The sequence below is a fragment of the Simochromis diagramma genome, unplaced genomic scaffold (assembly GCF_900408965.1).
Source record: "Simochromis diagramma unplaced genomic scaffold, fSimDia1.1 OVJJ01000030.1, whole genome shotgun sequence".
Classification (NCBI taxonomy): Eukaryota; Metazoa; Chordata; class Actinopteri; order Cichliformes; family Cichlidae; genus Simochromis; species Simochromis diagramma.
Window position 1 is genome coordinate 53897 of NW_024387340.1, and position 60948 is coordinate 114844.

General features: G+C 43.2%; 1 protein-coding gene and 4 long non-coding RNA genes across 8 annotated transcripts; 4 read left to right on the plus strand and 1 right to left on the minus strand.

The window, feature by feature from the left end:
* Nucleotides 1-21780: 21780 nt before the first annotated feature.
* Nucleotides 21781-25215, plus strand: LOC120718222. The gene is made up of 3 exons (XR_005692422.1): nt 21781-21912; nt 23296-23575; nt 24517-25215. It is a non-coding gene; the product is annotated as an uncharacterized LOC120718222 (long non-coding RNA).
* A 64-nt stretch (nt 25216-25279) lies between these two features.
* LOC120718221 lies at nt 25280-27478 on the plus strand. The gene is made up of 3 exons (XR_005692421.1): nt 25280-25555; nt 25840-25935; nt 26194-27478. It is a non-coding gene; the product is annotated as an uncharacterized LOC120718221 (long non-coding RNA).
* Nucleotides 27479-34198: 6720 nt separating this feature from the next.
* Nucleotides 34199-40692, plus strand: LOC120718220. Its single transcript, XR_005692420.1, has 4 exons — nt 34199-34848; nt 35445-35724; nt 37902-38150; nt 40632-40692. It is a non-coding gene; the product is annotated as an uncharacterized LOC120718220 (long non-coding RNA).
* An 80-nt stretch (nt 40693-40772) lies between these two features.
* LOC120718235 (mucin-6-like) lies at nt 40773-45752 on the plus strand. Of its 4 annotated transcripts, XM_040006675.1 has the most exons (8): nt 40773-40925; nt 41051-41152; nt 42014-42055; nt 42471-42545; nt 42650-42700; nt 42897-42965; nt 43056-43103; nt 45545-45752. In XM_040006675.1, exons 2-8 carry the CDS (start codon nt 41077-41079, stop codon nt 45610-45612), a joined length of 429 nt encoding a protein of 142 aa, XP_039862609.1. In that variant the 5' UTR covers nt 40773-40925; nt 41051-41076; the 3' UTR covers nt 45613-45752. The 4 variants fall into 4 exon arrangements, with proteins under 4 accessions (XP_039862609.1, XP_039862610.1, XP_039862607.1 ...); XM_040006676.1 differs by lacking the exon at nt 43056-43103; XM_040006673.1 differs by lacking the exon at nt 45545-45752 and having other exon boundaries at nt 43056-43687.
* On the minus strand, nt 41562-60109 carry LOC120718236. The gene is made up of 3 exons (XR_005692429.1): nt 60004-60109; nt 57956-57958; nt 41562-41572 (listed from the first exon to the last, which is right to left on the minus strand). It is a non-coding gene; the product is annotated as an uncharacterized LOC120718236 (long non-coding RNA).
* Nucleotides 60110-60948: the final 839 nt, after the last annotated feature.

The following is a 60948-nucleotide window of genomic DNA, read 5'->3' on the forward strand; positions in this document are numbered from 1 at the left end:
AACCGTGGATGCTGAGTGGTGTGTGGGTGGAGTGAGTCTACTTGAAGTCGACAATCATCTCCTTGGTTTCGTCCACATTCAGTGACAGGTTGTTCTTGCTGCACCAGAACTCCAGCTGCTGAACCTCATCTCTGTACGCTGACTTTGTGTTGCTGCTGATGAGTCCAACCACGGTTGTGTCATCATCAAACTTGATGATTGGTTGGAGCTGTGTAGGGCGGTGCAATCGTGTGTCAGTAGCGTGAACAACAGTGGGCTGAGAACACAGCCCTGAGGAGCTCCTGTGCTCAGTCTGATGGTGCTGGAGGTGTTGTTGCCGATTCGGACGGACTGAGGCCTCTCTGACAGGAAATCTAGTATCCAGTAGCAGAGAGAGGTGCTCAGTCCCAACTTGCTGAGTTTGTCAAACAGTTTTTGGGGAATAATGGTGCTGAATGCTGAGCTCAAGTCCATGAACACCATTCTGACATAGGTGTCTTTCTTGTGCCGGTGGGAGAGGTGAAGTGGAGTGGAAATAGCATCCTCGGTCGACCTGTTCGGCCAGTATGCAAACTGCAGTGGATCCAGTGAGCGGGGGAGGTTGCTCCTCATGTGTGCCATGTCTCCCAAAGCACTTCATGATGATGGGGGTCAGGGCGATGGGACGGTAAGCATTCAGGCAGGATACTGAGGATTTCTTTGGCACCGGGAAGATGGTGGTGGACTTGAAGCACGCTGGGACGATCATCTGGCTCAGTGAGGAGGCTTTCTTTGCTTGTGTGTTGTTCAGTGCATCAAACCGTGTGTAGAACTTGTTCAGCCCCTCAGGAAGTGTGGCATCTCCATCACAGCTGCTTGGTACAGGCTTGTACTACGTGACAGCCTGAATGCCCTGCATGATCTCTTTTTAACTCACAAGACAATCCTTTTGTCTCACTGTTATTAGAGTTATTTATAATAATAATAATAAGTTTGTCACGGTTTGCACTGGCAGGGAGGGAGGAAGAAGACCCAAATGCAGACGCTTGAAATGAAACTATAAGTTAACAAAAGACGAGCCGTTTATTTGTGGCTGGGAAATATGAGTATAAAATAAAGCAAAGGTGAGCAGGACGAAAGCTAAATGAAAACCTAGACTGGGAAAACTAAACTGTGGTAACTATGATAACAGATATGAGCATGATTCTGACCAGGAACGTGCGAGAAACTATAACGAGGAAGAAATAAGAACACGAGGCATGAACACAACCTGAGGAGAATCATGAAATACATGGATGTGATGGGAGGAAAACAGACGAGCTGAGAGAGAATGAAAGAAAACACACAGACTAAACACATACAGGAGGGAATCAGGGGAAACATCACAGGGCAAGTAAAACTAAAAACAATGAACATGGAGGTCTAAGGAGCTTCTCTCATCCGAGAAGCTTCTTCAGTTGTCATCTGGTCTCATCTGATGTACTGGTTCACCCGAAAGACAAAACTCCAAAACACAAACTTAACAACGTGGTGTTTGCTGTACAGTGCAGCGAGGAGTGCCCAGACCTCTACATTGGAGAGACCAAACAGCCACTTCACAAGCGCATGGCACAACACAGAAGAGCCACCTCCACAGGACAAGACTCAGCAGTCCATCTGCGTCTAAAGGTCAAAGGTCACTCTTTGAGGATGCCAGTGTTCACATGTTGGACAGAGAGGACAGATGGTTTGAAAGAGGAGTGAAAGAAGCATCTATGTCCACTGTGAGCGACCATCTTTGAACAGAGGCGGGGCTTACGACACCAACTCTCTGCCATCTATAATCCAGTTTTGAGATCCCTTCCCAGACGCCTTAACGCCCACTCACATCCTGGGCCATCTGACCTCAGGAATTCGCATGATAGAGTGGGGCCAGGTTTCCTAATGAGCTCACCTGAAACCCTGTGTCATGACCCTGTGCCTTCTCGGCTGACTCTGTATGGCTACAAGTGTTTTTGTTGTGCTGCGTCTCTCTCTCCCCTCCCGCGCACTGCGCTCTACCGGGGCGGAGTCATGACGGCTCCAGCCCCTGGCTCGGACACCTGCAAGCAATCGTCTCATCTCATTCACTTCTTAAGGCGGCTGCTGAGAGTGCTTCTTCGCTGGATTATTGTGTAACACTCGTCAGCGTCATTGCAAGTCTGAGCTTTTTCCCGAGTTTCTTTCGTGCCGCAACTTACCTGTTCTTCCTCCCTGTGCCAGATTTCTCGCCAGCCTGAGGACCGCCGTTTGGTGAGCTAAAAGCCGGAGTCCGAGCTACCTGAGCTTCCGTGAAGGATTGTGTACATAGCCGTCCCCTTCCCGTGCCTGTGTTCCCTGGAGACCCTCTTCCTGTGCCCCCTCACCTGTATATATCCGCACCTGGTGTCTGTGTGTAAATAAATTGTGAACTTAAGTGACGGTCTGCCTCCGAGTCTCTCCTCAGCCGGACACTCTGGCTGATTGTGACCCACACCCGCTTTCACACCTTGGCTCATGTGATTAGAGGATCATCAGGGGGTCTTTTGTCCCTCTGTGGGGGGAAACTCCCACTGGGTTTAAATCTGGGACTCTCCACCATTTGACCCTCAGCTAAATGCTAACTAACAACACCAGAACTTGACATATAACAACAGCTGTTGTGTGTTCAGTAGATCTAATTTCAAAGACAATACAACTTCTTATGTTGGTTAATCACACAGATTATATTCTGTAAACTCTGACAAACTATCAGCAAAATGAAACTATGATTACACCATCCCCTCAGTCAGAATCATGAAGGACTGAACACACACACACACACACACACACACACACACACACACGCACACACACACACACAGGCACACACACACGCACACACACACACGCACACGCGCACACGCGCGCACGCGCACACACGCACACACACACACTGTTAGCAGAAGCACACACAGATAAACTCTGTGTCACCTTTCACATCTGGACTGTAAGTCTCTCACATGTCAGCCGAGATCAGCCGGGGGACTCGAGTCTCCTTCAGTCTCTCCACAGACGGGTGATGAAATGTTTCTCTGTCTTCCAGCTGCTGCTTGCCAGTGCCATGTGTGTTATCATATGATGATTGTACTGCTCTTATTATTCATCACGATCAGCATGGCTGTTGTTGCCTGGAGAAAAGGTAGATCAGAGGCTCAGAGCCACTGTGACTCATCATGATTTAGATGAACCACCGTTAGTGAAGATGTCTGCCTGCCTGCACATCTGACTCTTTGCTCAAAGACGTTGAATTACAAAGAAGTCTGTAGGAAAAAATAATCTAATGATTAACGTCTTAGCTTCTACATTCAAGTCTTAAAGGTTACAACATCAATTTGTCCACAATTTGATATTTTATTCCACAAAAGGAATAAAATAAATGATAAATGAAACACGATGTGATCATTTATCTGTTTGTTTGTGACTTTCGCAGTTCAGCAGATACAGAAACAGGAGCCCCGCCCAGCAGAAGCCAGAAACCAGAACGGTAAAGACTGAACTGGGATCAGCATCTTCATCCAGTTATGTTGTAACCAGCATAGATATGTCACATCTGTCACAGACACACCTGAGAAACAGCAAGAACGCAGCTTCCCCTCAGTGCTGGACGGCGGTGATGTTTCTGTGAGCTTCCTGTAAACTGATGCTTGCTGTCCTCTGGTGTTTCCTCGCAGGGTTGTGATGGACGTCCTGCTCGGCACTACAGTTTCTGCCTCTTCCTGGATACTTCAGCTAATTTGGCTTTTTCAGTTCACTGGTTTTCATTTAAATAATCCACGAATCATCTTCATGCTATTTTGTTGAAAGAGAAAAAATAAATACATTCTTTCTGCATCACAAACACTTTGTCTGCCTTTATTTTCACTTTCTTAAGAAAATCAAATGATGGGATTGTTTTTAGCTTGAATGCTAACTCAGCTAGTGCTACTCTGGAGGCCTTAAACCAGCCAGACATTGGTCTCTCTATGTAAACAGATTAAATATATAATGTACTCAAATCCAAAGAGGGGACTTTGCTGGAATGCAGCCATCGTGTATCATGTGATCATATCATCATATCACATGATTTAACCTTTGAGGTTCCTGTCTGGACTAAGTAGATGTCCGGTCTAAAGACCTGTTTTAGTAGCTAATAGTTAAGTGTATAACTGATAAAGAGGTCCTAGTCCCTGATCCTATGAGTCTTACCCAGTAGATGATGCAGGGTTCTGGTGGTGAGGGAACGCGCCCAGAACTAACTAAACCATCCAGATGTTCTCCCTGCTGACTTGTAAGAAGAACATCAGTAGCATCAGTCCCACCTGTTAACGGTTCCCCTGTTGATCCTGGTGCTCGTGGTTCCCTCTCACTTCATCACATTCTCTTTGTTATTCTTGACATGAAGAATTCACATCCGATCACATGTGGATATAATTAGCTTCATGTTTCAGTCACTTTATTAAATTTATCTTTGTCACATTTTCACATGAACATTCACTGTTTTCACTTCAGTCACAGAGGAAAACACGAAGCTCTGTCTGTGGATCACCCTTTATTTATTTTATGTAACTTCTTTTATTAAGTCGAACAGTGAAACACACACACACACACACGGGCCAGCACAGGGCCACCACTGTGTCTGCAACTGGCATTGTGCTGGCGCAGGTGTGGGCCAGATCCGGGCCATACCAATTTTGCCGTGTGGGTCAATTAGCACCCTTACTGGGTAAGTTAGCAACAGCAAAGCAACACTAGAAATGTGGACGAGGGTTGTGAAGACGTTTGGTGAAGTATGAAAATAAGGGTTATATTAGGGTTAAAGTCGCATGTTGGGATCATCAGTTTTTTAAACATTGGTTATTGTTAATTCACATGTGATGTCATCACACACAGATATGATGAATGCCTGGAAAATGCAGCTGTATTATCACTGTGGGTAATTCGACTAACTGGCAGGTGTTTGTATACTGACACTCTTATTTTTGGGTTTGTAACTTTCAGCTTTTGGTTCATGTTTCATGTTTGTCCCCTCTGTGTCCACTACATCTATGTGTCATCAGCGTCTCGTCTGTCCTGTCATGTCTCCATGTCAGTTTTGATTCAGTTATGACTCAGCCCACCACGTGTAATAATAATAATAATAACTTTGTTTATAAAGCGCTTTCAGACAAAGTGCTGTACAGCTATTTGAAAGAGACAAATAAATAAAAGTGATGCAAAGCAATACAAGTTAAAACACAATAACAAGTTTAAACATAATAAAAGTTAAAAACGATAAAAATCAAAAAAACTAAAAGGCAAAGAATTAAGACATGTAAGACCGGGTGAACAAGTGGGTCTTCAACTTGGCTTTAAAAAGCTCCACAGAGCAGCCTGCCTGATATCTGGAGGGAGGCTGTTCCACAAATAAGGGGCACGAAAAGAAAAACACGTTTTTTTCTGGCTGTAGGAACCTTTACAAGGCCAGAGTCCTGAGATCGGAGCGCACGGGGGGGAAGGGTGCAAAAGATCAGAGAGGTATGAAGGTGTCAGTCCGTTTATAGCCTGGTAGGTGACCTTAAAATCTGCTCGAACCTGACAAGGTAGCCACATACAGGGGTGATGTGCTCAAATCATCCTCCTGTAAATATATGACTGCGTCTGCCTCGGTTCATTGACTCATCCTCGCTCGTTGTTGGGGAAGTTTCAGTCCGTCAGTTTTTCTCACAGTCACTTCAAAGTTATCTTCAGCTAGTCACTTACTGCGCTGCCCTCTCAGTGTTTGTATTTGCTTTTTGGTTTTCATCGTCTTTTTCTTATGCGTCTCAGCCGATCTGCTTCCCATCAGAGAAAGTCTTCTGTCCAGTGAAACTCTGGACAGTCACATGCTGTATCAGCCAGTGTCTCCACTGTGGCTCCATACGAGGCTCAGAAACAAAGACCCTTGAACAAATTTACAGTATTCAAAGTGTTTCATGAGTTGTTGTCACGATGCTCTGAACCTTTGTTAAAAGCTCTCTGAGATCAGACTTCAAAGTCATGATGATGCTACATGATAACAGCTCAGTCATTCGTGACGAGCCTCGCTATGGCGCCGCAGTGACACGTTTTTCCACCGATTACCGTCTTAACTTGATGTTGGTGTGACACAAAATGTGTTTTCATTTATTTCCTTTAACTTTCTATGTTTAGATTGTGATCACAGTCATTTCTTCAGTTTTTCCATAAACAGCTTTTTCTAAAAACTCCCTTTGTTACGAGTCAGTGGTCAGGAAACTAAAAATGGAAGCGTCCTTGGATGTAGGTCTTACATGATGAGAAATATGATTTCATACTGAGCTCTAACAGGAACTTCATCAGTGCTCATCAACCACAAAAGAAGGCCGGCCTGTACGGGAGGATCAGCTGAGTTCCTCTTCCAGCAGAGATAAATGCCGGTCAACCTTCTGCAGATGTCCGAGTCGTGACCATGATGAGAGTGAACATCTGCTGCTGCCTCTTTGCCTTTTTTCTGGGCTGTAACATCACAGCAGGTAAGAACATCTCAGAGCTTCATTCAGATAATCCAGCAGCCGTTTTTTATATATCAGTATTAACCGGTGTATTTGTATATGTCGATCTCAACATGAAATACAGCAGACTTCAAACCCATTTACACCTTGGGAATGTTTGAGATATCTGACTGGAAAAGAAAATCTATTAAGCTCAGTAGAGATGTGTTCAGGGTCAAAGTTGACTTTGGGTTTAACCCTCGTGTTGTCCTCGGGTCATTTTTTCGCCATCAAAAAATTGCTTTTATTCATCAAATGGTCTGAAAATAACAGGAGCTATTGAGCGCTATGCTATGCATGACTGGAATAAGTTTTAAGTAATTTGATTTATTTATGGGGTTTTTAATGGATTTACTAACACCTGTGGTCCTCAGGGGTCAAAAATGACCCCAAAGTGTTGCAAAGGGTCACGCTGTCACACCAAACTGCTTTCAAACATCTTTGATCTTGGATCACTGATGTGTGGGGTCAAGCAAAGGTCATAACAACCACAACAACAACAAAACAGGCCGCACAATGAGGAGGCAGGTCTACATTCAGTTCAATTTTCTTTATACAGCACCGAATCACAACAACAGTCGCATCAATGTGCTTCATATTGTAAGGTCGACCTACACATACACAGAAAGTATTTTTACCATGTTGTGTAATGACCAGTAGAACAATACACATATCGTCCTCTAATATAATGAGGAGGAAGAATCAACATGTTACCCTTTCTCTGAAGAAGCCCCCACATGACCCACCCACAGAAGTGGAAGAAGGCTATGAAGTGAAGGAAAGTGAATACGATGATGATGAGGAAGAATCTGAGCTATGTTCAAGCAGGTTCTCAGGCATCCAGGACATGGTAGTCTGAGGAGCTTGGAAAGAAAGTGACTGGGCTTCTTGAAGTTTCTTGAATTTTCAGAATGTGAAACTGAAATAGAAGATGTGTCAGAGGACTGCACATCATCCATTTCAATTATGATGAAGACAAAGAATCAAGCAGGAAAGAGGAGTCAGCTGAGACAGAGGAATATTTGCAGTAACGTGAGGAAACACTGATCTGGTCTTCTATCCTTCCCAGTGACAGACGATGCATGACTCTCTCATGTGCCTCAGAGAAAGACAGTCTACCACAGTCCAAGCACATGTGCCAGGTCCCATACTCCTTCAGTGGCTTTTCTACTCGAGCACTGAAAGCATTACACACAGTGTATTCTGCTTGTATTCTGCTTTTTAACGTTCACATGCTGATGGATGCATCAGAGACCAAGTTGGGGTTCAGTAACTTGTCCAAGGACACCTTGGTAAGAACTCCAGACTAGAGCACACAGAGATTGAACCAACAACCATCCAATTAGCAGATGACCTGCTCTACAGCCAACTCAATGACGAACAAGGAGGGCCAACGAGAGAGGAAGAAAAATGGACCGAATGCAGCTGTAGGCATATGTGGGTGTGTTGATTCTTACTGCCGCGCATCCAGTAGAGTCGCTACGGCCAGTTTATGACATCCTGAGTCTGGTAGAGAAGTTTTAAAGGTGACACAAGATTAATCATAGAAGCACAAAAAGGACATAATTTCTTGATAAAGACACAATAGATGGTCATCGTGTACAATGGCAAACCATCTGTCCTGCAGTCAGGACACGCGAGTTGTCCCTAACATTGCAGGTTTCCAAAAGAAAACAATCACCTGTAACAGCTTGTTTACTGTATATGACCCTTGGCCTGCAACTGCAGAAAGAAAGCTGTCCATGATGGGACCAGTGCAGAGGAATAAACCCGAGCTTCCTCCTGCACTTGGGTCAAATATGGACACGCCTTTGTCCTCGTGAAAGTTTGCCTTCACTCAGACCCATGCCCTGGTGTTCCTACCATGCCAAAATATAGAAAACTGTCAGGCAATGAGTTGGAATAAAGATGAATAAAACCTTGAAACACAGAGATGGATGATATTTTATACTTGTTGCTTTATAAACAGTCAAAGCAGACGGGGTCATTTTTGAGCCCTGAGGACCACAGCTGTGATTATTTGCTGCCAGTAAAAAACTTGAAGTAGTTTAAAAACAGCTTTCTGAATTAACTTTGACATAAACCCGTCTGTGATCATCTGTTAAAGCAGCCGACTCTGGTTGTGAAACGATCCTCACAATAACTGATGATTTCATTTATTTTTTACCTGAAAACAAAGAAAAAGTTTATTTAAATGAGGTTTTATGAGACTTACATTTGAAATGGAATAAAGAAATAGTGTCAAAATGTTTGAATTAAGTTTTAATTAAAAGTGTGGAAAATCCACTTATATTAATTAAGTATCAAACCAGAGGGGGACATTTTGACCCCTGAGGACCACAGCTGTGATTATGTGCTGCCAAACCTTCTCACTAAAGTTCAACACACAGCCCTCTGTGATTAGTCCGATAGTCAAAATAATCTAAACGTTTCAATATGTTTTATCTTGTACTGTTTATAAGATTGAAACCTGCAGTCAGCTGAGACTGAAGACGTCACCTGATGACGAATCGTTTCTCCCACAGAACGCTACGTCCAGATGAACACAATCAACCTTTGGAGATTTCAATATTTTATTTTCGCTCAAAAACAGAGTGTACTTTATGTAAATGAGGTCTGGTGGCCCTAAATTGCAAAATGAAAGGTACATTTTGTGTTAATGTGTTAATCGTAAGTAAAACTAAGGTGTGAAACTGTATTGATTGAAGATTTGTACTTTAAGAAACACTCAAATGACGTTGGGTCCTTTTTGACCAGGACATTATGAGGGTTAACTTTGGGATCACACGGTTGTTTTAAAAGCATCTTTCAAGACAAAGCAAGAGCCAGTGTAGGTACATATATACAGAATATATAATGTATATGTCTTTTGCAGGAATCAAATATGATATAATCAGAGACAAGGAGTCCGTCACCCTGCGCTGCTCTCTCCCTGTGGAGGGTAATGTGACGTGGAGCAGAGAGAACAAAGGAAGGATAGTTGACATACTCACCGCTGACTGGTAACAGCGAGAGAAGACTCATCAATGACACACGATTCATGTCATCAGCTGATAAGTGGCTGATCATCCTGAGGCCTGCTGCGTCAGACTCTGGGAGATACCTGTGTAATAACAAACCAGCGGTGCAGCTGACGGTGATCTCTCCAGGTAACGTCACACTTTGTCACTGTTAGTTCTGTTTGTGTCTGTTTTCAAAGATCAGGTTCTCTTCAGGGCCTGTGGGAATTAAACAGCACGAGCGCACACCTCCATCACTTTAATGGGTTAAATAACAGTCCTGCACATAGATGGCACATCAGGGTCAAAGTTTAACCAAGATTAAGTAACATGAGTGAATTCAGTTAACTTGATTAATCTCATCATTTTACAGGACAATCAGCTTCTACACCCTTTCCAGCAAACGCAGCATCAGCACCACCCACAAACTCAGGTATCACTGAAATCACAAAGTTTCACAGATTATTGAACATAATCAGAGTAAAGCGAGTCTCTGCCACCACAACACCAGCTGTTTTATGTCCAGTTCAAAGAGAACGATGTCAGAGATTTTAATCTGTTTGATCCTGATTTGTAACTAAAGCTGTCACACGCTGTGATAATATAGAACAATACACGTTAAAGTATTTCTCTGAAAACCAAAATCTAAAGTTAAGTTATGATGATGACGTGTACAAGCTTGACTGTCCCACCACAGACTGGGTCTCAGCTCTCGACAGTTCATCACTTTTAAAAATGCTCTTTTGTTTTCTCTTCCTTTTCCTCTGAAGACCAGCAGCTGCTTCTTGGGTTGATTTATGGAACAGCCGCTTCATTCATCTGCATCATCATCATCATCATCATCGTTGCATCTGTTTTTTACCCAGCGAGGAGCGGGTCCAACAAACAAGGTGAAGAAAGCCTGAGACACACGAACGGGAGAATTTTTAGATCCAGTGATAAACACAATTATTTCACAGAATGTGACACGTACTTCTTTAATTCAGTTTTATTTATGCAGAGCAAATCACAACAAACTGCTTTGTACTGTAAGGTAGATCGTACAATAATACACACAGAGAAAACCCAACAATCATATGACCCCCTATGAGCAGCACTTTGGCGACACTGGGAAGGAAAAACTCCCTTTGAACAGGAAGAAACCTCCAGCAGAACCAGGCTCAGGGAGGGGCGGGGCCATCTGCTGTGACTTGGTTGGGGTGAGAGAAGGAAGACAGGATAAAGACATGCTGTGGAAGAGAGACAGAGGTTAATAACAGATATGATTCAATGCAGAGAGGTCTGTTAATACATAGTGAGTGAGAAGAAAACTCAAGTGCATCATGGGAATCCCCGGCAGCCTGCTGTCTATTGCAGCATAACTAAGGGAGGATTCAGGGTCACCTGGTCCAGCCCTAACTATATGCTTTAGCAAAAAGGAAAGTTTGAAGCCTAATCTTGAAAGTAGAGATAGTGTCTGTCTCCTGAATCCAAACTGGAAGCTGGTTCCACAGAAGAGGGGCCTGAAAACCGAAGTCTCTGCCTCCCATTCTACTTTTAAATACTCTAGGAACAACAAGTAGGCCTGCAGAGCGAGAGCGAAGTGCTCTAATAGGGTGATATGGTACTACAAGGTCATTAAGATAAGATGGGGCCTGATTATTTAAGACTGCTGACAGAGAGAATATTATTAATAGGATATGTAATTAAAACACCTTTTCAATGCTTCGTTTGCACACATAGAAGCTGCGATGATGTGTCCAGACTCACTCCTCTGTCCTCTCGCTCACGCCTCTCTTGGAGTCGATCACTAACATTCAGGTTTTGTTCACTTTGGCAGGAAGTGAAAGAAAAGAGCACGTCTATCATTACATAATAGATGACGTCAGGTTAAAGGCTGAAAATGGTGAGAAATACTTTGACTACCTTGCACTGCATTACAGTGTTGCTATAGTTCCCACTGAGACGTGGATTTTATTCATTATTTATTATTTTATAAAGTGATAAATTTAAATGTTTAAGCATTTAAACGAACATAGTTTCACGTCATCTTACGATTTCTGCAGTTAGTCTTTGTTTTTCTTTTATATGCCGGTTTTCCTGACTCGCTCTCTTCCATTTATTTATTTATTTATTGAAATTAATGATTTATTGAGGCTCCAAAAACATTTATCATTGAGGATTAAAACAGAGAAAGTAGAATAAAAGAAAAAATAGAAAAGTCACACAGGCTTGACACAGTGTGACGACACCAATGTTAAACAACAACATTTTCATCTTCAAAGTCAACATAAAGCCCAAATATATCACAACTTCACCAATACAACATAAAAATATCCAATATAATATATAATCACGCTCTACAGACACATATTTTACATATACGTATTTATTTGTATGTAAATATACAAACACTCCTGTTGTTATTGTTGTATTTTCTTTATCCACAGCTCCGTCACAGACCATTAGAACCACTGGATAAAGCATCTGCAAATAGCAGCCACTGCACGGCTCACCTGAGAGATACCTGTAAAAGCAATTTTTAAAGCTGCTGTAAAAACATAAAATAGATATTTAACAACAGTTATATCAGGCATGTTGTGCACTTTAAATAACAGCTGCATTATTTTGTTTAAATGATCGTATTTACAGTGACAGGACTGTGTGAATGATTGTATTTTCTATCAGTAAATCTTCATTTCTTTAGATTTTATATATTTAAGTCTTTTGCATGTTTATTTTTTATTTTACAAATCATATGACAGTTTTGATCATCTAACTGTTACCTGATATTATAACTCTGAAAATATCCAGTGAATGTTTTAGAAAGAAAGTTGATTTCTCTGCTGACTTTGAAAAGTGAGCTGTTTATTTGGCCAAATACCAACATGAAACTGAACAGGCACGTGCAAAACGTAGGCGAGAAATAATCCAAACATGAGCATGAACCCCTAACCTGAACAGCTGCAACAAAACTCTGCACGCTGACGTGACTCGACGTGGAGAAACAGGCGACCCGACACTGAACGAGGACGACAAAGGACTTAAATACACAGAAGGGTGATGAGAGCAGTGGGAACACCTGGGGAGGCACAGCTGACACAAATGATCAAGACGCCTCAGGGAAAAACTAAACACACTGAACATGAGCTGTGTCCCAAAACGTCAGCTGCATCCTTCAGAGGACCCGGCCTTCGCAGTCTACGTGGGCTGGGTCCTTCGAAGACCGAGAAGGCCGGAAGTAAACGGCTGTGAAATGGGACGGTCCAGCCTTCAGATCTGCGTCACTGCTGTGTCGGTGGAGTTTAATAAACTCGGCCATCTGCTCCTTGATATCTAAAATATAACACTGGTGTAAATTCTCAACTGTCTCACACTTAACAAAGCCAATCTGAGCCATGAGCTTCCCAAATACAAGCAGTATATTAAATGCCCGACCAGAGAGGAGAGGACATTAGACCACTGTTACAGCACGATCAGCGGGGCCTATCGTGCGGTGCCCCGCGCTTCACTCGGACTTTCTGACCACGTCATGATCCACCTGATCCCCGCGTACAGACAGAGGCTGAAGCTCTCCAAACCTGTCGTGAGGACTAAAAAACTGTGGAGCAACGAGGCTGTGGAGGAGCTTCGCACGTGTTTGGAGTCTACAGACTGGGACACAATGAAGGCTGCTTCTAACAGCTTGGACGAGTTTACGGACACTGTCACCTCCTATATCCACTTCTGTGAGGACAGCATTGTGCCATCACGCACCAGGGTGAGTTATAACAATGACAAACCCTGGTTTACTCCTAAACTCAAAAAGCTGTGGCTGGAAAAGAGAAAGGCGTTCAGAAGCGGAGACAGGGACTGCTACAGAGAGGCCAAGTACAGGTTCACTAAAGAAGTGGACATTGCTAAACACCAGCACTCTGAGAAGATGCAGCAGCAGATCTCAGAGAATGACTCGGCCTCTGTGTGGAAAGGTTTTAGGAATATCACCAACTACAAGCCTAAAACCCCCCACTCCACTGACGACTTGCTCTTGGCCAACACCCTCAACGACTTCTACTGCCGTTTTGACGAGCCATCAGGCAGCCTTCACACCTCCAACGGCCCCAACAATAGAGACACTTTGGACACTCATTCCCCCACCTCTCCCCCCTCCATAGAGCCATCACCACCTTCAAACCGTTCACCTACAACACCCCCCTCCTCACCCCACACAAAAGAGGATTTCACACCACCTCCTCCCACCACAACTCTTCATATTCATGAAGCAGATGTGAGGAAGCAGTTTAAGAACCTGAATGCTCGGAAAGCTCCCGGCCCAGACGGTGTGTCTCCTGCCACCCTCAGACACTGTGCAAACGAGCTGGCCCCAGTGTTTTCTGGCATTTTCAACTCCTCACTGCAGGCATGTCATGTGCCTGCCTGCTTCAAGTCCTCCACCATAATCCCTGTCCCCAAGAAACCTAGGATCACTGGACTAAATGACTACAGACCCGTGGCTCTGACATCTGTGGTCATGAAGTCATTTGAGCGCCTAGTTCTCTCCCATCTCAAGACCCTCACGGCCCCCCTCCTGGATCCCCTGCAGTTTGCATACAGAGCCAACAGGTCTGTAGACGACGCCATCAACATGGCCCTACACTTCATCCTGCAGCATCTGGACTCCCCAGGAACCTACGCCAGGATCCTGTTTGTGGACTTCAGCTCTGCCTTCAACACCATCCTTCCAGACCATCTCCAAGGCAAGCTTTCCCAGATGAATGTGCCTGATCCCATCTGCCGGTGGATCACTGACTTCCTGACGGACAGGAAGCAGCATGTGAGGCTGGGAAAGAATGTCTCGGACTCCCGGACCATCAGCACCGGCTCCCCTCAGGGCTGTGTTCTTTCTCCTCTGCTCTTCTCCCTGTACACCAACTGCTGCACCTCCACCCACCAGTCTGTCAAGCTAATCAAGTTTGCAGATGACACCACCGTTATTGGGCTCATCTCGGACGGGGATGAGTCTGCCTACAGGAGGGAGGTTGAACGTCTGGTGTCCTGGTGCAGCCACAACAACCTGGTGCTGAATGCCCAGAAGACAGTGGAGATTATTGTGGACTTCAGGAAGCACACAGCCCCACTCCCCCCCATCATCCTGACTGACACCCCCATCACCTCTGTGGACTCATTCCGCTTCCTGGGTACCACCATCACCCAGGACCTGAAGTGGGAGCCCACCATCACCTCCGTCATCAAGAAAGCCCAGCAGAGGATGTACTTCCTGAGGCAGCTGAAGAAATTCAACCTGCCAACACGGACGATGATGCAGTTCTACACCGCAATCATCGAGTCCATCCTCACCTCCTCCATCACCGTGTGGTACGCTGGAGCCACTATCAGGGACAAACAGAGACTGCAGCGTGTTGTGCGCTCTGCTGAGAAGGTGATTGGCTGCAGACTCCCATCTCTGCAGGACCTGTACACCTCCAGGACATTGCGGCGTGCAGCTCGGATCTCAGCTGACCCTTCTCACCCTGGACACAGTCTGTTTGACCTGCTCCCCTCAGGCAGGAGGCTCCGGTCCATTCGCACCAGAACCTCTCGCCATAAGAACAGTTTCTTCCCCTCTGCTGTTGGACACATGAACAATAACCATATGACTGTTCCCACCACTAACACATGACCCTACGCTGTGTCACTGCATCATTCCATGTTTGGCACTGATCACCACCTGCATTCATGTATATATCATGTATATATCTATCCACTTAGCACTTTTAATTCTTATTCTTATTTTTATTTTCATGTCTATTTAAGCTTAATTTATGACAGTATGTTTGCACTGAAGCACCGCAGCGATTTCCTAATGTTGTAAACCCGCTCAACATTTGGCAATAAAACCCTTTCTGATTCTGATTCTGATTCTGATTAATCAGTTTTCTGTTTGACAGCTGTGTGAAAATCCCAGAGGAACCCACCCGATGGATTAATAATGTTTGATTTAATCTAATAACTTTGTTCTCAGCCAAACCGATTTACTCCGGAACAAATAAAACACCGAAAAAAGCCAACAATAACATTTTTCAATTATCCAAGTGACTTATATGTCATGTTTAACCTGAGTAGTGAAAGACGGCGGTGGGTCTGAAAATGATGAAGCCGGGAGTCCGCTGCTCTCTGCTCGAGTGACCCTTGACCTCCCGGTCAGCTATCGAGCTGGTGGGTCACAGACGTCTCCGAAAACGTCGGAGCGCTTTTGCAAATATGCGATGTCTTGATAAACCGAGCAGATCTTTGAAGTTTACACAGCTACATTCTCGCCTGAAAATATGTTAAAAGTTTATTTTGTGACCCAGAAAGATTAATAAGAGTAATTTTAAAACATAGTAGCGGCCGCCATTGTTGGAAACTGGAGTTTGGCTGGGCCGCGCTATGAATTCTGGGATATGGTGGGCCATGAAGCAACACGACAACAGACGCTTGACAGTTAGAACATGGAAGACGTGGAGAGACTAAGGCACAGGCATAACTCAGAGTCAACACTGAGGACAAGACAGACCACACAGAGGACAGGAAAAGACTCGTAAATCAGGAGACGCATGAAACAAACTAAATCCCAACTAATAATAACAACATGAGAACTTAACGTATTCCCAATAAGGAACAATGACTTTCTGTCCCATACCATGTTTGCATGTGTTAGCTGTTTGCTAACCCAAAGCCTGAATAGTTGCTTATATGTACATGTTAGCTTGCCAGCTACACCAGGCAACTACCTGTGTATCAGTAACCTCTTTACCTGGTAGGTGAGTAGTGGCCTGTAACAAAATTATTTAGATAAAAGCAATAATTTTGTTGTTACCATCAAAACATGAGGTCTAAATGTGACGTGAATTTCTTGTTAGGTAAGAAGGAAACGTAAGAAGCCACCGTCTTTATTTTTATTTTCATGCTGTGATGTTTTGCTGGTGCAAGTTTCCAGTTCCTCACTGTGTCACCATTAGATGCATGTTGTCTGTGTTTGTCTGTGCAGACAGCTGCGGAGAAGTTTTTCTGTTGAAGCATTTAAACTTTAAACAAAGTTCTGATGGATGCAGAGTTGGTCTAGAACCTCATTTTTATTCACTATTGCAAAATAAAATTACCTTAGTTTAGCTTTTTTGTATTTGCAACTTTAATACCTGTGCAGGGGCGCGTCATGGAAGGCCGGTGATCTCTGGGTTTCCCCACAGGCCTCCATCTGAGTCTGAGAGTGAATGTTGGAAAGAGAACTCGGAAATGTGCTGTGTGTGTGTGTGTGTGTGTGTGTGTGTGTGTGTGTGTGTGTGTGTGTGTGTCACTGCCCGTCCACAAAACTACACTGATAAAACGGCCTCACAGACATTTGCAGTCACAGTTTGGGTGTTTTCAGCATCTGCTCTGACTTCCTGTTTCATCACTTCTGCTTCCCTCACTGCCAAACTGTGTCATCGTCACTCTGATCCAATCATCTTCTTCTCTGCCGTCTGTGAGTCACTCAGTCACAAACAAGAGACATTATGAAACCTTTATTTTGTCTGTACACAGCCCCATCCCATAATTATCCCACATATCTCCTTTCTCTCACATCAAACGGAGCTTCAGTCCTTCAGCCACAGTGCAACAGGCAGCCGTGTCACCAGGAGCTCTGATTCCAGGACCATGGACAGCGTTACGGCTGTGCAGAATTACCTGCATCTGAAAATCCTCTCTCACTTTGTGACTGTGTGGCAGACAAAGCCACACTTACCCCACGCAGGCCACAGGTGGATGTATCTACATCTGTGTGACAGCAGTTTGTGCCTGTGTGGTGCCAATATGGGTTTTCTATGGACAACCATCATTGGATGAAGTTGTTTTATTAAAAATAATTAATCTGTGAGTGAAAAAGGCACAGATAGTTTAATTCTTTGTAGTCAAAGGAGCTTGGAAAGAAAAGCGTCTGGACTTCTTTAAGTTGCTTGAAGATGTTTCACCTCTCATCCGAGAAGCTTCTTCAGTTCTAAGGTCAAATGGTGGTAACAATATAATAATAATGAGAGACGACGAGTCTGTCACTCTGGACTGTCCTCTCTCTGTGGAGGGAAAGGTGACAAACTCACAGTACACAGGAGAAATCTGCTCTCTTTCTAGTCCCTGTCAGGACTCTTGCTGCAGCATTTTGGATCAGCTGAAGGCTTTTCAGGGAGTTTTTAGGACTTCCTGATAATAATGAATTACAGTCGTCCAGCCTGGAAGTAATAAATGCATGAACTACACTACTGGTCAACAGTTTTAGAACACCCCAATTTTTCCAGTTTTTTATTGAAACTATGCAGTTGTTTCAGTTTTGTCAACAGTTACAGGTAATAAGAGAAATCATGGCTCTGCTCCTGTGAAAAACACTCTCTGCTTACGATTCCTAGTGACACCAAACACTCGTGTTGGCTAGGCAGTCCTGTATACTAGTGAGGTTTTTCAAACAGTGATCCACGGCTGTACTGATGAGTTTGACTCAACAATCCAGTGTCAACTGGAGCTCAGCCACACTGCTAAATTGATGCTGAGAGCAATCAGCTGTAGCTGGTGATGGCTGGTGAGCGACAGGTGTGGTTACCTCCAGTGTGGGAAAATCTTCCCGGTCAAATGATCACTCAGTGCCCAAATATCCGGGGGACACAAACATCCCACACTAAAACAGAGGAGATCACGCCATGATTTCAAGCTCACCATCTTGTTCTCTTTTTTCCCGAGGTAGTTCTGGTACCTCAGGAAAAAAGGTACCCCCCCCAACTACCTCCCTCCTCCTCCCGCTCCATCACACCGCCACACATTCAAGGCCTTGAGATGCAGGTGTGTCACTGAGGTGCAGGGGAGGGATTCCCCCCTCTGTCCCTTTCTCCACATTTCTCACACTCTCATATCACATACATATAGGGCCTTGGGGGTGGGCACGTTATACGGCAGTCTCTGTATTCAACATCACCTCTGGCACAAATTTTAAATGCACATAGACATTGAGGGTTGTCAGGAGGGGACGTGCTGACACCTGCTGCTCTCTGGCAGGAAGCACCATGCCCTCTCATGTTTTAAATGTGTGCACTGCAACCTTTCTGTGTGTCTCCACGTTGGGTGAGTGTTGAGTTTTTGCATATGTGTGCATGAGGGTGGGAATGCATGTTTGTGTCTGTGTGTGCCTGTTCGTCTATGTGTCAGATCAGGTTTTAGACTCCACCTCTCTGAGAACATCTCAGGCTCTCCCAGGTGTGGGGGCCTATCTCCCCCCACCACATTCCCTGCCGGTGGCTAGATGCCCTCAACCGTCGGCTGCAGCCCTGCAGGAACAACAGCCGTGCATAGAAGGTAGTCAATAAATATGATGAAAAGCATGAAAATGTCTTTGGGTCTGCCGTGGTTTGTTTACAGTGGTAATGCCAGGCTTGTAGTTGGCTAAGTGCTGAACTCCCTGCCATACCTGTCATCAGCTGCTGTTGCTGAAGTGGTCTTCAGTCTTCCTCTTGTATACTGCCTTGGCCAGCTTAGATCTAGCTGCACTGTACTGCATACTGTCACCGGATCTAAAAGCGGCGTTGCTTCAGCAGGACCTGGACCTCTTTACTCATCCAGGGTCTCTGGTTGGAATACACCCGGAGACGTTTGTCCACAGTGACACTTTGTGTGCTCTTCGAGGTTCTGATGTTAAATACACAACTGTGACCATGATGACAGTAAACCTGTGAGGTATATAGATGGGTCTGCAGTTCAGTCAGATATTCCAACTCCAGGGAACAGTGTCTGTCTACAGTCTTTATGTTCTTGCATCAACTGTCTTTGATGTAGATGCATAAGCCCCTCCTTTGTTCTTACCAAAGTGGCTCTCATGACGGTGGACCGTGCCGCATGCTAACTCAGTTGCTGAGTCCGGAGCTGATGGCTGCAGCCAAGCCTCTGTGCGTAGTATAATGCTACTGTTGGCTGCAGTCTCAGTTCATCTGTTTTGTTGGTTGTGGACCTGACGTTGGAGAGCAAAGTACTCAGAAGCGGTGGCTTAAGTGGTTGTTTCTTTGCTCTTTCGTGTCCTTTGTTTACTTTTCCTCTTGGGTTTGCCACTGGGAAGAACCAACCACAGAGACCCTGGAGTTCTTATTATGTCCTCTGGAATGCCGTGGAAGTGGTGACAGTGCGACGTGATATTGTTTGCAAAGTGTAATTCCAGTCCTGACGACTGTGAGTAGATTCCACTCGACACACAGTAGAAAAAAACACTCATAAATATACACGTAGAACATATAAAAGCACCAAACGTGAGCCGCTGTGTTTATGTGTGCCGCCAGCTTGAAGGTCAGCAAGTATCTGGCGTAGCCTCCAGTAATCTTCCCCATATATTCATGGTATCATCAGCTTCATCCCTCTGTAGTTACTGCAGTTCTGAAAACCTTACCTGTGCTTGACAAACTGAATATTTAGTGGATTTTAAAAAGTATTTTTGGCCCACTCTCTGTAAACTGTAGAGATGGTTGTGTGGAAATCCCAGCATTTCTGAAGCTCTCAGATCAGCCCGTGTGGTCAGGCTGTAGCTGTGTTAGCGTCATGGTCTGGTGAATGCCGGTGTTTTTCCACTATCTGCCACGACTCCTCTGGAGTCTGACTCGTCTCTCAGGGGAGCCGCACCTGGAGCTGATTTCCTCGGCAGTATTTAAGGTCAGCTGGGACAACAACTCTCTGGACGGTTGTCTGTTAACCAGTTTGTGTCCATGAATTGCTTACCTCACCGCCTACAGTTTACTTTCTACCTGGACGCTGGACATAGCTGCTGAATTCTCCACTCTTAGTCTGGTACGGGCTCCCTTTATGGTATCACCTACCTCAGGAGTGTCCCCTGTCATAGTAGCTTCGTTATTTCATGTGTTAATCATCACTCGCCTGTTCATAGTGAGGCACCCATAGTGAATTCATACTGAATGTACGATCTCTCCCAGCATTACTCATAGTTATGTTGTATTTTGTGTGTTCCCTGGTGCATAGCCCTGCCCCCCTCATTAGTCTCTTGTAAGTAGATGCTGTTAATTCACCTTGTTCACTGTTTTACGTTCACAGGCACTGTGTACAATCCCACAGCGGCTGGTGTCTGAGTTTTATCTGTTCTGTGGGTCCACTCTGCCTCGGACGGCCTGTGTCGTGACAGTTGGGGCCTCATGAAGCTCACAAACCACTGATGGTTTGAGCTGAATGGTAAAACTAGCTATAGCATACATCAATGAACTCTCTGGAACTTTACAGAGTGATAAACAAATGTGACAGTGCAGTGGTTTCATCTACTCTGGTGTAAAAATAGTCGACACTTACAGACCACATTAGCAGCTAGATCTCATGCACTCATGTTTACACAGATCTCTTCACAGACAGGAGTCACAAAGAAAACCATCTAAAGGAATGTAAATTAAAAAGATGTGTAATTTGTTGCACACTTGGACAAATGACACTTCCAGCTGTGCACGAGTTTAGAGTCGTTTTCTTTACTTGCTCATTTGCTCTGCAACTGCAAATACCAAACACGAGCACTTCAGTTTAGCGCAGCTGCTCTCTGCGGCTGTCTGTGCACTAAAACACACAAACAGGACCCCAAAGCTGCCTGTTTCAGTGCCTGCATGAGCGTCACCATGGGACCAAAATATTCCAGCTGGATTGCCAGTGAGCACAGTATGTGTCACAAATGCAGTAATAAAGAACTGAATGCATAAAGCAACAACGCTAAGCACACCAAACAAATAAAGAAGATAAAACTGTGGAGAGGGGCAGTATCTTTGCAGTACATTTACCCATCAAATGAGTCACACACATTTCAAAATAAATAATTAAATAAATGTAACCATATTTTCTGGCATCTCCATTGTACCATCTTAGAAATCTCCAGTTGTCAAAATCTCACTGGTTTTATATATTTTACACACACCTGTAACCTCGTTAGTCTCGACCATCAAGAAATAAGAGCAAACAACAAAACCTGAGTCAAGAAACAGGAAAAAGATTATTAATCTCATTTACAAACTCATTTGCACCACTAACTCCACCTCCACCCTCGTCTGCTTCAGGAAGGAAATAAATCATGTGCACCATATTTCAATGTGCTGGTTTTCTACTGGTCACTATTAGCGCTCCCACTTCTTAACAGCTTTTTGCTGCCGCTTCTTAACAGAAGTAAACATTTTAAACTGACTTTCTTTCACTGCATTTTTTAAAACCTGTGTAACAGATTATACTGTAGCGAGGTTCTGTTCTCTGACCACAGAACCTCAGAAATAGAAGAGCAGGCGTGTTCACAGAGGCGCTGACTTCCTGTTCTCTGTTCAAACACAGACGGTGGTCACTGTGAGTTCAGACACTTCAGTCTGTCAGGATGTGGGTGAACATCTACTGCTGCCTGTTAGCCTGCGCTCTGAGCGGTCATGTCACAGCAGGTGGGACACTTTGCATTAATGTCTGATATACTTTATAGTTTTCACACATGTGCATTTGTGTTGGTGTTTGTAGTTTCAGGGATTTCACACGATTATAGAAAACGAGTTCAGAGTGTGAAGCAGACACGCGATCACAGGAAGTCGAGTTATGGTGTCAATGTAGCTCAAACTAACAAACGCTTCATGAAGACAAATTTCTATCGTAAATCCTTCATTTGTTTAACAAATTATTTTGACCAAAGAATTTTTATAAATTGTTTTTTATTTTAGTTTTTATAATAAAATATCATCATCAGTGTTGGTCAAGTTACTTGAAAAAAGTAATCAGTAACTAATTACTGATTACTTCCCCCAAAAGTAATCCGTTACTTTACTGATTACTTATTTTCAAAAGTAATTAATATTACTTAGTTTTTTAAAAACACGATTTACAACCTGAAGAGGTGATAAAGCGATAGATCTTTCAGCCCAATTCTACTTTTTCTGCATAATCCATCATACAAAATGTAATCAAATGGAAAAGTCTCTTTTTAAAACTTGTTTTATTAGTTTTAATCTTTTAACTTTATGCATCAAGCAAACATTTAATTATCTGCACCATTCTCTGACTTGAAGAAATTAGTTTAACATTTAAGCCTATTTTCTGCACATTCCTGCACATAAAATAAATATTTTTTGTGTTTACACTCAGTCTTTCAAATAGATGCAAGTAAAACACAGCAGAAAATAAATAAAGTCAAAGACTCAGCGGTCCTGTTGCTCTATTTTCACCTGTAAAGCAGGAGTGGGGCAGGCGGAGGGTTACCCTGGTGCAGGTGTGCCGCGGTCAGTGGAAGACTCCGCGAGTTTCTCTGTGAGTTTCCCATTACGTCGTAGCTACTCGGTGCTTGTTTGGAAGTTTAGGGGTTTTTTCGCTGTAAAAAAGTTTTCTTCCCACGCACAGCGGACACTAATGTTTTTGTCACTTTTTATGGAATCAAACTCAAAGTAAGGTCAGTACTTCCACGCTTTAAACGCTGCACGCTCATACTCTCTCTGCACTCGATATGTGATCCATTGTTGATCTGCACACAGCTGTTGTCACTGACGGCGCACTTGCTTACGTCACTGTCGTGAGACATTCTCGCAAAAAAATCACGGTTTTGGTAACGCAGTAACGCAGCGTTCCTACGGGAAAGTAACGGTAATCTAATTACTGTTTTTGCAATAGTAATCCCTTACTTTACTCGTTACTTGAAAAAAGTAGTCTGATTACAGTAACGCGTTACTGGCCATCTCTGATCATCATCATATCCTGACTATGATTATCTTGCTATCATCCTTTCAGATTTCTGTTTTCTTTGTAACTTTTATTTCCACACAGACATTTTATTTGTTTTGCAGGTTTAACCCGTGAAGTAGTTACAGAGGGGACGCAGCTCGCTGTGCGCTGTCCTTACTATCTACAGGGTAAAGTGAGGTGGAGCAGAGAGAGTGGAGGAAGCAGAGCTGACATACTCACTGTTGATGGAGACAGAAACATAAAACACATCAAGTGATCCACAGAAACGATACAGTTCACAGGCTGACAGGTCTCTGATCATCCACAGAGCTGCTCTCTCAGACTCTGGCAGATACTTCTGTAATAGTTACCTGGCAGAGGAGCTGACAGTGATCCCATCAGGTAACATCAAACTTTATCACCTTCCTGTTTAAAATCATGCATCTCTGCTGAAAATGTGACTTTTAGTCTTAAATGAGACCAGTGTGGTTGTTAGCACTGTGGCTAACCGTGGGGTCAGATCCACGGGCCGTCTGAGGCCTTTCAGTGTGGAGTTATCGAGCTCTTCACTGTGCTCACATGGTCCTCTGTGTTCCTCCCACAGTGCAGAGTCGTGCACAGTTTAGGTTAAGTCCTGACTCTAACTTGGCCGTAGGTGTGAGTGTTGGTGGTTGTTGGTCTGTGTCAGCTGTGACAGGCTGCCACACAACCCTGAACTAGTTTAGCTTTTTCACCTCTCGTGTTTTTAACTGCAAGCACATCTGCAGTCAGCATGGTTAACATAAAGTTAACTTTTTAATGTAAAAATACAAAGTACCACATCAAATATTAAAGTAACACTGCGACAATAATCATTACAAACAAGGGCCAATCCCAGTACAACATTTGACATTCCTGTTTTCCATGTGGCTGGTGTGTATTGGTTTGGATTTTGGAGACGCCTCTGTGTAGCATTAACTCCCATAACTCCTGTCTGCGTGTAGCCAAAGAGCTTTCATACAGAAGTCCTGCATCAGCCACGAAACAGACAAAAAAAGTTTTACATGTTACCATAAAACACATTCACTGTCCTCTGTAACAGTGAACAGTTTTCTGATCTGTCTTGTATTACCTGCAATAACAGCTGTGTAACACATGGCGATCATTAAGAGCAATAATAAAACTGTGTCACCAACTAAACACACAGTAACACTAACACAACAGTGTGTGCTGAAGCTTTACTGCACAGTGTTTCTCTGACAATGAGATTTTAAAAAGAAACTAACAACATGAGAAAATTTGTGTTCGTCCGTTATACAAAATGCATCTTAGTTTGTAGTCATACATTCATTTGTTATTCACAGGAACAATAAGACACAGCGTTGAAGAGAGAGGCAGCGTCACTCTGAGATGTCCTGGTGATGTTGGAGGATCAGCTGTTCCAACATGGAGACGAGACTCTGGAGAAATAAATTATAGAAGGATGTATTTTTCCCGTAGAGACAAAACATTAACAATAAATGAAGCTGAGCCTGCTGACTCTGGACTGTACTACTGTGATGGGAAACCAGCTGCTTATGTGACTGTGACCAAAGGACAGAGATCTGACAGAGGTGAGACACATGAACCTCTGACCGTCAAACATGAAGCCTGTTAGTGTCAGCCTGACTGAGACCATCAGCTTGTGTCTCCACTGTGGTTCAGGAGTGAAACATCCACAGCGAGCACACTGACAGGCTGCTGTTTGACCTGTTCTCTACCTCAGAATTAATGTGAAGCTGTTCTGATGAATAAATGCTGGTCCGATGCGTCGAGTACAAGTATGTCTGCGATCCTTTCATGCAGGAAAATACTTTTTACATCACACTGACTGTTTTACTAGCTATTAAAATCTCTTTAATGTTGTTGTGTTCTTTGCATAATATCAAGAAAAGTGAAAGCAGCTGATGTCCCATGAAATTCTATGATAAGGTTGAAAGTTTCTGAATGTCCTCCATCAGCAGCAGTTATTTCATGTCTGATTGGATGGTCTGTCTCTGTTTGACATGTCAAAGCATTTTAACTCATCACACAAACAGGATGTGGCCTTTTTTCTTCTGTAGTTCTATAGGATATAATGCATTCAGCTGCTGTAAACTGACAACACTGTTGGCTTTACCTCATTGTGTTGTTGCTGTGGACCGCTGTGACTTTCCTCCTGTTACATTCAGCTTTGAAGGTTTACACTAAACTGACTTTCCTGTCTGCCTTGAATTAAACCTTTCAACTTTTCCACACAGGAAAGAAAACAAGACCAACAACAATAACAGCAACAACAACAACAACAGCAACGACAACAACAAGACCGACAACAACGACAAACAACAATACCGACAACAACAATATCTCCTCAGGAAAACCCCGGTATGAACGTCATAAAGAAACAAAGTCAAACAAAATAACAAGCTTTGTTCACAGTGTTGTAGTCGTGTGTTGTGTGTTTGTTGTGTTGTGTTGTTGTGTCGTGTCGTGTGTTTGTGTCCTTGTTGTGTCGTGTGTTGTGTCTTGTTGTGTCGTGTGGTTGTGTCCTTTTGTGTCGTGTGTTGTGTGTTTGTTGTGTTGTTCCCTACAGCTGAATAACTGTCTGATGTCTGACTGTAGCTGGTGGTGGATGAGGCTCTGATTCCAGATGTTTCTTTGTCTTCCAGCTGCTGATCACCTGTGGCACATGACTGTCCGCACACTGATTGGACTGCTCTACTTAATCATCATGATCAGCATCACTGCTGTTACCCGGAGGAAAGGTGGAGCAAGAGCTCTGTGCTCTCATCATGACTGTTTTCAGACTCATTGAGGTTTAACATGATTCAGCTTTAGTGCAGATGTTTGTGCAGCTGCACATGTGCAGGTTTATGATGATGGACGTCTCTGTGACTGTCAGGCTTTCCCAGTAAACAGCATGAACAGTGAACAGTAACAGATGTTTGCAAATCTGCAGCAGAAGTGTTCCAATAAAATAAAGAATTAAAGCATCATCCAAGTTTACTTTGTGTGTTTTGCAGCTCGACAGATGCAGAAACAGAAGCGAGACGCAGCAGCAGAGTCTGCTCTCTGATGCTCCATCACACTGAAACAAGTCAGGTACACCAGCCACTGATAATCCTGCTACAGCCTGACCTCATGACCTCACAGCAAACCATGAAACAGTCACGATGTGCTCTGTTTGTCAGGGCGCAGGGACCCAGCATTTTGAGATTATTTTGCTCTGGGACAAATGTTACGTTCCAGTGTTCACTGTCAGTGTGTCTTAGTTAGCTTTCAGTGTTTGCTTGTTCTGTGTGAGTCTGTCTTGTCCTCTGTGTCGGTCTCGTCTCCCTCGTGTTATCATTCTGTCTCTCCTGTCTGTGTTGGGTTCATGTACATTGTCCCAGCCCGTCATGTGTCTCCTCCTGTTGTCTTCAAAGTCAAACGTGTCATGGTGCATGAATTAGTCTGTGTCTTAGTGTTTCCTGTTTTACTTTGACAGAGTCACATCCTGTGTGTCGTCAGCTCAGCTCCTTCCAGCTGTGTGTGTCCACTCTCCCTAATTACCCTTGTCTGCTTATTTTGGCTGGATCCCAATTCAGGGTCTGCAGCCTTGGAGGAAGCAGCCTTCTACGTGGGCCACGTCCTCGATGTGTGTGAAATGAGACGGTCTCGCCTCCATCGCGCTGCTCAAGTTGCCTAGTGACTATGATGCTGCTGGAAACGTGTCGTACAGCTTTGTTTGAAGGAAGTGAAGGAGAAAATGTTTTTGTTCATTTGTTTGTTTCTACATGAGCTCCGTGTGATCAGCTGACTATCTGAGGCTGAGAAACTGTAAACGTGATTGTTGGGCTTCATTTCTGTGCTGAGCAGTCATTTAAGATCAGCTAGTAAATAACAATTAGCTGATGTTGTTCATGAGACTACAGTCAGTGTAAATATAATATGGCCAATATTATAGTTGTTATATTAATCATTCTTAGTTATTACAGCAGTGAGTTTGAACTCGTGTCTAATACTGAGCTTCAGTAAAGGTTCAAGTCGCTGTTCTTTATATTATCACCTTCAATTTTCATTCAAAGACAAGTATCTGTTACAGTGTGTATGTAGATGTGTTATATATGTTACCTGTGTTTGTTTTGTGCAAACACATGAAATGCATCTGTTCATGTTAATTCAGCTGTGCCAGGGCCCTGCTCCGATTGGTGCGTGGATATACAGCCCCGACGTGACTGGTTCAAGCTGACGTTTCTTTTTTTCTGTTTTCTCCTGTTTTGAATTAGTTAAATTCCTTTATTGGGTGAGAAAATCATGTGATGGTTCTGGTGGTGATGGGCAGATGAAAAACGCTTCATTACTCGGAGCTTTTCAACACAGTCCTCTCTGGTGACATCTGCTGGCCAAAAATATGAAGCGCAGCTTGAATCCACAAAATAAAACCAACTGCTTCATTATGATTGCTCACTCTACAGAGTGGAGTTCTGTCTGATATTGGGCCGCTGTGTTGCTTTAAACGTGTATTTATGGGGTGACAAAAATGTTGTTTATTTCTTTTATAAATAATTTTGTCCAGTAAACTCTGCTTGTTTAAACATGCACCATGGTGTGGTCTTTCTTTGCTTGTGACTTCTTGATGTTGGTAAATGCAATAATTGAAAAATACCACGTTACATATAATATACATATAATAATGTAAAACATATTATGGAGTATGCTTCTGCTGTGAGGTCCCGCCTCCTTGTACTTATGCAATTAATCGCTAGATGGGTGTATTTATAAATAATATTATATTAGGGACATTTTCCCAGACATATTTGTGACCTGGGGGTAGAATTGATTGTGAACTGGAAAAGGAAAATGCTCATGAACTTGCAAATTAAAAACACGATGCATTTAAGGTAACCCTTTTTCATTTTTATTTAAGAAGAGAACTTGTTCCACTCTGCGATGGCCGAACCTGCTCCTTTTATATTTAGATCATTTCTCCTGCCTTAAGGGAAATCCCTTCACATGGCCCAGAGGAGGCTGCGTGCAGAGAAACTGGGAGAGATGCAGGTATACAGTCTTTAATTAATTAAATTGCTGCACAATTGGCAGACTAACATTAATTAAAAATTAAATACATGTTTTTATAACATTAAGTGTAAAGAGTCACGTGGAAGTCTTTCTAAAGTTATTTAATGATATTTATATTATGGAAGCAGATTTTTGACATTTTAAGTTTTTCCCGTTTTAAAATAAACACGCACAAAACAAAAGCAAACGGCCAGAACACAAAGCTGGAAAACTCACCCGATCGACCAAAATCAACTCAAAATAGAAGCAGTGTGTTCATTTTTGTGACACACGCACCGGAGCGTCAGCTTCAAGCGAGCCATCACTGGGTTCTGGGTCATTGTTGCTTGGGTCGTGTTCTTAGTTTTCTTGTTTTCTTGTCTCATGGTTGTTCAGTGTAGTTTATCAGATTTCCCCTTGTGTCCTTACCCCTGTGATTTCCCAGTTTAGTTTTGTTTCTCCCTTTTTGACATTCTGTACATAAAGTTGCATTTTATTCTGTTTCTCTTGAGTTTGTGTTTGGGTCCATTTCCTGCCTGCACACAGCTAGTTCAAGACAAACCACGACTGCTTTAAGTCATACTGTTACGCCCCAGTCTAGGGGTACAGGAACGTAGCACAAGAGTTAAAAAGGAAGTGACCCCGCCCTGGTCCCCAAAACCATACACAGAAAAAACAATCTGTTAAGTGAACAGTGGTTTATTTGTCTACACTGAAAACTTAACTCCGGGGTGAACAAAGGCCAAAATAACAAACACAACAAGCTAACTCAGGAGAGGAGGTGTTGTCTGAAACCCTATGTGAACAAAGTCAAAGACGCGCTGCACCTAACTCCCTGACTAATAAACAGGAGAAAACAGTACAAGGAAATAATAAGACAGCTCACCCCTTCTGTTTCACTGTCTATTTACAAGTGAAGACTAATTTACACACTATATACAAAGTTCAGTAAATCAGAGGAACCACACACACATAACACAAGGCTTGGAGGTCAGAGTCAGGTCTGCTGCTGCCCCTCAACTGCTGGGCAGGGGTGTTTTTAAAAACAGCCACCTGACGAGGCTAGCCGCCACCAGCTCTCCAATCAGGAAGGACCTGTAGAGTCTTAAAGACACAGTACAACAAAAACACACAGCTGTAACACAGACAGAACAGACATCAGAGCCTTAAACAGGCTGACGTCTGCTAAATGGGTCAAACTGGGCAGAAAGTCTACAAACACATAGCATCCTTATAGATGTAACACTATGGATCAGCTTAGCTCACAATACACAGGGCTCTAGAGTGCCACCACATTTTTCAGTGGTGCGACTAAAAAAAAATATTTGGTTGCACCTGTGCGACCAACTGTTCGGGTAACAAAAAAAAATCTCTGCAACTCTCCGTGTGGTCAACGACAGACACACATTTTATAATGGATCTACGTCTGTGCTGCTTTTAGCTGCTGAGAGCTGATTGGTAGGAAGTGAGACAGACAGAGGTCAGTTAGAAATCAGCTGTGGAGGAATTATCTGAATTACTTCCTGTCAGCCTCTCAGTTTCCACTGATCACAGATCAGCAGCTGTCAGTGTCTTCACCGTGGACTCGCTCTCCCGCAGGACACAGCCTGCAGCACAGAGGGAGGAGCATCGAGGTCGACAGACCGACACTGAAACTGATAAACCCCTGACCCTTAGCTACGTGAGCTATAGATGCTCATGTATCTACAGGGAGTGCAGAATTATTAGGCAAATGAGTATTTTGTCCACATCATCCTCTTCATGCATGTTGTCTTACTCCAAGCTGTATAGGCTCGAAAGCCTACTACCAATTAAGCATATTAGGTGATGTGCATCTCTGTAATGAGAAGGGGTGTGGTCTAATGACATCAACACCCTATACCAGGTGTGCATAATTATTAGGCAACGTCCTTTCCTTTGGCAAAATGGGTCAAAAGAAGGACTTGACAGGCTCAGAAAAGTCAAAAATAGTGAGATATCTTGCAGAGGGATGCAGCAGTCTCAAAATTGCAAAGCTTCTGAAGCGTGATCATCGAACAATCAAGCGTTTCATTCAAAATAGTCAACAGGGTCGCAAGAAGCGTGTGGAAAAACCAAGGCGCAAAATAACTGCCCATGAACTGAGAAAAGTCAAGCGTGCAGCTGCCAAGATGCCACTTGCCACCAGTTTGGCCATATTTCAGAGCTGCAACATCACTGGAGTGCCCAAAAGCACAAGGTGTGCAATACTCAGAGACATGGCCAAGGTAAGAAAGGCTGAAAGACGACCACCACTGAACAAGACACACAAGCTGAAACGTCAAGACTGGGCCAAGAAATATCTCAAGACTGTTTTTCTAAGGTTTTATGGACTGATGAAATGAGAGTGAGTCTTGATGGGCCAGATGGATGGGCCCGTGGCTGGATTGGTAAAGGGCAGAGAGCTCCAGTCCCACTCAGACGCCAGCAAGGTGGAGGTGGAGTACTGGTTTGGGCTGGTATCATCAAAGATGAGCTTGTGGGGCCTTTTCGGGTTGAGGATGGAGTCAAGCTCAACTCCCAGTCCTACTGCCAGTTTCTGGAAGACACCTTCGTCAAGCAGTGGTACAGGAAGAAGTCTGCATCCTTACAAGAAAAACATGATTTTCATGCAGGGACAATGCTCCATCACACGCGTCCAAGTAGGGAGACCGGGGATAGTTTGTAAGCATTTTTGACATTTCTGTCTGTACATTGGAGCTCTTTTAAGGTAGTGGATTCAAAATGTAATGCAAATTATTTACATTCTCTGCTATTAATAGTGCAGGCTATTTTCTCTGCAGCACAATTACCCATATGCATGGTAGGCCTCAAACACAAAAGAGTGAAATGTTACAATTAACCCCATAGTCTGGGTTAGTTGTAACATATCCTGGGGTGAGAATGTAACACAATGAAATAAGGGTACTAACAAAACATTAACAGGTAATCTTTGTTTATTCAACACATGAATGCACTTAGAGCCATTTATGTACTGTGTGTGTGTGTGTGTTTGTGTGTGTGTGTGTGTGTGTGGACAGAATGCAGAAATCTAGCGTTTGAACATATTCCAACCCCCAAAAAGACAAGTTATGGAATTTTCTGCAACTGAATTATTCATTAGATTTTGGTTGGTCTTCCTTGAGTTTTGGCCTCATTGGCGCAGTGGGCATTATAACCTACAACTCTTGCACCAATTTTGAACATAACAATGAAGCTGAAAAAATGTAGTTGTTCACCAGCATCGCAATTCCATTACTTTTTTCATGGCTTACCTTGGTGTGGTTTGCAAAGTTCTTCAGAAAGATGAGGAATCTGTTTCTTGCACCCATCCTGATTTATTTCCACTACCATACTTCCTGCTGGTCCATCTCTGACACGAGGTCTGCATAATGTTGTGTAGGAACACAAACAGGCATTAACCGCATATACAAATGCGACCAGTGAACCTCTCTCTGCTGATTCGTTGCCCAACTTGTAGTTAATATAAGTAAAGTAATAGTGTGGTAAGTTGTAACATCTGCATTATTGTTACAACTAACCCAGACTGTTTGCTGTTACAACTGACCCAGACTCCTATATCCATGACTAGCTAACATTACAGCCAACGGCTAAAACATTAGCACTAAAGACCTACACGAATATTCCCCATAGACAATACAAATAACATAATTTAAGTTGGATGAGTTTAAACTGCAAAGCAGATAATGCTATTAGAAATTGAAATAAAGTAGAAAAACTTACTTTTGGCATACACATTTACTTTTTTTCGTGTTAAATTGTCTGTGTTTGATGAAAATGTGCGGATTTTTCACATGTGATGCAGAACTTGAATTGGCATGCACAGGAATGAGTCCACAGCATTTGAAACTTAGCCCTGATTGGAGAAATTGGAAGTGTTACAACTGACCCACGTTACAACTATCCCCGGTCTCCCCTACTCCACAGCGTGGCTAGCAAGAAAGGGTAATGAAAGAAGAAAAAACTAATGACATGGCCACCTGTGTCACCTGATCTGAACCCCATTGAGAACCTGTGGTCCATCATCAAATGTGAGATTTACAAGGAGGGAAAACAGTACACCTCTCTGAACAGTGTCGGGGAGGCTGTGGTTGCTGCTGCACGCAATGTTGATGGTGAACAGATCAAAACAACTGACAGAATCCATGGATGGCAGGCTTTTGAGTGTCCTTGCAAGAAAGGTGGGCTATATTGGTCGCTGATTTTGTTTTTGTTTTGTTTTGAATGTCAGAATGTATATTTGTGAATGTGGAGATGTTATATTGGTGTCACTGGTAAAAATAAATCATTGAAATGGGTATATATTTTTTTTTTGTTAAGTTTGCCTAATAATTATGCACAGTAATAGTCACCTGCACACACAGATATCCCCCTAAAATAGCTAAAACTAAAAACAAACTAAAAACTACTTCCACAAACATTCAGCTTTGATATTAATGAGTTTTTTGGGTTCATTGAGAACATGGTTGTTGTTCAATAATAACATTATTCCTCAAAAATACAACTTGCCTAATAATTCTGCACTCCTGTATATCTGTGTATGCGACACCTGCCGAGGTCTCTGTGTTGAGACTAGATAGACGATGGTGACGCTGCTATTTTCTCACTTCCTCTGTGCAGCAGCTGCCGTTTGCTTTCAGTTTCAGTTAGAAGTAAACTTTGATCAAAGGGACAAACTGGGAAAAACTCCATGGACTGTGTCCTCCATCCTCCACAGCACTAACCAGGCTCTGCAGTGGTGGGCGGGGTCTCGGGGCATCCAGCAGGACCTGTTCTCCACCTCCAATCAGTGCATTAACCCCCTGCTTTAAACGCTTCCACGCTGGCTTCATGTTTCCATCTGAATCTTATGCCCATGTTTCATATCCAGTCTGTGTTTCCTGGGCCAGGCTGTGAGGTGTGACTGGAGTTTCTCCTGTGCAGAATACAGGTGATCAGACAGGCTAACGAGCCGTGTGGTGATGCCATGCAGAAGGATAAATTCACTCACTGCAGAGCACCACTAACATGTCACTGTGTGCACTGAGCCACCACCAAAAATACAAACGCTTACTAATAAAGCTCCACTTACAAAGAACCTCGTGTGCTGTTTCAGAACAGCTTTGCATGATTCTCAGTTCAGAATAATCCCCAGTGAAGCCTTTTGTGCCTTCAGATGTGGGCGACTGAGCTGCTGCACTGTTTTTATCACTTCTGCTTTCTCACACTGACAAACTCAACTCTGCTGTCATCACATGATTATTTCTGCCACCTTCACTTTAACCTCAGCGCTGTTTTTCTCTTCTGCCTTCAGATTCTAACTCGTGCAGAGCCTCCATGTTTTTATCCTGGATGTTCAGAAACTTTCACCTCAGGTTGAAACTTTTTCTTTTCCCAGCTCCTCTTATTAACTTTCCAGGTGTGATTGTGGCTCAAGAGTTGCCGGTTCAAGCCTTCGGTCCTTGTGTCCTTGGGCAACTTCACCCGTTGCCTACTGGTGGTGGTCAGAGGGCCCGGTGGCGCCAGTGTCCGGCAGCCTCGCCTCTGTCAGTGCGCCCCAGGGTGAGCTGTGGCTACAATGTAGCTGCCATCACCAGTGTGTGAATGTGTGTGTGAATGTGTGGATGTGTGGATGAATGGATGTGTGAAGCACTTTGGGGTCCTTGGGACCAAGTAAAGCGCTGTACAAATACAGGCCATTTACCATGACTGTTCCTCCACGCAGAGATATGAGCTGTGTGACTCTAACATTAATTATGATCTCTGATGACTGTGACCACGTCACTCGGCTCTTTTAAGAGTCTGTCTGTGTGCAAAGGAATGATTTAGCTCCTGATAGCTGATTGATAGGAAGTCATACAGATAGAGCTCTTCTACAGATCAGTTATCAGTTAGAAATCAGCTGTGGAGGAATTATCTTGCAGAGTGAAGACGACTTCCTGTCAGCCTCTCAGTTTCCACTGATCATAAATCAGCAGCTGTCAGTGTCTTCACCGCAGACTCGCCCCCTCCAGCCACCTCCTGCAGCTCTCCTGGGGGGGCAGTGAAGCATTTCCAAACCAGCTGGGCGACACGATGTGTCCATCAGGTTCTGGCTCTGCCCCAGGGTCAGGGCAGGACACACGTGGAGCACCTCAGGGATGCAAAGCATCTATTGGCTCCTTCCAGTGTGTAGTGGAGAGGCTCTTACCTCGAGACCTCTGCGTTCATTTTAATCTAAACTGGACACAGCATCACTTCAGTTCGTCCACGACCCTCATTTATATTTGTCTTCGTCTGCTGATCCATGAAACATGTCTCTGTCTAATACACGAAGAACGAAAAACACTAAAATGTCACCAAATGAATCTCCATCATGTATCTGTGTGTCTGAGTTCTAACAGCAGTCGGTGAGTTTAGTTACAGTCACTGGATTTGAAACAAGTGCAACAGGTTATAATAACGAGAGAAAGCGTCTGTTCTCTGACCACAGAACCTCAGAAATAGAAGAGCAGGCGTGTTCACAGAGGCGCTGACTTCCTGTTCTCTGTTCAAACACAGACGGTGGTCACTGTGAGTTCAGACACTTCAGTCTGTCAGGATGTGGGTGAACATCTACTGCTGCCTGTTAGCCTGCGCTCTGAGCGGTCATGTCACAGCAGGTGGGACACTTTGCATTAATGTCTGATATACTTTATAGTTTTCACACATGTGCATTTGTGTTGGTGTTTGTAGTTTCAGGGATTTCACACGATTATAGGAAACTGAGTTCAAAGTGTGAAGCAGACACACGATCACAGGAAGTCGAGTTATGGTGTCAATGTAGCTCAAACTTCACGTTTCATCTTCCGGAAGAAAAGTTTTAAAAATGAAATCCTCTGTTTGTTTTAGACGAACTGTTTTGAAAACAACATTCATGAAAAACGGTGATTTTTACCTGAGGTTCAGCTTTTTATTGATTGATTCATAATAAGATAATGAAATAATCATTTTCAGACTAAAGCTTTAAGAATTTACAATCAGGAAACATTCATAGGACGGCAAATATCCTGCTGTTTCCTAACAAACTGTCAGTTAACTTGCTTCCCTCTGTCAGGATGATCGTGTGATGCTCAAAGTTGAATTTTATTGAACTTAAACTTGAGGACAGAGCACAGAGTAACACTCAGGTCACTCTTCATGAGACAGAGAGTCATGTGATGTTAACGTGTACTCAGTGAGTCTGAGACATGATTTTAAAAATGCTTTTGTTTTGCAGGTTTAACCCGTGAAGTAGTTACAGAGGGGACGCAGCTCGCTGTGCGCTGTCCTTACTATCTACAGGGTAAAGTGAGGTGGAGCAGAGAGAGTGGAGGAAGCAGAGCTGACATACTTACAGCTTGATGGAGACAGAACATAAAAACACATCAATGATCCACAGAAACGATACAGTTCACAGGCTGACGGGTCTCTGATCATCCTCAGAGCTGCTCCCTCAGACTCTGGCAGATACTTCTGTAATAGTTACCTGGCAGAGGAGCTGACAGTGATCCCATCAGGTAACTTTATCAGCGTTAACCTGTTTTCTCTTTAAAAATCATTTCTGATTTAAAAAAAACCCCTCAAACATCAGTGTGTTAATAAATGCTGCGTTTGCATTTTATATAAAGTAATAACTGTAATGTTCTTCATGTGTAAACCTCACATGCTGCAGTAACCAGTGAGCAGCTACATAAAAGTCTTATCTCTGCTCTCTGTAAACTCAAACCACACTGAAGCATTTCAGTGTGGGTTATTGTGCAGTGATCGCCGGCATTACCAACGTGGTTATCAAGTGTGTCTGTGTGCTGTAACAAGAGAGCAGCAACACAATGTGTGGTGTAAATGTGGATGTGGGGATTGTTGCTGTTGTCGGCGCTTTAGTTTTGATTCTACTGGAACGTGATCAGGAGTCGGACCACGTTGGACGGTTAATGTGGTCTTTCACAGAAAATGGAACAATTATGCAGCCTAGTGTGATTCAGTCAGACAGTATTAAACCATAAACACTGTAAATATTACAACAACAAATGCCAACAATAGTGCTGCAAACAAGGCAACAGAGGCATCCATGAATCTGCTTTTCCAGCCATAGAGCTTTATCAAGAAGCTGGAGCTTATCTCAGATTGTTTAACCTGACCTCTGACTTTCTGCTTCTTAATTCAGATCAAACTGAGGTTATTGTACTCGGCCCTGAAAATCTTAGAAATATGGTATCTAAGCAGATTCTTACTCTGGATGGCATTACCTTGGCCCTTCAACGCACATATTAAACAAATATGTAAGACTGCTTTCTTCCATTTGTGCAACATCTCTAAAGTTAGAAATATCCTGTCTCAGAGTGACGCTGAAAAACTAGTTCATGCATTTATTTCTTCCAGGCTGGACGACTGTAATTCATTATTATCAGGAAGTCCTAAAAACTCCCTGAAAGCCTTCAGCTGATCCAAAATGCTGCAGCAAGAGTCCTGACAGGGACTAGAAAGAGAGAGCAGATTTCTCCTGTTTTGGCTTCCTGTTAAATCCAGAATTCAAAATCCTGCTCCTCACATACAAGGTCTTAAATAATCAGGCCCCATCTTATCTTAATGACCTTGTAGTACCATATCACCCTATTAGAGCACTTCGCTCTCGCTCTGCAGGCCTACTTGTTGTTCCTAGAGTATTTAAAAGTAGAATGGGAGGCAGAGCCTTCAGTTTTCAGGCCCCTCTTCTGTGGAACCAGCTTCCAGTTTGGATTCAGGAGACAGACACTATCTCTACTTTCAAGATTAGGCTTCAAACTTTCCTTTTTGCTAAAGCATATAGTTAGGGCTGGACCAGGTGACCCTGAATCCTCCCTTAGTTATGCTGCAATAGACGTAGGCTGCCGGGGATTCCCATGATGCACTGGGTGTTTCTTCTTCACTCTCTATGTGTTTACTCTCAAATGGTCGCAGCAGATGGCCCCGCCCCTCCCTGAGCCTGTTTCTAGCTGGAGGTTTTTTCCTGTTAAAGGGAGTTTTTCCTCCCCACTGTCGCCGTTACTCACATCACAGGGGGTCGTTTGATTTTTGGGACGTAATTATTTAAAAAACTTTAAAAAGCCATTCATTGGCTTTAGGTCTGACACGTATTAAAGCCCAATGAAGATTAAATGTAAATGAGAAAATAAAATTAAATAAATGTTAATATTCTCTATAATTAACAGTGTGCAAACATGATGATCCAGTTCTGTAACCTTTCTTCTGTTAACTCTAATAGCAGTTGTGTGGTTAGAGACCAAAAATAAAACTGTCCATTCTCTGTATCACCAACTAAACTCCAGCACCTTGTTGTGTCGATGCATCACAGTTTGCATGTTGGGATGAATTACTTTAAATGATAAATGTGTCACTAACTCCCAGTTTTACACTGAAACTGTAACAAAACCAGGTTCCATGTTCCAGTTACCATGGTAACTTTGAAAAACCGAGCCTTAGGCTCTACATGCCTGCTAACCCCGTAATCTAGACACATCCCTCAGGTCTCAATAGGTTCATTCATCACATTTCTTTAATTAGCTATTTGCTTTTGCTTTTTTGATATTGTTTGTTTTTATTTTTTGTTTGTTTGTTTGAGCCCCTGATTTCATAATGAACACGAGAAAAGTCAATAATTGTCCATTTTACAAGCTCAATCGTGGTTTTTAGTCACACATTCATTTGTTATTCACAGGAACAATAATACGCACTGTTGAAGAGAGAGGCAGCGTCTCACTGAGATGTCCTGTTGATGTTGGAGGATCAGCTGTTCCAACATGGAGACGAGACTCTGGAGAAATAAATTATAGAAGGATTTATTTTTCCCGTAGAGACAAAACATTAACAATAAGAGAAGCTGAGCCTGCTGACTCTGGACTGTACTACTGTGATGGGAAACTAGCTGCTTATGTGACTGTGACCGAAGGACAGAGATCTGACAGAGGTGAGACACATGAACCTCTGACCGTCAAACATGAAGCCTGTTAGTGTCAGCCTGACTGAGACCATCAGCTTGTGTCTCCACTGTGGTTCAGGAGTGAAACATCCACAGCGAGCACACTGACAGGCTGCTGGATGTTTGTAATAAAAACTGACCCAGAATCAGTGCTGCATGAATCTGAATATGTAAAGTAACGATTCAATAGGAGTCAGACTGAAGAAAACTAGAAGTTTGCTTTCAGTCTGTTTCAGTCTCACAGAGTGTTGTACATGTAGACAAAGTTAGGCCAGGTTTAACGCTGAGATATGAAACTACCACACACTCGCATGCAAGCGGGTTGAGGTTTTGAGCAAGATGCAAATACACAGCTGAGTACAGTAGTGACAGTCTGCTGCTCCTGTCCAACAGCAGCTTTGTGATGCACAGTAAAGATTCCCACAGTTCACTGGTGACCAATCAAATTTACTTCAAGAGTCAAAGTTATAAATGATGACAATGGAATTATATTTATTATAGAAAGAAGGGCGCTGTAGGGAGAATCCACCATTATTTTCTTTAATAAAGAAAAAAATGTGAAATTGCATCAGAAAATGTTTCCATTTGAGTTATTACATCAGATGCAGATTGTCAGCAGCTTCGTGTGTGGAGGAGAGGAAGAGATGAAACACAGGACTCGTTGATTAGTGAAGGATTACCACGGCCTTTATCACAGAGTGGATGAACAGAACATGAACGGACATTGATTGACTGGCTAACTGATTTGAGCAGAACACACAGGATAGGCAACATCTATGACACGACAAAGGACTGGAGGGAACCGAGGGCTTCAACAGGGTGGCTGTAGCTCAGGAGGAAGAGCAGGTCAGCTGCTGATCGGAAGGTTGGTAGTTCGATCCCTGGCTCCCCTAGTTTGCATGCCTAATATAAGATACTAACCCGATGCATCCATCAGAGTACGAATGAATGATGTATGAATGATAGTTACAGAGCACTCAACGTATAGATAATAGTGCTTGTGTGAATGGGTGTGTATGGGGTGGATGCTTTGAGTACTCCAGTACTCCATTTAGATTCACCAGTCAAAATGCATGACTGACTAACGATTGGAGACAGGTGAGTACACGGCTGAACTCCAACTAATGATGCATGGGATGAACTGGAACACAATACACAGGTAGACAGCCTGCACAGACAGAAAGCCTTTTTGTCGCAGCAGGACTCGCTGCCATCTAAAGCAATGAAGTATAAAAGGCAAAAGCAGAGTTTGTACAGTTGTAAGGAGCTTGAACGTGAATATGTTTTGTAACTGCCTTCAGTGTTTGTGGCGGGGGCATGGTCTGCGGTGCCGTGTGGACCTGCACAGCATCCGCGATCACGCCCGCCGAGCAAAAACACGGGGACTCGGGGTTGTGTGTGTTGGTGTGATGTATGTGCTGTATGTATGATTATTCTAAAAACTCTGAGCTGAGGTTCCCCTTTTTCTAAATCTGTACGTTCTTACAGAAAGAGGAAGCTGTTAGTTGTTTATCACACAAAAGTACAAGTCAAAGGTCACGTAGACGTTTGCTTAGTGATCAATAAAAGAATACATTTCATGAAGCTGATCACATTATATAAAAACAATTTTCCTTTGACAACTCTGTGTTATTGTCAGGGTCTATCTTGCAATATAAAAGATGCCTTAAGGCAACTGTGGCTGTGATTAGACACTATCTACTAAAAAAATTGAATTTAAAACTAAATAATAACAAAACACCTAAAGATACAATTTAAATGGATTTCTGCTGAATTGCCTGATATGTGTAGACACAACACTGGTTCCTTCCCTGAGTTAGGACACTTGTTTTTATACTTGACTGATTCATAGATGATGATAAGTGACTTAACAAAGAGCATTCCTCTGAACGTGGTCAGGTTCAGGGACTGGAAGGGAAATGAGAGACAAAGCAGCCAAAGGAAAACAATAGAAGACATAAATAAGTCGTTCCTCTAAAAACCCCTGCATGAAGAAGTTTACATCATCTGTAGTATAATGGATTGCATTTATATAGCGCTTTTCTGTACAATGCACTATTCATTCACTCACTGGTGGAGGCAGCTACAGTTGTAGCCACAGCTGCCCTGGGGCAGACTGACAGAAGTGAGGCTGCCATGTCACGCCATCCGCCCATCACCAGTAGGCGGGTCCTGCCCAAGGACACAACAACCAGGACAGAGAGCCCGAACCGGCGACCTTCCGGTTACCAATGCGCTTCCCAACCCCCTGAGCCACGGTCGCCCAGTATAGCAAACTATGCCGTTCATACTGTACACAAATATGCATATATACCCCGACTCACTTTGGGAAATAAAGTACAGACAAACATCCAATTATTTGTATTTTAGTTTTTAGTTTCAGAAATTATTTATGTTTTAGATTCTTATATTAAAAGTAAACAGTTCTGTTAATCAATTCTCATCTAGCTATTTTGTCTGTTACTCAAGGTAAGAAGACAACAACAACAACAACACCAACAACAACAACAACAACAACAACAACACCGACAACAACATCGACAACAACAACACCGACAACAACAACAACAAAAACAACAACAAAAACAACACCGACAACAACAACAACAACACCGACAACAACAACAACAACAACAACAACACCACCAGCAACAACACCACCAGCAACAACAACAACAACAACAACACCAGCAGCAACAACAACAACAACAAGGGCTACATTAACTAGAACTCATCAATCAACAACAACAGAAACTCCATTAGGTACGATTTAAACGAACAAACTAAGGTCAGAGTGTCATTGTTGTTTACAGTACACAAGCTTACAAACATCTGTCAGTTCTGTTCTGTAGATAAAATGTTTAAATGATATTTATGTTTGTTTCCAGTCAAACAAACTGGTTTCCAGTTAGGAATGGGTGCTCTTCTTCTCTTTATCCTCGTCATCATCGCCGTCTATTTTATTTGGAGACGCAGGTTTAAAAGACGAGGTGAGTAAAGCAGGACGGGACCAGAATCTAAAACAGATGGCGTCGTGGTTCAGATTCTTTACTCATTCATTCATTGAGACTCTTCTCCTGATAATTTTCACATCTTTGTTTCAGCTTTTGGTCAAGTTCAGTTTCTTGTCTTTAATCTGTTTTCATTCTTTCTAAAAAAGAAAAGAAAAAGGAACAACTACCTGCTAACAGCTCACACGTTAGACACCAGACACAAGTTTCCTTTACAAGGTTTCTTACTCTTTCTTTCCTTTTGGTTCACTGCAGATTTAGAATTGCTTAGATTTAGCGTTGTTGCCACCACCTGATCATTAATCGCTGATCTGGTGATTTAGTGCACAGAGTGGCAAAATAAATATTTTAATTCCAGTAATTTATTTTAAAAATGCATCTTCAGCGCTGCATTGTTTTCTAGGTGACAGCTGCACTTGGAGCTCTGACACTTTAAACTGAATCCATTCAAATGTTAAAAGTTCTGATAAAGGAGAAAAAAATCTCTTCAGTTTGTCACAAAGTGAAGTTAATTTGATTAATCAGGTGTTCTTGGTGTCCAGGAATGCTGATTCAATTTGATTGGTCTGTAGGTGGTGATGTCATCCAATCGCTCTCTGATCTCGAATCTGAGCACAGCACAAGTTACCATGGTGATTTACCCAGGATATGACTGGAAATCTGCTGTGTAGTCTTGTCTGATCACCAATGTTAGATAATGAATCCAGATAAAAAGATACGCTGGGTGTGTTGAAGCAGCTTCCTGTTCAGGCCTCGGGTGACAAACAGAACCTCGTGTGACCAGCTGCTGCAAAACTTCATGTTACAAGAACTGAGAAGTAATTCAGTGTTTTTTCTTAGGAGCTGGACCGCGATCGGCACACTGCATGACAGAGCTGCAAGGTACAGCTGCATGGTTGTTCTTTTAATTCTACCTTTCATACAAAGAGACACACGTAGAGAATGTATTAATATACATTCATCTCATAAAAAAGCAAAGCCAGCCAGCAGAAAAAAGCTGCTCCTCACTAGGTTACTGTTCCCCGCTGACACCGTTGTGTATGTGTGAGTCTGATGAAGCTAACATGGGAACAGTAAAGTTACTGGGCCATAACACTTACTCATAATGCAACCTGAGCATTAGAAGATGGTTTTAAAATAAAGAGAAACCAAACAAACACTAATTTTTGGCAGGTGTGATAAAAGCAGCCGAGCTGCAGGTGTGCCCAAGCTTACGTCTCCAACTTCAAAAGAACCTGACTGTGTGTTAAAGCAACCTTAAAATCTGATTACAACATCCTGTTGAATGTTTTAACAGACACGTCAAACCAAAGTGATGATGATCCCACATACGCCACCATCCCCGACCTGCCACCGACTGGAACCCTGCCCGGTAACACCTGACCTTTGACCTTCACAGCCTCATGACTGAACCAGCCGTTCTGCTAATACTGCACCTGCCTTCATTTAATCCAAACATGTCCCGTCCTCTTACAGACTCGACATATTCCTTGATTGGTTCCACTTTCCACGCTGGCAGTAATAAAGGTATCTATAGTTACCAGCTCCACATACACCACCTCATGTCATCTACACGTGCACAGGTATTATACTGGTATAGATACTAGCAGGTATAGATACTGCTGCAGTAAAGTTTACAGCTTCCTGTAAAAATGTTGGTTTGTTGTGTAAAAGCATGAAAGTGAAATGTGGATGTGATGAAGGCCGTTTGCTGTTTTCACAGGTTTATTGAAGCAGAACGACCACACATACGCCACCATCACCCACCTGCCACACACCACCAACACGAACGGTAACTCTGCTGGCACAAACTCTCACAGCAAACACACAAACAAACACACAAACACACAAACTGTATTCATTCATGACTCTGATCCTGCAGATTCTCCTTATTCTTTGGTCGGTGAGTCTTTCAGTGGAAATCAAAAAGGTAACTTTAATGCTGAGCTCCTCGAATTCTCCGAACAAACATTTACACTGAGATCCACTTTCATCCACCTTCATCCACGTTCCTCCACGTTCCTCCACATTCATCCACCTTCATCCACCTTTATCCACCTTCATCCACGTTCCTCCACGTTCCTCCACGTTCATCCACCTTCATCCACGTTCATCCACGTTCCTCCACGTTCCTCCACGTTCATCCACCTTCATCCACGTTCATCCACATTCCTCCACGTTCATCCACGTTCATCTACGTTCATCCACGTTCCTCCACGTTCATCCACCTTCATCCACGTTCCTCCGCGTTCATCCCACGTTCATCCACGTTCATCCACCTTCATCCACGTTCATCCACCTTCATCCACGTTCCTCCACCTTCCCACGTTCATCCACCTTCATCCACGTTCCTACACCTTCATCCACCCTCCTCCACGTTCATCTACGTTCATCCACGTTCATCCACGTTCCTCCACGTTCATCCACGTTCCTCCACCTTCATCCACCTTCCTCCACCTTCCTCCACCTTCATCCACCTTCATCCACCTTGATCCACCTTGATCCACGTTACTCCACGTTCATCCACCTTCCTCCACGTTTCTCTACTTTCATCCACGTTCATCCACCTTCATCCACGTTCCTCCACGTTTATCCACCTTCGTCCACGTTCCTCCACCTTCACCCACGTTCATCCACCTTCATCCACGTTCCTCCACCTTCATCCACCTTCCTCCACCTTCATCCGCCTTCCTCCACCTTCATCCACCTTCATCCACCTTCATCCACCTTGATCCACGTTCCTCCACGTTCATCCACCTTCCTCCACGTTTCTCTACTTTCATCCACGTTCATCCACCTTCATCCACGTTCCTCCACGTTCATCCACCTTCATCCACGTTCATCTACGTTCATCCACGTTCCTACACCTTCATCCACCTTCATCCACCTTCATCCACGTTCCTCCACTTTCATCCACGTTCATCCACGTTCATCCACGTTCCTCCACGTTCATCTACATTCATCCATGTTCATCCACCTTCATCCACATTCCTCCACGTTCATCCACGTTCATCCACGTTCCTCCACATTCCTCCACGTTCATCCACGTTCATCTACGTTCATCCACGTTCATCCACCTTCATCCACCTTCATCCACCTTGATCCACGTTCCTCCACGTTCATCCACCTTCCTCCACGTTTCTCTACTTTCATCCACGTTCATCCACGTTCCTCCACGTTCCTCCACGTTTATCCACCTTCACCCACGTCATCCACCTTCATCCACGTTCCTCCACCTTCATCCACGTTCCTCCACGTTCATCCACCTTCCTCCACGTTCATCCACCTTCATCTACGTTCATCTACGTTCCTCCACCTTCATCCACCTTCATCCACCTTCATCCACGTTCCTCCACCTTCATCCACGTTCCTCCACCTTCATCCACCTTCATCCACATTCCTCCACGTTCATCCACGTTCATCCACCTTCATCCACGTTCCTCCACGTTCATCCACGTTCATCCACCTTCATCCACGTTCCTCCAGGTTCATCCACCTTCCTCCACCTTCATCCACCTTCATCCACGTTCCTCCCCCTTCATCCACGTTCCTCCACGTTCCTCCACCTTCATCCACCTTCATCCACCTTCATCCACGTTCCTCCACCTTCCTCCACGTTCCTCCACGTTCATCCACGTTCCTCCACGTTCATCCACGTTCATCCACCTTCCTCCACGTTCATCCACGTTCATCCACCTTCATCCACGTTCATCACGTTCATCCACGTTCATCTACGTTCATCCACGTTCCTCCACGTTCATCTACGTTCATCCACGTTCATCCACGTTCATCCACCCTTCATCCACGTTCCTCCACCTTCATCCACCTTCATCCACATTCCTCCACGTTCATCCACGTTCATCTACGTTCATCCACGTTCCTACACCTTCATCCACCTTCATCCACCTTCCTCCACCTTCATCCACGTTCCTCCACCTTCCTCCACGTTCCTCCACGTTCATCCACGTTCCTCCACGTTCATCCACCTTCATCCACGTTCCTCCAGGTTCATCTACCTTCATCCACCTTCATCCACCTTCATCCATGTTCCTCCCCCTTCATCCACGTTCCTCCACGTTCCTCCACGTTCATCCATGTTCCTCCACCTTCATCCACCTTCATCCACGTTCCTCCATTCCTCCACGTTCATCCACGTTCATCCACGTTCCTCCACGTTCATCCACGTTCATCCACCTTCATCCACGTTCATCCACGTTCATCCACCTTCCTCCACCTTCATCCACCTTCATCCACGTTCCTCCACCTTCATCCACCTTCATCCACCTTCCTCCACGTTCACACCGTCAAACTTGTTATTTTCATTCCCATCACAAAAATAATCAAAGATTTCTTCATTTTCTGCCCCCAAAGGTTCAGAGCAGCTGACTGACAGCACGTACGTCTTACTGCAGAAGCCCAAATCACCAAGACCGGTTTAACTTTATCTGATGGACCAGTCGAAAATATTGGTTTGTCTCAATGTTTTACTGTAAAAGTGTATGTAATTGTATTTTTATATGTATATAATAATGTATCCTTCAATTTTGTGCTCCCATATAAAACGAGATTGTAAATGAAACTAAAGAGAGACGTGCTGTTGAATCTGTTGGAGCAAAGATGATTCCATACATTCAGTTTCCATGTAAAAATCAATAAATCAATAAAATGATGTGGGATGAATATATTTATATATCCCAGTACACTGATGTGTGTGTGGGTCCTTCTACAGTTGTAAATTTGAATTAATAATAATAATAATAATAATACATTTTATTTGAGGGCACCTTTCAGAAATCCAAGGTCATCCTAAAAAGAATAAAATTAATAAAAGGAACAGTAATCATAAAATACATAAAATAAGTTAAAATTGCAAAACAGAGCTTGACAACAGATAAAATCAGCATTAAAGCGAATAAACCAGTTCAAACAGATGTGCTTTGAGCTGTGTCTTAAATACAGAAAGAGTCAATATTTCTTAGTGCAGGAGGAAGAGAGTTCCAGAGCCGAGGAGCAGAGCGACTGAAGGCTCTGCTCCCACAGTGATGAGACGTGTGAGGACGTAACAGTAAGTTGATGATCTGAGAGGGCAGGAAGCAGTGGTGATATGGAGCAGGTCACACAAATATGAAGGAGCAGATTTATGGACACGCTTGTATGTAAGAAGTAAGATATTAAAATTTATCCTGGCTTCTACGGGCGACCAGTGAAGCTGCTGAAGAACTGGGGTGATATGAGCTCTTAACGGGGTGCAAGTTATGACCCGAGCTGCAGAGTTTGAGTTTATGAAGGGACCTTTTAGGGAATTGTGTGTTTACTTTGTTTTTGTTTGTTAGATATTTTATTCTTTTTTAAACTTGCTTTTCCACCTGGATTGTTTGACACGTGTGACCACTGTCGGCTTTGGACTCTAGATCAGAATTCAGACTTTCATTTTGTTTTGCAGTTTGGGTTTTCCTAAATGGAAACTAGGAATTATTCCTAATGGTCTATTTCAGGAACCAGTGGCTAAAAAAGGTCAATAAACCATTTGAATCCAGCCTCAGGTGTCCTTAACTAAATCTAACCACGGCCAATATGAACAAAAGGCTGTTATTAAACCAGGACCAGGGGTCCGTTCTTCGTACCTCGCTTACTACATCCAAGATCAAATCATCGCGCCAACTTTGAGCTCGCTATTCCGGTTCTCCGAACACACCTGTTGTTGACGATTAGTACAGCTGGATGAAGTAATGTGAGATCACTGGGTGGCTTAACAGGGGCTACGCATCGATAGTAGAAACATTGATCGGCAACCCTTTGATTGGTCGGCGAAAATGTCGAAGGAGCACGCTCGGTATTTTTCGGCAGCAGAGGAAGAACTCTTGATTGAGGGATTTCAGGAGTTTCAGAGTTTAATTAAAACGCAAGGGAACACTGCAAAGGCTGCAAAAGCAAGGAGAGAGGGCTGGCAGAAAGTTGCTGACAAATTAAACTCGTAAGTAATTTAATAATAATAATAATAATGGAGTGGATTGATATAGCGCTTTTCAAGGCACCCAAAGTGCTTTACAATGCCACTATTCAGTCACTCTCACATTCACACACTGGTGGAGGCAGCTACAGTCGTAGCCACAGCTGCCCTGGGGCAGACTGACAGAAGCCAGGCTGCCATATCGCGCCATCGGCCCCTCTGGCCAACACCAGTAGGTGGTAGGGTAGATTTATTATATTATATTACATTATATCCTCTTTCACATTAGAGCCACAACAGGACCCACTAGAACATGGGAACAAGTAAAAGTGAAATATAAGAATATTCTACAGAATGGTAATATTTATCACTTATATTGCTTTTAGTCTCTTGGAAAGAGACCCTGAAATAATCTGTTTGTTTATAACAGCAACCAAGAAAAGGGCAGAGCAAAAAAAGACAGGTGGTGGTCCTGCACCCCCTCGTCAACAAGTTGGTTAAGTGAATAATACCCTCACGGGAAAATCGATATCTCTCTATGAGCACACTGTCGCGCTGAGCTAAAGGATCCTGTCTATCCCGCAATATACGCTGAATTCTGAGGACTCTCCTTATCAATCTTGCACCTTCCACAATGGGTGGCTCGCGTATACGGACAGGACATGACTGCGACAGGCTTCCCAAATCCACCTTCGCTTTTATAGCCGTGGTCTCCCATCTTGATTACACGAAGTAATTTACTATTACTACTCTGAAATATGAATTACATCTGAAATAATCAAATACATGAAATAGAATGATTAATAGTACATTTCCCTGTTTTTAGGAAATGACCTGTATGTATCTGTGTGGAATCAATAAAAGGATCAAATACTGCATTAACTTTAGTTACATTGATAATATTTATTTATGGTGAAACAGTGGTGGAATATCGCTGTTGCTTTCGTATAAATGAAGCGGACATACCTGCGTGGCCGCGATCTAATCCTGTTTACATAAAGTAAACCTGCTCCCGAGCAGGTTTACGCTTACGGCTCTGTTGCTATGACAGCAAGTCCCGGATGAGCTTCGGGGAACCGAACGATCCAGGATCACGCGAAATCGTCAACAATCAAATCCAGCTAACTTACTTAGCGAGGTACGAAGAACGGACCCCAGGTCTGGCTGTCCTCAGCTCCTTCTGTTACTGAGCCTGTTGGCCAGTCGCCTTTCACAGCAGACGTGTCGTGTGCTGCACTCACCACTAACTAGAGCAAAGGACCCAAAATTAGTGTTGCGCTGGCGGCTGTGCCCCACTTTGTGCTCGATGTGCCTGCTTCCTGTCGTTTCACAGCATGTATCTCTCTGACTGCATGTCCTCTGTTGGGTTTATCTGGGCACAAACTCCCCTGCAACACGAGACCGAACTGCTCGACAAGACAAGGAGTCAGCCCAGGCCTTCACCTGTCCTTAGCCAACTTCCACTCCTACGGCCCTTTTATTGTCAGCAAGCAATCATTCATGAATATGCAATTACAAATACACGTGACAGTCTTAAGCAACATCTCTGAACAACATCAGTGTCTGTATTCTCTCTGTGTGTGTGTGTGTGTTTCCAGCTATATCATACATAGATACACGACCTTTCAATGAACTAAGCGTCCCACTGAATGATAAGAACAGGAACTTGCGATGTTTCATATCTCAGACGAACGTTTAAAGGTGTGGAGTTTTAAGAAACAGAACAACACAGTCTTTTTCTTGAAGCCATAATGGGAACTAGAAAGTGCATTTTCTGAAGAAACTGCAGTGTGAATGCTTGAATCTGAATGTATGCACTGAAATGAATTAATTGCTGATTTTTGAGTTAAAAATATTGAATGAGATAAAAAACAAAAGAAAAAAAAACGAATTTAACCTGAAAACAAAGGTGCTGAACTGCTAAAAGCTGGACGTTACACAGAAGAAGAAGTTGGAAAAAAACTGAAAATGTTTTAAATGTAAATTAGAAAACCCTAAGAAATGAGAAAAGAACATTTAGAGTCAGAAAACATCTGAATGAATATTAGAAGTTCATATTCTTTGAATCACTGAATGACTAAAATGTGATCCCTCCGCTTGGATCCACACCATTTAAAAATTTTAAATGCCTGAGCTTTGAAAGATACGGTGTTGGAAAGAGAACAATAATGGCGACAATTTGAGGGTAAAATGATGGCTGTAACACTGTGGACACAGCAGCAGTTGAAAAAGAAGTGCTTAAGATGAATCTTGGTACAGTGGCAGGCAGAGCTCGTTAAGCAGGCAGGTGTGAGCCTGGTTGCTATAGTGACCGCACCCAATGGCTCCATACACACGTACACAGACATGCGCCTCACTTTTGCTGCTTAAAATGAACAGAAAAGTCAGGCCGAAACAAATCGTTCCCAAATGAAAAGTATAGGTCGTATTGACAAAATTCTTTCACCGTGAGCGACAGCAATGTCTAGTCTACCTAATTCTCAGTTTTCATGCCTGTGGAGCTTATTATATGGACGTGGTGACAGTGGAAAGACACCATGCTCTTCTGATTTTCAAACGAACCTTCTGAGCCATTTTAACATTAGAGTCTATGGAAGAGTTGGAGGGAGGAGGCTGTGCATTGGTGACATTTATGAAAGAACCATAACACCTAGTACAATAATAAACACATTGGACGAAAGAGGACAGCGATGGCTACGTTTTGAGGGTAAAATCATACCTGTAGAGCAAACGCTGCGGACACAGCAGCAGTTTTAAAAAAGATTTTAAGATTAATTTTTTTGCTCCTCTCACTCTAGCAGTTGAGCTGCCTCACTCTAGCCCCAACATTCCGTCCCATACACACCCATTATAAACTCTGAAACGGGTGAAAAAACATCATGAAACTTAAACTGGAACTGAAGAAAAAGTATAATAGATATTGAAAAGATAAATACAAGTTGAATAGTTGAATGTCTTGTCTTCGTTTTAAAGTTTGAATGGTGTCTCTATGTCAATGTATGTGGAAGTAGTAAGAGTTTAAAAATGAGTAAGTTGAATGAGAATTTGAAGGGTCTCCCCATTGAAATACATGGGAAATTTTTGTTGAATAAAGTTGAAAATTAAAAATATAAATGTTAAAAATGAGAAAAGTAGAAGCAGTCATGTCCAAAAGAATAGGAATCTAACGGTGTTTGAATGGTTTTTCTAAGTTGAACGGTTTTGAAGGAGTAGGCTTTCAAAAAACGTACGGAATAGATAAAATATAATAATAAAGATTAGAAGAACAATACTGTGAATGCTTTTCAAGCATTCACACTAATAAAGATTAGAAGAACAATACTGTGAATGCTTTTCAAGCATTCACACTAATAAAGATTACAACAACAATACTGTGAATGCTTTTCAAGCATTCACACTAATAAAGATTAGAAGAACAATACTGTGAATGCTTTTCAAGCATTCACACTAATAAGATTACAACAACAATACTGTGAATGCTTTTCAAGCATTCACACTAATTATAACGTCGAGGCTGCTTCCTCTCATCTCGTGGTACACAAGTGCACACAGAATCTCATCAGACCTAATAAGGATGTGATAATTATCAGCGTACAAATGATTATATATTTCTAAGCACAAATGACAATATAAAAAATATCAATTCCAACATCCTCTACGAGAGTTTGTGTGTATTGTGTTCAAATGTTTAGTAAAACCACGCGTCGCTCACTCATAAAGAAGAAAGCCGTGTAGCTATCCTGCCTGGTGACGAGTGTGTCGTCACCACAACGCTTCCCCCAAAACTGTTCACTGAACCTCTGCCTGTGCTTGAACTTAGTGCAGCACTTAGCGATCACACGAAGGTACGTCACAGCACTCAGCGGTCAAAGTTGAAACCAGTTGAACTTTGACCCCAGCATGTGCGAGTACTCCTTGCTTGTGGTTCAGTCTTAGAGACAGGATGAGGAACAGGAAGGAGCTCTGAGCAGAGCCAAAGGTCCTCCGCATCGAAAGGAGTCAGCTGAAGACTTTGAGGCATCTGGAGAACAACCCTCCTCCACCTGCTCCATGGAGAGCATGGGGCAGGTGGAGGACAGGGGGGTCAGAGGGACGTAGGTATGACTCACATCAATATGACCACATGTGTATTCAAAAATCTGCTGCATGAAGTAAACCTCTTATATCCTGGTGAGCTGCACGGGGTTGCAGCACTGTTGTCAAACACCACGTGCTCTGAAACCACAAGCATGGCCTCGTGGTGGTCATGGCAACAACCTGTTTTGCTCTCCAAATGTCCGCGCATGAAGTCAGAGTGAAACTGATGTGGTGTTAATGATGTCCTTCAGCTCTCTCTGCTTAGTTTACGTTGGGCGTGGTAGATTCGGGGAGGCAGTAATCCCTGTGGGGTGTCAGGCAGGCCGACCACAGAAATCAGCTGCTCGTCTGCTTTGGTTGGCTAAGCTGGATTTACCTGTGGATGGACAGAAGAGCAGAACTGAAATATGTCTTGATGATATTTCAGCTGTGGTGATGTCATGCTGTACATCAGCGCTCATTAACCTCAGTGTGGTGAAACATATTGTGAGCTGGCTGCTGTGTGCTGCAGGAACAGCTGTATACACTCAAGCAGCTTATTTCCTGTTTTGAAAAGTTCAAACCAAAGTCTGTTTGCTGATGTCAAAGTCGTCGTTTGCTCTGGGATCCAGTATCACTGCAGGTAAGAACTTTTCAATATCTATTAACCCTTTAAAGCCGGTCGGAGCAGCACGCTCCATTTTGCGTAACTATTTTTAAATCCCGGTAGCTCTGCAACCACGTGAGCTAGCAATATAATTCTTTTTGCATATGAAACCGGAGGAGTTGTACTTACATCTTATGCCATCAGCTTGTCCTCGGTCACAGTTTCCTTCCACATACAGCTTTGCAAAAACTGCATAAAAAGCGCTTGCAGGAACAAAAGCATAATATTCCAGAAACACACTTTGCCGATCCGATCAGCTGTTTGTAACACTTCCTACGTCCATCAGCGTGAACTATCACATGTCCGCCATGACCTGCCCGAAACCGGAAGTGACGTCATTTTGCGGAAATGTAGTTTTTTTTTTTACCATCGTGGCCTTATGAGCCTATACTGGTGTTTTTAAAAGTTATGTTTGACTTTATGACTTTCTGTGTGGTTTCTGGGATGCTGAGGACTCATATTGCACTGCTGGAAATAGTTTATTTTGATGCAGATGCTGCTTTTTTGCAAATTTGCACTATAATATATTTTTTCGTTTTTCCTGCAGTATATGAAAATTGGTGTATTTCAAAAATAAAACTATGAAGACACTTAAAATAAATTTCCTGTGGTGGGAAACTAGTTTGTGCAACTTTTTTGTATTTACAGTTTTGAGGGATAAGCCTCTTAAATTTCTCTAACTAGAAATATATGTTAAAAAAATCAAAAACGATTTTCAATTTTTTTGTAGTTTATTGCACTTTTTTGCAATTTATGTAATTACTATGCACTTAATGCAGACATATTATTAGAATCTGGGCTATAATGGTTGTATTGATGTATAGCAACTTGAAATGCTCCAAAAAATGGCTCCACAGCCTGTAAAAATATAATATAAGCTCTGGCGGACTTGGTTCTATGGTCGGTCTTAAAGGGTTAAAATGATCCTCAGCAGCTGCCTGAGTTCTGATTTCTTGTAATGAGCTTCGTGTGGAGACTTCTGTGTCTTTATAAGCTACTTAAAGCTGATGGTAGCGTGGACATAAGACACAATATGTCTCGGTCCTGGGTCGGTGTTTTGAGTTTCTTGTGTCTCTGAGTTTTTGTGTTATGATCTTAGTTCTCTTTGTTCACCAGTTTATTCTTTAGTCTGCTGTCTTAGTTTGGCTTTCTTCTATTCTCTTTAGTTTTCTGAGTATTTCGTAGCCGCCCTCTGTGTCTCCCTGTTGTTGTTCTCTGTGTTTCTTAGTTGCTCTGTCTGCCATAGTCAAGTCTGCGTCTGTTACATTTCCTGTTTTACTTTGAAGGTCTGTGTCCTACGTGAATGTACTGAGTTTTGCTTCCTTTGGGTCTCGTTATGTTCAGTTTCTCCCGTCTGTGTCTCATTCTCTCGTTATTTCCCGGTGTATTTGAGCCCTGTGTTTCTCTGTGACAGTGTCGTGATTCTCCCTGTGGCTCCTGGAGTACATTATAATTAGATTTTCCCAGTTTAGTTTTGTGTTGTTAGTGATCTGTTTCCAGAAATGTGCTTTTGAGTTCAACTTCTGTCCCTGTGACTTTGCGTTTGGCTCCAATTCCTGCACACGGCCGAAACATGACACAATAAAGACGAACGATCCAGTGCATTAGAGAATAAGACCTGCTCATCAGAAGGGAAGATGCTGTGGATGTGACAATGATCCTATCAGGTGACATCAAACCTTATCAGAGTTCTTCAGTTTTTCTTTGTTTCTCATTTGATGTTTGAAATCTTTCCTTCTAAAGTTTTACTGAGTTCAGTCAATAATCATGTTTTTATCTTATCTTTTGAAAATAATGTAACTTTTTATCCATATAATGTGTCAGTTTAACTTTGGTTACATACTGCCCCCCCCGTTACTGAGGTCACACATCAGATAACAGGAAAGCAACTATGAGCCAAACTGAAACTGTTGACGTATTTAACACATATCTCACTGTCTCCCAGAATACACTACTGCCGAAAGTCTTGACTCGTCTGCCTTCACACGCATACGAACCTGAGTAAATCCTCAGGGTTGAGTATGATATCGGCCCTTTGCAGCTATTTTATTTCCAAGTGTTTATGGGAATTTCTCACCGTTCTTGCAGAAGCATCTGTGAGGTCAGATGTCAGAAGAGAAGGCTCCTCTCTAATTCATCCCAAAGGTTCTGTCGGGTTGAGTTCAGGACTCTGTGCAGGCCGGTCAACTTGTTCCACTCCAAGAAATGATGACGAAACGTTTCTCCCACTGCAGACGTTACATCCAGATGAACAGTGCTGACTTTGTGGGATCTCCTTACCTGACTGAGCCACAGGACCCGAACTGAATTCATTCTTGTAATTCCATTTCAGTTCAGTTTTACTGACACAATGCCAAATCACACCAGCAGCTGCCTCAAAGTGTAAGAGAACAACAACGATACAGAGAAAACCACAACGCATACTGAGTGAAAAGGGTGACAGAAGAAGAAACACAGCCCCCAGCAGCATAGAAATATTGCAGCATTACATTTTGGATCAGCTGAAGGCTTTCAGGGAGTTTTAGGACTTCCTGATAATAATGAATTACAGTCGTCCAGCCTGGAAGTAATACATGCATGAACTAGTCTTTCAGCGTCACTCTGAGACAGGATTGTTGATTGTCATTTATGCTTAGAAACATCTACTCATATATGCTTAGAGTTTTATAATCAGTGTCATGATGGTAGAAGTTTGATCCTTAGGAGTCTGCAAAGACTTTGTGCCTTCCAGAGTGTTCTGGCATTCACTCCCACATCCTGGGAGCGTGGGAGAGGTGGTCCCTGCTCTTATTGCTTCATGGTAGGAGAAACATCTGTATCTGTTTTAGGCTCAGTGCCTTTTGTTTAGATGAACTGCTGGACTTCCAGACCAGCAGGTTTAGGGAAGTCTTTATGGGGTCACACTCTGACCCCACACACACATCTCTTATTTTGGTGATCTGCACAAGTTTACAAAACCACTGTTATAACTGAGTTTTCTCTGCCATACCTCTGCTGTGGTTGTGACATGAAGCCAGCACGACCGTCCTTTCCCAAAGTAGTCGGGAGTCGATCCCAATGAGACTTTATACAGAGTCACAAATTCCAGCAAAAGATAAAATATTAGCGACTTATAGATCCAGATGTCAGATCACAGCTGTTTAATAATGGTTAATACTCTTAATTTCACAAATCTTTGGTATAATTCTTTTATCGCGACGAGTCATTGTTTTACTGATTGCACTTCCTCCTGAGATCAGTCCGCTCTACACGTTTCCTGTTTTGGACACTAATTCACTATTTTAAACTTTCTGAGTCATACTGACTCTGTGTTCATAACGACAGCTGTCTTTCACACGTGTGTGTGTTTCTGAAACATGTGTTGCATCAACCATGTAATGTTGGACAATAAGTCCTTTATTTGCCACCAAATGATAAATGATGAAGACAACAGGAACCTTCGGCCTTCATTAACCACAAAGTGTGAAAATATATCTCGATGATCGCTGCGTGGAGGAGGATCAGCCCCATATGTGTGAGCAGCTGCAGTTTGTCTGTTCACAGGTGTGAGTCTGGATCAGGATCAGGTGAGTATTAGTGGCTCTAAGCTGTTAGGCTGGCTGCTCTGAAGTGGGAAATACACCTGTTAGCCCCTCCTCCTTAGCAGTGTTTATGCAGACTCTCCGGTTGCTGGCCCTCTGTCCCTGTGGAGTGGAATTTATACTCGTCGGGGATCGAACCCGTAGTTTTTACGTCCCTTAAATCAGTCAGTTCTGTAAGTGACATGACTTCTACCTCACTGAGCATGGCGCTTCTCAATGCCCGCTCAACAACCAATGAAACGTTCTTGTTGAATGATTTTATTCTTTCCAAATTTTTTACTTTTAACTGAAACTTGGCAGCGCGATGGTGACTTTTCATCCCTCATCGAACTTTGCCCGGGCGGATACTCCTAGCCAGCCTTGGACGTCCGGTCGGGGAGGAGGTCTCGCTGTGGTGGATCGAAGTCGGATCCATTGTTGCCCATTAATGGTGAAAAAATGTTCGTCGTTTGAACTACAGCCAGTTAAAATTGTGTTACTGTAGTTTGTCGTCCACATGAACCAAAAGGTCAGTTCTTAAAGGAGTTCAGTGACTTTTTGTTTCCACCCTGAAGCTGTCCGGACTGGTTATAACCTGCACGTTGATGATGCCTCTTTGCCAGAGGTTTTCTTAGCATCATGGACTCTTTTTACACAGCATGTGTTTGGCCCCACACATACCAAAGCACACACTGGACCTCGTTTTTTCTTTAGGCTGAACCACTGACTTCATTAGTTCTGAGGACATTTTTATCTCGGACCATCATTCTGTTATTTTTAAACCGTCCTTCCATCCGTCTCCTGTTCGACATCTACTTAATTCTCACATTTTAAATTCCTCTACTGCTGCTAAATTTTCGGATGTTTTACATTTGGTGTTGCCTGTCTCTGACGAGGTTGATTTATTAACAGATCTTTTAAATAATCATTGTCTTTCTATTTTAGAAAGTATTTGTCCTTTTAAACATCCATCCCATCCTTCAAATTCAGGGAAAAGGAGGACGCATTTGTCGGCTGCATTCGGAGGAGTCTACGAATCTGGACAGCCTTCGGCGCGTCGCTGTGACGTAATCGGTCAAATGCAGCCTCAGGAGGATGCAGCCCATGAATTTGGCTTTTGTGGCTCCCAGACTCTGGAGCTCTTCCACTGAATGTGAGATCTGTAGACTCTGGCAGTTCTGTTAAAAACTGTTAAAAACCCATCTTTTTAAACTTGCCTTTGGTTGATGTTGTTTTATGTTCTAGCTTCTGTGAAGCACTTTGTGATTTTATCTTGAAAGGTGTATATAATAAAATGTTACTTTATTTTACTTTGCTCCTCCCCTCACCCCAACCAATCACAGCAGATGGCCCCGCCCCTCCCTGAGCCTGGTTCTGATGGAGGTTTCTTCCTGTTCAATGGGAGTTTTTCCTTCCCACTTTTCTTCCTTTCAGCGTAGATCATCTGTGTCACAGCTGACTGAAGATTTCAACCACAAACATTCTGAGAAGTAAGATCTCAGAATAAATGCACAGTGGAAAATATAAGCACATTGTGAAATGTCATATTGTACGTTTGACCACACTGACTCTAAACTATTAACAGCTGATCTAATGTTGGAAAGCACCTTCCACCTTCCAGCCCAACCTACAGAGTTTACCAGCAGTGACGTGTTCACACAGTGACGTGAAGGCAGATGAGTTGTTATGACCATAAAAAGACATTTAGACTTTGTGGCTTCTTGTGTGAGGACACAGCAGAGTATTTAAAGCTCAGAGCGATGCAGCGAGCGGTCATTTCTAGTCTCGGTGCTTCATGTGCTTCTGTGTCAGGATGAGGGTGAAAGTCTTCAGCTGCCTGTTAGTCTTCGTTCTGGGCTGCAGTGCAGGTAAGGAGCTGTTCATACTTTTACAAGCCACACACACACACACACACACACACACACACACACACACACACACACACACACACACACACGTAAACGTTGGCAGTTGTCACATAACTTCATTCATAAAGGCTCACCATTTCTTTGACACCTGTATGGTGTAAATTATAATGAAATATTTGAATTTTGGTCTCCTGGAGCTTCACAAACCTCCCATGGATGAAGCCTGACTGCAGAAAGCGTATCTATCCTTTGTGATGATTATGAATTGAAAAACACAGAATATAGGCCGAGGGTTTCTGACAGCGCACTAGTGTTTAATGTCGTTCTGTGGTTTCTGCATATTGTCCATCATGTTGTAGATATTGAATGATATGTTGGATTGGTGCAGCTGCAGGGTGGACTGTACTACGAAGGATATTCAACAACTAAACCTAAAGCCCACCTCAGACGGATGTCAGTTTGCAACTTTGCCTGTTAAGCTGGGCTGTGTTTCAGTCCTCACACCACACATGCAGAACTGAAATGGTCAGGGTTGGTTGCATTTTTAAAGAAAATATTGTTTAATTTTCAGGATTGATGGACACAGCATGTTTGGGCACTTCTGTCAGAATAGAAAAGAAAATCATTTGAGAAAGTGTGAAGGTGAGAGGCCAGTAGAGAGGCTCGGAGACGCTTTCAGACTGCCTCCAAGAGATTCTGACAGGCGACCTGGGAGGGGTGGGGGCGGTGCTCTACCAGCACTGTTTACAGTGCGGTGGGAGTGCGCACTGGGGATATTGACAGGTGGTGTAAGGAATCCTTAATCCCACGGACACGTCTTCTGTAGAGGAAGCAGAGTTTGGGGATGAGGACGGCTCCTGGCAGGGCCTCTGGCTCGATGAGATCCATCCTGATTCCTGAAGGCTCTGGATGTGGTGGGGTCGCTTGGCTGGCATGTGTGGAGATCAGGGGCAGTGCCTTTGGATTGGCAGACCAGGGTGATGGTTCCCATCTTTAAGAAAGTGTGCTCCAACTATAGGGAGATCACACTCCTCAGCTTTCCTGGGGAAGTCTATGCTGGGGTGCCAGAAAGGAAAGCACTACATCCTTATTCTCACTTATGGTCACGAGCTGTGGGGTAGTGACCAAAAGAACAAGATCGCAGATACGAGCAGCGGAAATGAGCTTCCTCCAGAGTGTGGCTGGCCTCTGCCTTAGAGATAGGGTGAGGAGTAGAGCTGCTGCTCCTCCACATTAAAAGGAGCCCATTCGGGCATCTGACAAGGATGCCTCGTGGGCGCCTCCTGGGTGAGGTGTTGTCCAACTGGGAGGAGGCCCTGGGGCAGACCCGGATACGCTGGAGAGATCATGTCTCTCGGCTGGCCTGGGAACGCCTTAGTGTTTTCCTGGGCAAGCTAGGTGGCTGAGGAGAGGGAGGCCTGGGCTTCTCTGCTTGGCCCCCCGCGACCTGGCCCCGGATAAACAGAAAAAACGGATGGATCACCGTTGACACCATTCATAATCAGGTTGCTTCATAATTTAAGATTTTAAAAAATTCAGTTTTGAGAGCAAAATGAATGTTGTCCTTGCTTAAACATCACCAGGTAAACAGGACTTTCCTATTGAACTATTGCTACAAATTCCATCTGTAATAATTTAATGTCATGCTGTGTCTCACAGGAATAATCCAGAGAGTGATCAAACAGAAGGAGTCCATCACTCTGCCCTGTCCTGGCTCAGTGGAGGGTAAAGTGACGTGGAGCAGAGAGAGCGAAGGACGGAGGGTTGACCTGCTTGTAGTTGATGGTGACAAAGACATCAAACTCGTTCCTGACCCACACAAACGCTTCAGCTCATTGGCAGATAAATCGCTCTACGTTTTCAAGGCCACTCGCTCAGAGACTGGAAACTACTACTGTAACAATGAGCTGGGTGCAGAGCTGACGGTGACACCATCAGGTGGCAAAGAGAGAGGAGTGAGCAACAACTCGACAGAAGTGAAGGAGACTGTCTCCATCGGTCAGACGTTCAGTCAAATATAACTTTACAGCCTCACATCCATATATTTAAGACTTTTATGAATGTATACTTGAAAGTATCCTGTGTTTCTGTTAATATTATATGTGTTGCTGCAGCACAAACGATATTTAACATTCCCTCTGAGACTGTAAGCATTAAGAACACTGATGGGAACGTCACTTCACTTTTGTTGGATTTTTGGAGTTCAAAACTGAACAAAACATTTGTTTTTTATAGATTTTGAGGATCAGATAAATCCTTTTATTAAACAATAATGTCAGTCTGTGATTAATGTTTCATACAGCGCTGTGTAGCTCTCACTCACACACTGCATCCCCAAATCAGCGCTCCACCCTGAGAGTCCGATGCTCAGATAAATATGATAAATGTTTTCAGCTCACAGCTTGTCTGGAGCTACGAAGCAACAGCAGGTAGAAAACCACCATAGATATACTTTGAACATCACACAGGCCTCCCTATTGGATAGTTCCATCCTGCAGTAACCAATCATCTGTATCAGCTGCACAACAAGGTTTTAATGCCACATGACCGCCGGAGGGCGCCAAAGTAAAACCGTCGTGTGGTTAATGTGTCAACAATGTGTCATCGTGTGACTCAGCAGTAATTTCCCTCAAAATAACAACAAATGCAGTTTGAATAATTTTATATTTTAACCCTTGTGTGGTGTTCGTATTTTTGTTACTCAGCCAGTGTTCATGAGTCTGGTGGACCTGCTAGAGGTTTGGCTTTCCAAACTAACTCTATCAAACAATTTTGTGTTAAATTACTCAACAGATGTTTACTTCATCCCAATTACAAGCCATATGAACAGCAAACACGGTTATTTTTTTGCCTTTGCCTTTGTTAGATCGCATTTATGAATTAATGTGCTTCTTGTTTTATATACATATATATATAAAATGTTATAAAAAAATAAAATCAGTTATAATCAAGTGGAGTGAGTGGAAAGACAACACATTTACACACGAAGCAATATGTTTCACAACTAGATGACATCAGCTGCTCATCAATGGTGACATTAGGCCCAGGGTTGTGAAACAGGGGGAGGTGGTGCACCGACTATCCCACACTGTCCTGATGGCAGCCAGCTTGTCTCTCTGCAGTCGAGCTGGTCTGTCGTCTCGGTTAAAAACAGATAATCCTGGAAATTTTGTGGAAGTTTTCCAGAAACATTGATGCACGGAAAAGTTCTGCATCCCACGGGGATTCTGTGGATTCCCCTTTGGACCTGAAAACTCCTGCGAGGATAAGAACCCCAAAGTAGGCCTGTAGATCAGTTTGGTCCATCTGCTTCCACTACTGTCCAAAAACACACCTTCCTTCTAAATTACTGTAATCCAGAATAATTTTCTGGATGGAATCTGGGATGAAAAGCTCAAATGAAAACTTGATGTCCTGCACATGACCGTGTTGGCCCTGGTTGCACCCTTATCACGTTTGCAGCTCTGCAGGGTGGCTCATTTCTTGGGCAAGAAGACCGTTCAACTTCAGCATTTTTTTGTCTTCCATATTTCTTCACTTGCTGTCTGGTGGGCTTGTTCTGGGCCTGGAGCTGGCTGCAGATGGGGTACTCGTCTTCGTTTTGTTACTAAATAGCGCTCAGCCTCATCGTCTTCTTCAAAGTCACTGTCAGACTGAAAATTCAGAAATGTGAT

Bases quoted from the DNA above. Each gene is read 5' to 3' on its own strand.
- LOC120718235 (XM_040006672.1), top strand. From the start codon at position 41,077: ATGGGTGCTCTTCTTCTCTTTATCCTCGTCATCATCGCCGTCTATTTT. The intron at 41,153-42,013 runs GTGAGTAAAGCA...GTTTTTTCTTAG, and splicing joins ACGCAGGTTTAAAAGACGAG to GAGCTGGACCGCGATCGGCA. The intron at 42,546-42,649 runs GTAACACCTGAC...GTCCTCTTACAG, and splicing joins ACCGACTGGAACCCTGCCCG to ACTCGACATATTCCTTGATT.